Raw genomic sequence first — 72,089 nt, forward strand, 5'->3', positions numbered from 1 at the left:
TCTACTGCATTCGTTGCTCCCAATGTGGTCTCCTCTACATTGGAGAGACCAAACGTAAACTGGGCGACCGCTTTGCAGAACACCTGCGGTCTGTCCGCAAGAATGACCCAAACCTCCCTGTCGCTTGCCATTTTAACACTCCACCCTGCTCTCTTGCCCACATGTCTGTCCTTGGCTTGCTGCATTGTTCCAGTGAAGCCCAACGCAAACTGGAGGAACAACACCTCATCTTCCGACTAGGGACTTTACAGCCTTCCGGACTGAATATTGAATTCAACAACTTTAGGTCGTGAGTCCCCTCCCCCATCCCCACCCCCTTTCTGTTTCCCCCTTCTCCTTTTTTTTCCCAATAAATTATAAAGATTTTCCTTTTCCCACCTATTTCCATTATATAAAATAAAAAAAAAAAAACCACTAGAGCTATACCTTGAGTGCCCTACCATCCATTCTTAATTAGCACATTCGTTTAGATAATATCACCAACTTTATCTTTAACACCTATGTGTTCTATTGTACTATTGTTGTTGACATCTTTTGATATTCTGCTTCTATCACTGCTTGTTTGTCGCTACAACCACACCAACCCCCTCCACCTCTCTGTCTCTCTATCTCTCCGCCCCCCACACACACACCTTAAACCAGCTTATATTTCAGCTCTTTCCTGGACTCGAACTCAAGTTCTGTCGAAGGGTCATGAGGACTCGAAACGTCAACTCTTTTCTTCTCCGCCGATGCTGCCAGACCTGCTGAGTTTTTCCAGGTAATTCTGTTTTTGTTTTTGATTCTTCAATTAGTAACTGTCAGTGATGATTTGAATTTGTGAATGTTGCTGTGGTAGGATGAGGACCCATAATCTGCCAGTACTATATTTTTCTTGAAAAAAATGATGCTGGAAATAATCAGCAGGTCACACAGCATCTGTGGAGAGGGAAAAACAGAGTAGAGGTAATGTTTCAGGTCAGCGACCTTTCATTAGAACTTTTTCTTGATTTTAGCCCGACATTGCTTACTGCTGGTCTACATTTTCCCAGCTGCAAGCAGACGTTGGATATGAATCTTGATAATAACGAACAGTGAATTTGCAATACAAGAACATGCCACTTGATTCAATTGGTTCATGTTATTACTTAAACTCTACACAAGCCACCTGTCATTCTAAATATGTCTTGCCACACTGCCCTCATATCTCTTTATTCCTCATGCAGATTGACCTCTGAACCCAAGTCTGCCCACAGGGAACATCCACATATGCAACTCCAGCACTTTCACTTCTTGCTCATTAAAAGGTGGATATTGTTACAAATATTAGGTTTTATAAGACTATTATGTCTTGGTATTGTCTTTAACTTAGGACAAAATGAAGGGGGTCCTGTGACCTGTCCTGAAGTCTGCCAAACAACAGGCCTGGGTGATATGGCTGTTAAAGATTAAAGGGAGATCTGGGTTGTTTTTCTGGAAGATGGAAGGTGTTCAGGCTTGGAGATAACGGCAGCATCTGTGCTTACAGTGGTTAGATTGGTAGTCTCTAACATCCCAGGAAGTTGTTGAGAATATCAGGTTGTAAATGGTTATACTTTAAACTATCCAGTATCTGTAAAGATAGAGAGAATAGCTAATCAGCATTTCTACCTAGATGCAAGGCCCATGTGATTCATATTGCTATGGAGATGGATTTTGAGAGGGGAGGGTTTTCTAAGATATCCCTGGAAACTCAGACACAAGCAGTCAGCCAGGATCCAGGAGAGAGGGAGAAGCTAGAGGCTGAAAATCTCTAGGGTTCATTGCACATGAGTGTGAGCTTGCACTTGGATTGAAAAGACCAAATTCGTGAGGATTTGAAATGAAACTGGAAGATTTACCTAGCTTGTGCTAGAATGAGAATCGTCAGGAAAAACCCTGGCTGTGAAAGACAGTTCTGGGTTTAAAAGTTACCAGGCTGGGAAAGGAAAAGAATGGAAGTAAACCCTCGGGAGCAAAGAATCATTTTGGATTGGTTCCGGGAAAATCAAATGACTACTTAAGGGACAGTGTGAAGTATATCTGTAAAGTAAGTTTTGCGGTTGTGTTAAATATAAAAGTTCTGCAGCTTAAAGTATAAGATGCCTTCAAAAATAGTGTTTAGTCAATAGTGTTTTTAGTCTGTGACAGTAAAAGTCTTCAAACATGACATCTTGTGTCATCCTTTCAGCTATCAATTGGAAATTTGAATTTTTTTAAAGTTATTGATCTGTAAGGGGATTGTAATATGTTAATCAGATTGGTCACAAAAGCTAAGAAATAATTATAAAATACTGGATGTTCTTATAATTCTTTAGTTGCTAGAACATTTCTTCCTAGTCTTTTATGGAACTTTTTTTTTTTACAAATTTCCTGTCTTTTGTAGAAAGATTGCTAGTATATAACTAGACTTATGGTTGAAGTATCAATAGGTGATGCCATAGAATCATAATGGTACAGGAGGCCGTTAAGGCCATCAAGACCTTGCCAGGTCTCTAATTTAATTTCCCATGTATTATTCCCATGTATAATAGAATGGGGAGACCATTAGGCTCCTGTGGAAGCCAATGAGTCATACTCCCCTTCTCTTTTCCCATAATCCTGTAAGCTAGAAAGCTTTAAGCACTTACCCAAAACCCTTTTGCAAGTTACTTTTAAATCTGTTTTACCACCAATTCAAGCTACATTCCAGATTATAACTTGCTGAGTAAAAAAATCTTATTATGTAAGAATTAATGAAGAGGGAACCTATATTGTGCGTGGAAAGAAAGTTTGTATGATCAGTCATTTGATATGAGTGATTTTTAAAGGAAGTATTCGATTGTTATTCTTCTTCAGATTCCTTCCTCTTGCCAAGGTTAAATTCAGTGTTGTGCCAATTGTTTTTACTGTAAGCAACAGCATTTTCGTGACTAGGTTTCATTGCTAACTATGGGATGATGTTCAGTAAGGTTCCAAACTTTTCTGAGCTGACTGGTCAACACACATCTTGCTGGTGTGCACTTTCAGAGCCATTGTCCTCTTGCTAGGATCATCTGCCTCTTCCATTAGATTTCATGCATTAAGAGAAGTGATGTCCCCTACCTGCACCAGACGAAACTAATGACACCCTCACTTATGTTAGCTTGTCAGCCAAGACAAGCTACCAGGATATGCTTGTTGGTGTGAATTACGCGCTATTTAGAGACATAGGTGAGAGCTGAGGACACTGAGGGATACCAATGAGCAGTGGTGTAGTGGGAAATTTTGAGATGCAGGAGCTGTAAGAAAATGTGATGGCCATATCATTTCTAATTCTAATAGTATGTTATTTTCCTATGTATTAATCATTTGAGTCCCCAAATGTCAGTAAAACTGTGCTTTTTAAGTGAAAAATATTAGTCCCGGTAGGCATTTTACTTCGAGCCATTTGGTATTTTGAATCATTAGTCTTTAGCACAGCTAGAAATTCATTATGCAACACTTTAATTATTTAATTCAAGCCTATTAAAGACATCAAGCTCTTTCTCCAGTCAATTTGAACCAGTCCAGATCTCAAAGAACCATTAGGTTAGCTAAATTAATGACTCTCATAGTACCTCTCCAATTTTCTACAGCATTCGAGGTTAAATGTCATCAGGTCCAACAACCAGATTAATCTTCAGTGCTTCAAAACAAGCTAAGGCCATTTATGCATGTACATTTAATGAGTCACTATCTAAAGCATTTGTACCTACCACTGTATCATCTTTAATAGTGAAAGTGAATACAAAATATATATTTAGCATTTGAGCCATATCCTACTCCTAAATCCTAGCCACCATGCTAAATCTTTCAAAGGACTATGTGGCCTTTCTGGCCTCTATCAGAACTTATAAAGCTTTACCGTGGGAATGCCACCTGCTCAGTTGTTTTTTCAGTTGTAATTTTGCCATTGTTTTATATTTTGTGAAATACTTAGTTTTGAGGCTCCCTCCCTATGTACCTTCATTAAGACATTTAGATTTCTGTTTAGCATATACTCTCCTATTTATGAAAAGGACCAAACAAAATTCTACTGACTATATATTTAAATAACTTTATTTTTCTTCGCTATTACTTATTTCCATCAACCAGCACATCCTAATCTCCATTTCTGAAATCTTTCTTTATACCTGAAAATTGAGCACATTCTTACTGCAGGTACCAAGTTGTCCGCAGCAGTAATTTTCACAATGAAATGAAACCTGATGATATGATGACTATTGGTATGAATTGAGGGGTTGTTAGGACATGGAATGTTCCCACCAGAAACATCATATCTGAAATACGAGTATGGGGAATAGGACAATATGGATAATTCTTTCTGAGAGCTGTGCAGTTACAATGATGAGCCGAGTGGCTTCCCTCTGTGCTCGGATATGACCTTAGGAGTACTGCTACTGATTAAATCCATTACTTCCCAACAAGTTGAATCAGGAAGAAATTCTTGTCTGTGTCCACAACTATCTTTTCCCTGCCATTCTATCTATTGAATAAACAAACACACCCTAATTTCTGACCAGTTATCGTTGTTTCGAAATACATAATCTTTTTGTTTTAGGTATTGTGGGTATGCTTCAAATAAATGAAGTGATTGACAGAACTTCTGGAGTCTAAAGAAACCTCTATATTCCTAGAGAATTTGGCTTTACATGACTTGATCCTTATAAAATATTTATCAGGTTGGGAAGCCTAAAGAGGTTGCAGCCCTGGTGCTGAGATTCTATACTAGAGGCCATTGCCTGATTTTCTCCAGCTTGTGAAGGAGCGGGCCGGTTTCCTGGATACAAATGGGTCACACAAACAGAGACACAGACACGGCAGTCAACCCCAGGTCTTGCAGCCAGCCTCTCCTCCCCAGGGTGCTGGGCCTCACAGCCAGCCTACCCTCCCCAGGGTCCTGGGCCTCTGTTCCTCCGCAATCTGCTCCGCAGGCTCTAGTTTGAAGTGCTGGTGTGCCACTCTTGTGCGCTCCGACAGCACCACACCACTGGATGGTACTGACCAATCAGAAGGAATCGTATGGGTCATCAAAGCTCAGTCTGGTAATGAGTATCCTGGTGGCAGATTTGTTAAATTGTGCAGTTCTGGATAGCCGGTGTATGTCCATGGTATGTGGAACGGACTGGCTAAAATGCCACATGGATTCCTCAAGGAAGGAAGACCGAAGTAAAATCAGAGAATTTGACAGTTTTACTTGTTTCAGGTTCGGTCATATGTTGAAATCACTAAAGAATAGTAATTCCATGTAAAATACCAGAACTAAATCACTTTATTAGTACTGATGTGGTCTAGAGTGAAATACCTTTCTGTTAAATAGGCCTTAATCAAAAAGGCCCAAATGAAGTTGGACATGGAGAATGATAAAGTGATTGTTTTTGGGAGATCTGTAGACTTGCAATTTACACAGTCGTGACATTATTGTATTCTTTTAAGACTTATCACTCACTCACTCTCTCACACACTCACTTTGTGTCTCCCTCTCTCTCACACTCCCACACACTCACTCAGTCACACAGACAGCAGCAAGTCTCTTCCTCCCTCCACACCCTCAACCCAACCTGGGGCTCTACTCTGCTACGTCTCACTCCTGGGCCTCACAACAAGCCTCTCCTGAATCACAAACAGCCTCTCCTCTACAGGATCCTGGACTTCCGCTCCCTCGCAATCTGCTCCCTGGACCCTGGTTTAAAGTGCTGAGTGCCTCTCCGGTGTGCTCCGGCAGCATTATGCCACTGGCTGAAACTGACCAATCAGAAGGAATCGTATTGGTCATCAAAGCTCAGTCAGGTAATGAGTACAGCAGTCGCAGACTCGTTCAGTTGTGCAGTTCTAGATTGTGGCTGTACGTCCAAGGTATGTGAACTGGACTGACTAAAATGCTACATGGATTCCTTAGTGTCTCACTGCCTGGCCTCGCAGCTAGCCTCTCCTCCCAGGGCCCCAGGCCTTGCAGCCAGCCTCTCCTCCTACCGGCCCCAAACCTCTGCTTCCCAGCAATCTGCTCCCTGGTCCCTGGTTTGAGGTGCTGGAGCGCCGTTCCTGCAACACTACACCACTGCCAATGAGCCGTACCCATATTGCAGCTGGCAATGCTCAGAAATAATAGAAAAGCCCCATATAAGTCTGATTACGAATAGTCTGTCAGTAAATAATGAGTATTGGCTATATACAAGCTGCTCAGAGATAGCAGGGGATTATTTTTTAAATTAAGTTTTTAATCGTGCCTTGATATGGCAGTTGGTGATTACTGGACTGACCCTACCCCAAAGGGAAACTTGGTCAAGCTATCACAACGATTTGCAATTTGTATTTATTATGAGAATGTATGTGTACTGAAGTCAGAGGTAAAGATTCCACTACCATTTTTAGAGATTTTAAATATTATATTAAAACACTTATCAACAAAAGAAAATAAAACTTAAACACACAAGATTACAGTTACACAGTTACATTTAGTCTTACAACATTTCCAAAAGATTTCTATTTAGCTGGACTTACAAATAACCTTTTCGGGGCAACATTCTCTATAGATCCTTAAGCTATAAAAAATCCAGTAATATTATGGCAAGACATCCACTGTTGCTATAGGGGATGTATGTCACAGGCTTCTCTCTCTCACTTGTGTTATGGCACAGCAGATGGTAAATGCTGAGCTGCTCAAATCCCAGAGGGAAACTTGAAGCAACTGCATCAACTGTTTTGCAATTTGTATTTTTATTTCGAAATGTGTGCCTTGAATTCATTAGTAATAAGTCCACCAAATCTTAGAGGTTTTTTAATAAAACTAAATTAAATATTTATTGATAAAAATGTTTTAAGCACATACAGAGGCCTACAAATTGCTACTATGATAATTCTTAGCTCCCCTAATTAATCTGATTCCCAATTACATCTCCATTAAGGCAACACTAAAAACAAAATAGATTTTAACAGACCCAGGCAAAGGAGACAATACTCTGGGCAGGGATATTCACAGTGAATTCTCTTAGCTTCGGTTCCTACAGACAGCAATTTGTACATAGAGGCTAGAGGCTTTTCACATTTGTTGGATCTTAGAATGCCTTCTTTCCTTATACATAACCTCATCTTCTTTAGGCATGTTTTTCCCTTTTTAAAGTAAATCCCATTGTTTCAATATGTCTTTGGACTTTACCTTTCTAATAATAAAAATCTTTCATGGCACCAATTTTATCAGTAAGTTTTGGGAAACATAAACACACCGTTTGGCTTCTTCAGGTTAAGTGTAACATTCACCCTCTCTTTGAAATTTGTGATTACTCTGGTTTACCTCAAAATGCAAACTTTCCTTTTACACCTCATATTCTAAAACTTTAACCATGTTTACTTATTTAGCATTTCAAACCTAGCTTATCTTTTAATACATAAAAGCCTTCAGACCAGCTGTCTTTAATTCAAATAAGTCCCACAAACATACTATCCAGACCCCACCATTCTTACTTTACAATAAATCCCAATAACTTAATAAAAATTATTGTATTTTCATGACACTCGACAATGGGAATCCAAGGCTTGTAACAAAACTTGCTTTCAGGAACAAACAAACACTTCTTTGGAGCGGCTAGAGGCTGCTTACTTCACTGGTCTACCTTCGCACAGTCCACTCTTCAAAATCACATGGCCATACATCCCATACAGCTTTCAATCTTCCATTAATTTTTTTCTCTTTCATCTTTAAACACATTGTTCTTAACTTTCTTTGGAAGTTACCTTTCCCAGAATCTAAAAGTCTTTCATGTTGTCTTTATGGCCATTAGTTTCAGGAAAAATTAACTTAATAACTTTGCTTTATTCATTTATGATCTTTGCCAGTTGTAAAACTTAGCTTTTTTTCTTCGAAATTCAACAGCTAAAAATTCAATTCCTCACTCATCTTCTAATGCAAATTCCTAGTCATGTTGTATTTACCTGTATGTTATCTTGTTCATTCCTACTTCAAAATGCCTGCTTTTACCCTAACCCTTTGATGATTTAAACCTTGCCCTCTGACTGTCTTCAGTTTAATTAGTCACACATACAAGCATACACACAACCCCACAAGCCTGCTTTACAGTATCCCACAGTAATATTGGAAAAAATGATATTTTTCTTTACAATCGGCACACATACCAGGGATTTTTTTTGACAAAGTAATTTGGATGTTTACATGGATCTTAATGGTCAACAAAACGGCGCTGGATTCCAAAGATTTCTGCTGGCACGCAAGTGCAGTTATTTACGGTAGCTGACCAGCAGTTTGTGCAGTTTAGTCCAAGAAGGCGGAAGCAGTGTGAGTGCAAGATTGTAGAAGCTGGGCTTCGATTGAATGATGTCGGGATATTCCACACCCGATCGGCCTTTCCACCGAATCCTGCTGCATCAGTACTTGTTCCTCCTAAAGAAGTACCCAATACTGACCAAGTCAATCACTAGGTAAGCATATTTCAGCCCGATTTTCATACGGAAGAGCTGTAAGATGCCAACAACTGCGAGTTTGAACTGAGGTTCATATTTATTTGTACGTGACAATTTTATTACATTCTGAATTGGCAAAATATTCTCAAAACGACCTGACAGGCACATTTACCCCAGTGGGCGTTTAATTAGCTAAAGAAGATGGCGAATTATAATTATTTGCGGGCATCAAAGTAGCGAATGTGAAAGAAAAATGAGCTGTAAACATTATAACACCAGAGTTAGGGGAAGAAAAGGTCAGTAGCTTCGGTAAAAAAAATGCGAATGGATGGTGGGAGTCAGTTTGTTATATTCGCAACATGCCTCGCATCTAAGTTCCTGAACTATACAAAATGCACAGGACTAAAAAAAGACCACTGATGGATCTCGCCAAAGTTCTAAAAATATCATCCTACACAACTCTTAATTGCTTGCTTTGTAAAACAAATCTAGCTCCCTTTTGAATTTGTTGACACTAGCACAATGGTCCCCCTGTTTAGTCTGTTCTACACACTCGCCACCTTTGTGTGTTTCCCTTTCCGAGATTGTGTCTGGGGCTGCTGGATGCAGTTTGTAGTTAAGTCAAATGGTTTATTCGGGTTTAGTTTTTACCTACCCCTGAAAATTAGAAAACCTCGCCAGAAGTCTCCCTGAATCACCTTTTCGCCCTTGTAAATATTCTGAGCTTCCTTTGTCTCTGTAGCTTCAATGTCTAATCTCCTTTCTTAGTATCCTCTCCAAACCCTGTTATCCAACATAATTCGTCTAGCCACATACACGAATTTTAGGTGAAAATGTCTTGCGTCCCTTCATTGTTTGGGCTTGTTTTCTGTAGCAGGCCCGGAGCATTTTTTTTATTAACGAAGCTGATCGCGGTGATTGCGCCCTCTCCGTACAATGTGTTCCCACAGAACTGAGGTTCAATATTTTCACTCACTTTACAGACCACTGAGCAACACAACTAGCATTTATATAAAACAAAAACAGAATTACCTGGAAAAACTCAGCAGGTCTGGCAGCATCGTCGGAGAAGAAGAGTTGACGTTTCGAGTCCTCATGACCCTTCAACAGAACTCAAGGCAAAAGAGAGATACGGAAATCTTGTCGCAGAGACGAACAAAACTTCTTCAAGGTAGGCATTTCTCGAAGAGCAGTGGCAGTCAATTAAACACAGAGATAAAAACAAAAAACTTCAGATGCTGGAAATCCAAAACAAAAACAGAATTACCTGGAAAAACTCAGCAGGTCTGGCAGCATCGGCGGAGAAGAAGAGTTGACATTTCGAGTTCTCATGACCCTTCAATAGAACTGATAACAGCATTTATATAGTGTCTTCTACACAAGGAAACGCCCCCAAGTACTCCTCAAGAGCAATCAGACGAAAATTGGCACCGAATCAAAGGAGAAAGCATGGCCAGAGGCAGATTTTTCGGAGAGTACTGGAAAAGAAAGAGGTGTAAGAGGAGAATTCTTGAACTGGGAAAGCAGCTCTGGAAGCATTTGTAAAGAGAGAAACAAAGTTCATGTTTCAGGTTGATGGCTTTTTGTCAAAAATAAGAACCAGAAAGTTAATGGCCTGAAACACTGAAGGCAGGATTTTCCCCTTGTCGGGTGTGGTGGGCCAGTCTGGGAGCGGCTGCAAAACCGACAGCTGCCCGCAATTAAGGCCCGCCACTGCACTGGCCAGGAAGGGCCAGTGGGGGCCGGGTCCAATGGTGAGCCAGCGGCCGGTTTAAAAACAGCCCTAGAAAGGCTGCCAGGGAAGGACTTCTGTCTGCCATTCTAATGATGGACTCGAGTATGACAAACGCCAGGTGGGAGGGCAGGTCGGGTGGACACTCAGCCTCCCGCTTTTCTCATAAGTGCCTCGCTGTCCCCATGGAGGAGGTGGCTGCCAGGAGGTACACCCTTGTCCCCAGAGATGGGAGGAGGAGGCCAATGCACCTCACCAAGGTGGCAGCCCAGGTGAGCAGCCATGATGTGGTGTGGCGCACCTGGGTCCAGTGCCAGAAGAGCTTCAATGACTTCCCTCAGGAAGGATGAGTACCATATCGGCATGGGTCAGTATTAAGGTCTGGCTGTCCCCCCTTGGACCTTGGGGATGCTATAGTCTGTGCCAACTGTCAGTGATGCCGGAACTGGCCAAGGGGTGAGCCCTGGCTGCTTGGACTGAGTGCCTTGTGGCTCGAGGGCCACGACTTGGATGTGCCCTGGGAGACGTTCCTCAGCTGGGGTTGGCCAGGCTGCAATGGCACTGCAGGTAGAGTGTGGACTAATCAATGTTCCTCTGTCTTTTCCAGGAGAAGACAAGCTATAACCTATCAGCGAGATAACATACCGGCGGAGGCCCGTCCAACCTGCTGCTGCTCTCCCGGTTCAAGCTGGACGCCCTCGAGCTCAAGAGCCAGCACGCTTCCTGTGCAACTGGGCGTGGTGAGGCGGGGGTGCCAGACAAAGATAAGAGAGCAGTGCACAGAGGTGAGAGTTTTGGAGTGTGGGACCATTCTAGTGTAGTCTCTTCACTGATGTGAGCCTCGAACCTGGAGTCCCCATTGATCATTGAAAGATGATGGTACCGTGATGCAGATCTCCATTGTCCCACCCGCGTGCTTGGCATGCACAGTGACAATGTGATAACTTTAACTAATGACATGCCCTTCTTCTCCCTTTTAGGTTCGCCTGCAGGTATCCGACCTGCAGACCCCGAAGGGCCACTCCTGACACCGGAGGACCATTGGGCGTCATTTTCACCTGCGCCACACTCGCTCTCTGAAGCAAACACCAGCACATATACCAGCATTTCAGTGGGCATTATATCGGCAGCTGGTATTTTGGTGCACATTGGTGAAGACACTTCACCGTCGCTTGAGGTGCAGGTGGAGGCAGAGAGTGCCCAGGGCGACAGCAGTCAGAGGACTGCTGGGGACCAGGATGATGCTCAGTCAAAGACTGATGATGAGCCTCTGGAGTTGTCCATTAGGCAGCAGATGCTGGATGTCCAGCAAGATGTATGGGAAGATCTGGTGAAAATCCATGAGGGTTTGCGTGCCATGGTCTCTGTGATGGAGGAGTCCGTGCGGAGTGTGAGCACTGTGTCAACCGTCATGGGCGAGCGCACTGCCTCCTCCATTGAGTGGCGACTCTCATGGAGAGGCAGCTCCAGGGACAGAACGAGCAGTTCCTGGGGTTGCGCTGGGACCTGCAAGCCCTCACAAAGTCACTGATCTCAGGTGGTCAGTGTCAGTGTGGGAGATGGATGAGGTACCCAGTAACACAGTTAGGTCCATCAGTGGTACACAGGAAGGTCCAGAGTGACCTCACATTGGCGCACGAGCTGCCTATCGTCTCTGCAGGCTCCTCTCAGGGCACTCTCGATGATGGCAGCAGCTCTTCCGCCAATGACCAAGGCGTTTGATGAGCCTGGGGCAACTGGGGAGATGCCAGCCTTGGCACTGGCTGCTCCCTCCCAGGCGGGGCCAGCACTGGCTCCATTGGCACAAGGAGATAAATTTTGTTTTTGTCGTCATGGTCTGTATATGCTTCACCTTTTTAATTTATTGGTGCAGGGTACACCAGTAATTAATGCTGGGCGTAAGTGGCTCTGAACTTTATTGCACAGGCACTGAGTGTTCTTTGTGTTCAAATGATAGGGTCCTTTCAGACATCCTGGATGGAGAAGGCAGCCCTGGCATGCATTTGAAGCTGATCTTTGGTAGCCTAGCTGAAGGAGTGTTGGATCAAGGCGTCCCTGCTGACCCTGCCTCCCTGCAGGCTACCAAGGTCTGGCTCCATACCCTCAGCATTCTCCTCACCGTCCTCATCTTTGGACTCACTACTGGACTCATCATCTGTAGCCTGTGCAGCTGTGTCAAGATCCCCTTCCTCCAGAAGGTCTCCCCTTGCCTGTGCCAGATTGTGGAGAGTGCAGCATGCAACCATGATCAGGGACACCCGCTCTGGGGGGTATTGTAGTGTTCCCCCCGAACCTTGAGAAGACCTATGGCCCTCTCTACCACCGCCCTTGTGGAGGCATGATTCATATTGTAAGGCTCTTCTGCCTCTGTTCTTGGGTGACGGAGAAGCGTCATGAGCCACCTCTTCAACGGATAGCCCTTGTTGCCCAGCAGCCATCTATCTAGTCAGGCTGGAGCATTGAAGAGTCTTGGCATCTGGGAGTGTCTCAGGATGTCCATGTCATGTGAGTTGCCAGGGTACCTAGCACGGACTTGCTGAATCTGCATCCTGTGTGTTATAACACAGCAGTTTGCAAAGGCTAAGTTATTTAAACAACTTTAAACAACTGTCATAACCTATATTTTCAATTGATATGTTTTGAGATGCAGCTCTAAATTCAGGAATAAGACCACCAGTTCTCAAGAAGTTTTATATAAAACTAGATGAAACATTTATTAATTTACAACAAATTAAACACATACACATGGCTACAAATTACTACTGTCATAACTTGTAACAAATTCCCAAATTAATCGCCATTAAGGCAACAATAACCAATAGTCTTAACCAGACACCAGGCAAAGCATTTTCATCTTACAAATTCAAAATGAGGTTCCTTTCAATTTGTTTCCTCTTACAGACAATTGTAGGCTTGCAGGCTTAGATCTTACATGCCTCTGACCTGTACACACAAAACTCCTTTCTGTTATACCCAGCCTTCCCCTTTGAATGTAAATTTTTATTGTATCACCAGGCCCTTTGAACCCCTTTCGTACCACCAATGACCAATGTTATTAGTAACATAAACGTTGCTTGGTGTCTCCTAGCTAGGTGCAAGATTTCACTCCCACTCTTGAATGCTCTATTCAACAAAATGCAAATGTACCTTCTACCTCTGTTTACATCTCAAAACTACTGTACATAAAAGCACCCAGATTAGCTAGCTTTAATCCATTTAATACACACACAGAGACTGAGCCTCTATTTAAAAAAATAATTTCCAATAACGTTATATACATTAATATCTCTTCCTCTGACAGTGTGGTCACACACAATCTGCACATACATGGAGTGGGATCCTTTCCTGTTGACGAAGGCACTCAGCTGACTTGCTGGCGCCTTGATGGCCACATGTGCAGTCGATGGTACCCTGGATGCAGGGGAACCCAGCAATCGTTGCAAAGCCTCTGGCTTGTTCAGCCTGGATGGCCTCGTCCGTATGGTAAAGAATAAAGGTCAGTACCTGCCTGAACATAGCTTCTGTCACCAAGCTGACTCAATTGTGGACAGCTGATTGGGAGACTCCACAAAGATCCCCCACTGAGCACTGGAAAGAGCCAGATGCATAGAAGTTGAGGGCCATGTGACCTTCAGAGCCACTAGCATGGGGTGTCCACCCACAAGGTTGGAGTTGATTTCAGGCCCAATCATCTGTCAAATGGGGGCCACGGTCTCCCTTGAGAGGCGGAGCCTCCTTCGGCATTGCAACATGGACATTTTGAGGTAGCTGCATCCCTGCCTGTAAACTCTGTCAGCAGGATAGTGGTGTCTTCTGTGGTCCCTTCTGCCTTGGACTTCCTGCTGGCCCTGTGCCCCTTGTGCTTGCGCCTCTCCTGCCACAGGTCCCTCCCCTGGAAACTGCATTGGGACACCTGGCCTCCTCTCCTTTCTGCCACCCTTCCTCCTCAGAGGAGGTGCCTCCAGCAGAGACCAATTGCCATTACCAGGGTCTGGGAAGGCTGTCTGATACCTGGAGGGGTCCACATGGTCTGAATCCTCTGGCGGCCTGACAGACAGCAATTAGTCCTGAAACGAGCCTGGAAATGCTAAGAATGAAGCCCTGAACAGAGACAAAGCTGCCAAGTACCAATAAGCAACCAGCTACAAACTATGTCCAAAACTGCTCCCTACACACACTGGCAATGCTGCTGACTCTTTTCACCCGCGCATGGGTGAGATTTGTGAAAATGTCGGCCTGCCGCCTGCCTGTTTTCCCCATGTGACGAGCAGAAAAATTGCATGGGCAAGGTAAAATCACAGTCAGTTGGACTGTTAAGGGCCTTAAGTGGCCTGTTAATTAATGGTGAGCACCTGTTGAGCAAAATATCACACGAATGCATGATGATGTCGGGCTCTTGCCTGACATCATTGCCCGCAATTTTACACCTGAATGGGATGGGCGTGCGACCACTTGTGGGACGAAAAATTCTGCCCTAAGTCTGTCTCTCTCTTCACAGGCTGTGAGCCCTGCTGAATATTCCATAATTTTTTGTTCTCAGTTCAGATTTTCAGTATCTGCAGTATTTTTCCAGTTGACACTGCAAGGTCTTCCTGACTAACATTTGGAGATGTTATCAGCAGTTGGTAGAGTTGAGTTATTTAAAAATCCCAGAGAAAAGCTTTAAATAACTGTCATAACCTATATCTTTAAGTGGTATGTTTGAGAAGCAGCTCTAAATTCAGGAATCAGACCACCAGTTCTCAAGGGGTTTTATATCAAACTACATGAGACATTTATTAATTTACATAAGTTAAATATATACAAATGGCTCCAAGTTACTACTATCATAACTTCTAAAAAAATTCCCAAACTAATCTCCATTAAGGCAGCAGCAACCCATAGACTTCAAGCGGACACCAGGCAAAGCATTATCACCTTACAAATTCAAAATAAGGTTCCTTTCACTTTGGTTCCTTTGCAGACACGGTGGTAGGCTTATAGGCTTTGATCTTACATTGCCTCTGCTGTGCACACACATTGAATGTAAATTCTCATTGTATCACCAGCCCCTTTGAACTCCACCTCTTCTAACAATAAAACCCCTTTCATAGTACCAATTTTATTAGTAATATAAACAATGCTTGGTCTCTGCTAGCTAGGTGCCAGATTTCACTCCCCCTCTTGAATGCTCTATTCAATAAAATGCAAATACACTCTACCTCTCTTACATCTCAAAACTAGTATACATCAAAGCATCCAGACTAGCTGGCTTTAATCCAATTAAGATACACAAACAGACTAACCCTCTATTTAAAAAAAAAAATTCCAATAATGTTATATGCATTAATAGCTTCATCACACCCCCCTCCCTATCAAAAAATGAACCGTCACAATTCTAAAAGATGGCTTCATTTGTAATAACCCATCTCACACTATCTCCTATACTTATTATGCTATTAATCACCCGATGCACATGTTAACCTAGCAATATATATATACACAAATCCTTGGTATCAACAGAAATCATTCCAGTTCAGTGTCTAAGCTTTTTAAAAAAATGTCCCACTTTGCTTTATGCTTCAAACTCTTGATAACGCATCAGCGAGCAGATTTTCTCTTCCTGCGGTATGTATAATCCATTGATTAAATGGTTGTAATAGTAGACTCCATCTGAAAAGCCTTGCATTTTTGTCTCGAAATTTGTCCAAAAACTTCAAAAGATTGTGGTCTATATAAACAATTGTTTCTGATGAATTGTTTGCAACATAAATTTCAAAATGCTGCAATGCACAACCAAACTCAAAGCCTCTTTTTCGATCGTTGAATATCTTTTCTGTTGTACATTCAGCTTCCATGAAAAATACCCTTCAGCTTCCGTGAAAAATACCCTAGTCGTTTTTCAATTCCAGTGTCATCTTCTTGTAACAGTACAGCCCCAATGCCTATATCGTTTGCGTCAACGGCCAACTTGAATTGCTTGGCATAATTGGGTACTGCCAAAACTGGTGTCGTAGTTAATACAGTTTTCAAACTATCAAATGGCTTCAGACATTCCAATGTCCATTGAAACTTCTTGTTCTTTTTTAAATAGTTCAGTCAGTGGAGCAACCAATTGGCTAAAATTTGGTATAAATTTCTAGTAAAACCCACACATGTCCAGAAATCTCAAAACTTCTTATTTTATTGTAGGCACTGGGAAATCCACGATAGCCTTGACTTTCACATCTCTTGGAGCCACCTTACCATGTCCAATGGTACAGCCTAAATATGTAACCTGCACTTTTGCAAATTCACTTTTTAGCCAATCTCATCACCAAATTAGCTTCTGTAGCCAAGTAAATAATTCTTCCAGATGCCCTGCGTCTGACTGAAAACAATTAGATCATCAATATAAACTACACAATTACTTAGCCTGCAATGACTTGTTTTTCTTTGTTTGTCTTTGAAATGTCGCAGGTGCATTCTTCATACCAAATGGCAAAACTTTAAATTGATAAAGTCCACTTGGCATTACAAAAGTTGATATCTCCTTTTTCTTTCTGGCAACGGTACCTACCAATATCCTTTTAGCAAGTCAATCTTTGTGAAAAATTTCAATTGTCCTACTTTCTCAATGCAATTTTCCAATCGTGGTATGGAATATGAATCGGCTTTTGTCACCGCATTCATCTTTCGATAGTCCACACGGTCTGAGTTCCATTTGGTTTCGGTACCAGTACAATAGGCAAACTCCAATTACTGCAGCTAGACTCAATGACATCATTTTGAAGCATGAAATCAATTTCTTTTTGTACTTGTGATAACTTTGCCGGATTTAATCTATAAGGGTGTTGCCTTATTGAAGATGACATTTCTATACGTACATCATGTAAAGCCAAATGCGCCTTTCCCAACTTATTTCCATGAATAGGTTTGTGTGACTGCAATAGCTTTTCCAAATCACTTTGACACTTGCTTAGAAGGTAACTCAGTATTTCATTTAAATTTTCAAGCACCCTCTCATTATCCAATTTGGTTGGAAAAAAAACCATTTCAGAGTCCTCCACTTCTTTCTCATCATCTGCCATCACTAATACCTCTTTTTGTTCCTCCTCCCTGTAAAAGTACTTTTTAAGCACATTTACATGACATGCCCTCTGCTTCTTTCTTCTATCTGGAGTTTTTATTAAATAATTTATTCACTCGATTTTTTTTCAATCCTGTAAAGCCCACTAAATCTTGCATTTAATGAATCACCTAATACTGGTAACAAAGTTAGTACTTTCTCCCCAGAAATAAAACTGCAATTTTTAGTTTTCTTATCTGCTTTCACTTTCATCATTTGCTGTGATGTCTTTAAATGTTCCCTGGCCAACTCACATGCTCTGTTCAATCTTTCCCTGAAATTTGATATGTAATCCAGGAGAATTTTGACCCACCAATTTCTCATGAATCAATTTCAGTGGTCCCCTTGCCTCATGAGCATAAACTAGTTCAAAAGGGCTAAAATCAGTTGATGCATTAGGAGCGTCTCTAATAGCAAATAACAAAAATTGAATTCCTGCATCTCAATCCTGTGCATAATCCTGACAGAATGCTCTTATCATAGTTTTTAAAGTTTGATGCCATCTTTCCAGAGCTCCTTCTGACTCTGGATGATGAGCTGTTGACTTAAACTGTTTTATCCCCAAACTGTTCATTGCTTCCTTAAACAGCAATGGCATGAAATTTGACCCCTCATCTGATTGTATTTCCTTAGGTAAACCATAGCTTGTAAAAAATTTAATTAACTCCTCCACAATCTTCTTAGTTGTAATATTTCTTAAAGGTATCACTTCAGGAAACATGGTAGACACATCCATTATTGTCATTAAATACTGATGTCCACTTTTAGTGTTAGGGAGGGGTCCTCCACAATCAATTATGACTCTGGTAAAAGGTTCTTCAAATGTTGGTATTGGGATTAAAGTGGCTGGTTTAATCATTGCTTGTGGTTTTCCTGTTATTTGACATGTATAGCAGGTTCTATAGGATTTGACTACATCCCTTTGCAATCCTGGCCAAAAAAAAACCTCTATCTTTTCCTGTGTTTTCCTAATTCCTAAATGTCCCAGCATTGGAATTTCACGAGCAATCCTTGGAATCTCATTTCTATACCCTAATGGGATAACAATCTGATGCACCTCCCTCAAGATCTTTCATTTGCTGAGACATGATCTGACCACCAATTTTTCATTAAAATACCTTCTTGAAGATAATAACATACTGGAATACATTTGCTTCTGTTTCTGAATAAGTTTTCTGATATAACTGTTTTAATTGCAAATTATTTTTCTGTAACTCCCTTAACCTCTTTGGGTTAAACATTTCAGCTGAACCTGTATTCCTTCCTCTTGAACAATGTTATCAAATACAGTGCCAGCTAATTGAATTTCAACACCCTCTTGCCTTTGAACTGCCTGCTTATCTTGTTCTTCCCGATGAGCCTTTGATCTCGTTACGACACAATCAGGAAACAATCCAGGATGTTCCATCTGTAACACCTCTGTTGAAAACACTTCTCCAGGCTGCTCAACCACCATATGCATCACTCACATTTGTGATCCAGCTGTATTATTACTCAGAATAAATTGAACCCCTGCAATCAGCAATTATAACTGCATGTGTCTTCAATTTACCTTCCACAACGGAATAGATTTAGCATCTCCATGAATCCCACTTATTATTAACTGCTCCTGCAATACTCCCTTTGAACAACAAATATTACTATCCCACATCATTAAAGATTTTCTGGCCCCGCGTTTCTTAAAATTTTAACATCTTTACCTACTCCACCTTGTACACATTGAAAGACTTTCCTTTCACACACAAAGTCTTTAAGCATTTCTGCAACCTGCTCCTCAGAATTCTCTTGAGTAAACTGTGAACACGTTCCCACTTCTTCACCTTTCATTGATTCTCCCTGTTTCACTTGTACACAAACCACTGGTTTCTCCTCTGCTTGAACCTCAAACCCACTGTACTTTTACTTCCAGAGCTTTTCTGTACCCCAACAATTCCAACAGATTTTTTCCTGCAATCTCCAACACACTGACTTTGTGTGCACCACTTTATTACAATGAAAACACCTCAATTTTTGAATGTCACTTCGACCTTCAGCACCTTCCTTTTTATTCTGAGAGAAAGCTTCCTGGGAACTTTCAGCTACACCTTACCTTCTCTGACTACATACCTTCCTTTCACCTTCCCACTTTTTACCCTTTTCCAATTTGAAAGGGTGACGAACTAACTCATAATCATCAGCTATCTCTGCTGCTTGTCTTACAGAATCAACCCTCCGTTCCTCCACATGAGTTCTTACTACCGAAAGGATTGAATCTTTAAATTCTTCCAAAGAATGACTTCCCTAAGAGCTGCATACATTGTTTCTATTTTTAATGCCCATATCCACTGGTCAAAATTACTTTGTTTTACACTTTCAAATTCAATATAAGTTTGCCCAGGCTGTTTTCTCATATTCTTGAATTTCTGCCTGTATGCTTAAGGAACCAACTCATATGCACTCGAAATAGCCTTTTTCACCACGTCATGATTCACCGACGTTTCTTCTGATAGCGAAGTATATACCTCATGCGCCCTACCTAACAACTTAGACGATAATAATAATGTCCAGTTTTCCTGAAGCCATTTCATCTGTTTAGCTAGCTTCACAGATGAAATGAAGAATGCTTCAATATCTTTTTCCTCAAACTTTGGAAGAGCTTGTACAAATTTAAACATCTTCCCACTGGGTTCTACTCTGGAAATAAGTTGTTCCTCACCTACTGGCATCTCTTTTTTCACTGCCAATATTTTCAGTTGGAATTCTCTCTCACTCTCTTTCTCTTTCCTCCTTTTCTATCTTCACAAATTCTAATTCCCTTTAAAAGTAATTTCTCTGTCCTTTGCTTCTAATTCAATTTTTTTCAGTTCCTTTGCTTGTTCAAATTCAAACTTCTTCATTTGTAACTGAAGTCTCATGACATCCAGCTATGACTCACTATTGTCAGGTTTTACTTCCAACTGTATATGCTGTGCTATACTCTTAATTATATCTGATTTCCTAGCACCCTCAGGTAACCTCAATTTTAACTTATCTGCCAACTATGTTAACTTACTTTTGATTATTTTCTCTAACCCAATCAGAGTTATCTCTTCTACTCCCAGACAAGTCTTAGCAATTTCTAAAGCCATTTTGCAGTCTACCACTTATAAAATACTTCACCAACTCTTGAATTCAAAGTGCTGCTTGTACTTGTAACCTTAAGATTCATCAGTTCCAAATCAATCAAGGAATTAGAAATATTTTTATCCCGCTACAGCCCCCAATTGTTATGACACAGCAGTTGGTAGAGCTGAGTTATTTAAAAATTCCAGAGGGAAACTTTTAACTATAACTATAGGTATATCTATAAATTATATCCTTCAGTGGTATGTTTCAGAGCAGCTCTAAATTCAGGAATCAGACCACCAGTTCTCAAGAGGTTTTATATCAAACTACATGAGACATTTATTAATTTAACACAAGTTAAATATATACACATGGTTACAAATTGCTACTATCATAACTTTTAACAAATTCCCAAACTAATCTCCATTAAGGCAACAGCAATCCATAGACTTCAAGTAGACACCAGGCAAAGCATTTTCACCATACAAATTCAAGATGAGGTTCCTTTCACTTTGGTGCCTTTGCACACACGGTGGTAGGCTTACAGGCCTTGACCTTACATTGCCTCTGCCGTCCACACACAAAACTGCTATCTGTTATACCTAGCACATCTTACTGAATGTAAATTCCCATTGTATCACCAGCGCCTTTGAACTCCACCTCTTCTAACAATAAAACGCCTTTCATAGTACCAATTTTATTAATAATATAAATATTGCTTGGTCTCTGCTAGTTAGGTGCCAGATTTCACTCCCCTTCTTTAATGCTCTATTCAACAAGCATAGACCTCTACATTCTACCTCTCTTACAATTCAAAACTAGTATATATCAAAGCACCCAGAGTAGCTGACTTTAATCCAATTAAGACACACCCAGAGACTAACCCTCTATTTTTTAAAACATAATTTCCAATAATGTTATGTATGTTAATAGCTTTGAAGATGGTACACTCTCCAAGCCCAATCCCAAAATGACCACCAGGCATCCTTTTAACCGGCTTTTTTCAAGCATATGCAAGGGAGCCGAAATCATTCCTAAAAATGAAGACCCAGCTCCCAGGTTGATTACATTTAATTACTTTTGTACTTTTTCTTATCATTATACATTTGAAAACATCCAATCAGTAACTGACACACCGGTCCCATGCTAACTCTATCCTGTTGAATACATAAACATGTGATTTTGCTAACCAATTATTTTAAAGGATGTATACATAATTATATTATCCAATCAAAATTAAAACACGTATGCAAAGACCTTGCTTCTCACAACTCAAGACTATTTGTGTTTCATCAAAGCCCACCCTTTGTCCCTTGTTCGTCTTCCCATGTCTAAGCTAAAACCCTCTGCTCTTTCCCTACGTGAGAGGGGAGTACACTTAATCTAATTTATGTCATACTTTTGTCTCCAGTCTGACTCCCAAGGCTGTGCAATGCACATCTGGTAGCAGCCATGTCTGCCTCGAGATTTTAAGGGTTTTTCAGTAAATTCTTCCTGTATTCTCTTTTAGCATTTTTAATTTCCCCCTAACAGCTTCATGACAAAGACGAGTACCAAATTTGGGAGACCTCTCCCACAGACGAGACCAGTAACAGCCTGACATATTCATATGCAGAGAATCAGACCTTTCAGCTGACATCCCAGACTCTTCCACCATCCCCCATCCACCATCACAGGTCGGGGCACAGTACACAGTATAGTCAGGAAGGAGTAGCCCAAGGAGTCCCTAACTTTGACTCCAGAGCCCATGAAATCTCAAACATTGGCAAAGAAACCCCCTGCTGTGTACTGCCCTGTCTCAGCTTATGAACCAGTTCTCCATGTTGAGCACCAGTTGGAAGGAACAATGAGATTAGCAAAGACATAGAATGCACTCTGGATGGGGACTTGGATGCCCATCACCAACAGTGACACAGTTAACCGAGCTGGCTGAAAGATGTGGCTGCCAGACTGAGCCTCCAGCAGATGGTGAATGAACCAATATGAGGAAGAAAACCTACTTGACCTCATCTTTATCAATCTATGCAGATGCATCTGCCAGTAACAGTATTGGTAGGAGTGACCACCGCACAGAGTTTGTTGAGAAGAAATTCTGTCTTCACACTGAGGACATCCACTGTTATGTTATGTGGTACCACCACTATGATTCAAAACAGATTGAGTAGCTCAAAAGTGGGCATCCATGAGGTGCTGCAGGCCACCACAATCTTTAACCATTCGTCTCAGCCTCGTTCTACTATTATCATTAAGCCAAGGAAACAACTCTGGTCCAATAATGAGTGTGGATGAGCATGCCTGGAGCAGCACCAGGATTTCCTGAGAATGATGTGTCAACCTGATGAAGGTATGGCACATGACCACATGTATGCTAAATAGTGGAGGCAGCATGCTATTGGAAGAACTGAGTGATTTCACAATCAAAGTGTCAAAAATTTTTTAGTCCTGCTACATACATTTGGTTATGAATGGTGATAGACAATTCAACAACTATTAACAAGGTGAAACTCCATGAACATCACCATCCTCACTTATGGCAGAGCCCAGCATGACTGCAAAAGACGAGGCTGAAACATTTACAACGATCTTCAGCTTTGTACAATATACTGAGTGGATGATCCATCTTGTCCTGCTCTTGAGGTTCCCACTGTCACAGATCACTCTATATGATCAAGGACTATTCAGTTACAGTAAAGGCAATGGCTCAGACAACATCTGGCTGAAGCACTGAAGACTTGTGTTCCAGAACTAGCCCCACATCTAGCCAAGCTGTTCCTTTGCGTTAGCTCTCTCGCCACCTGCTGCTGACCCAGTCTGGTAGCCATGTTCTTCAGAACTCGGCCATCTTGGTCAATGGTGGTTTCACGCTGTTCCAGCTACAACACTAGCATCTACCTACATGTCCTGTCCATAAAAAACAGGACAAATACAAACTGGACAGTTACTGCCCCATCAGTCTACTTTCAAACGTCAGCAAAGTGATGGAAGGGTACGTTGACAATGTTATGAGGCTGCACTTACTCACCGAAAAGCTGTTCAATGATGTTCAGGTTGGGTTCCGTCAAGACCGCCAGGTTGAATAACTTATAACAGCTTTGGTCCAAATGTGGACAAAAGAGCTGAATTCCAAAGATGAGGTGAGAATGACCACCTTGGACATCAAGGCAGCATTTGACTGAGTGTGCCAACAAGGAGCTGTAGTAAAATTGAAGTCAGTGGGGATCAGGAGGAAAACTCTCATCTGATTGGAGTTATACCTAGCACAAAGGGAATATTTGTAGCTGTTGGAAGCCAATCATCTCAGCCCCAGTACAACACTGCAGGAGTTCCTCAGGGTAATGTCTTCGGTAAAACCATCTTCAGCTGCTTAATCAATGACCTTCCTTCATAAGAAATGGAGATCTTCACTAATTTTTTTATTCGTTCATGGGATGTGGGCATCGCTTGCTAGGCCACCATTTATTGCCCATCCAGAATTGCCCTTGAAAAGGCTGCATATGGACCAGACTGCCTTAGTATCTGAGGAGTTGCAAATGATGCTGAACATTGACCAGTCATCGGCGAACATCCCTGCTTCTGATCTTTTGATGGAGGGAAGGTCATTGATGAAATAGCTGAAGATGGTTGGGTTTGGACACTACCCTGAGGAACTCCTGCAGCGATGTCCTCGAACTGATATGATTGACCTCCAACAACCACAACCATCTTGCTTTGTGCCAGGTATGACTCCAAACAGTGGAGAGTTTTCCCCCGTATTCCCATTGACTTCAGTTTTGCTAGGGCTCCTTGTTGCCACACTTGGTCAAATGCTTCCTTGGTATCAAGGACAGTCACTCTCGTCTCACCTCTGGAGTTCAGCTGTTTTCTCCATATTTGAACCAAGGCTGTATTGAGGTCAGGAGCTGAGTGGGCCTGATGGGACCAGAACTGAGTGTCAGTGAATAAGTTTTTGCTGAGTAGATACTGCATGATAGCACTGTTGATGACACTTTCCATCATTTTGATGATGATTGCGAGTAGACTGATGGGACTGGATTGGATTTGTCCTGCTTTTTGTGGACAGGACATACCTGGGCAATTTTCTACATTGCCAGGTAGATGCCAGTGTTGTAGCTGTACTGGAACAGCTTGCCTAGTGGTGCAGCTAGTTCTGGATTGCACACTGTCCAGTACCATTAGCAACTCCTCAAATGTTGAAGCGCTCTTTGCCCACACACAGCAAGACCTGGATAATTTTCAGGTGGCTGGCAAGTGGCTAGTAACATTTGCATCATACAAGTGCCAGGCATCTCCAATAATAGAGTTCAGCCACCTCCCTTTGAGGTTCATTGGCATTACCATTGTGAAATCTCCCACCGTCAAGATTCTGGAGGTTCACTGTTGTCCAGAAATTTAATTGGACCAGCCACATAAATATTGTGGCTACAAGAGCAAGTCAGAGGCTGGGTATTCTGCAGCAAGTGACTCACCTCTTGATTCCCCAAAGTCTTTCCAGAAGACACAAGTTTGGACTGTGATGGAATATGCTTCAATTGCCTGGATGAATGCAGTTCTAACAACACCAAAGAAGCTTGACACCAACTAGGATAAAGCAACCAGTTCTATTGGCACCCTATCCACAACCCTACAACTTTCACTCCCTTGACTACTCCCTTTACCAAGACAGTCCTTCAAAATGCAATGCGCCAACTAACCAAGGCTTCTACAGCAGCACCTCCCAAACTTGTGACCTCTAATGCCTAGAAGGACAAGAATAGCAGGCACATGGGAACCCTACCACTCCAATTTCTCCTCCAGGTTACACCACACCCTGACTTGGAAATATATTGCTGTTCCTTCATTGTTGCTGGGTCAAAATATTGGAACTTCTTCCCTCATCGCACAATGGCAGTATGTTTGCCACATGAAGTGCAGTGGTTCAAGAAGGTAGTTCAAAACCACCTTCAGAAAGGTAATTAAGAATGAGCAATAAATTCTGGCATGCCAGCAATGGCCACATCTGTGAATGAATTAAAAAAATCTAATTTCTGTGTAGTGACTCCTGCTGGAAATCATGAATTTACATTTTCATGCCTAGACTCACACATAAAGACTAGTTACTTGGTGCTACCATCTATAGAACTTTACCTAGCAAGAAGAGTGGCTTCAGGAGAGAAGCTAGGAAAAGGGTGAAAATCAGGGAAGAAATTATTAGCAAATTTGAATTATTAGATTCAATGATTTTCTGTTATTATTACCATAATATTCATCCTGGTAGCTATCAGCAAGAATTTATCAGTAAGATTTTCCAGAGATTAGGTTGGGATCATTTCTATTTGAAGCATATGTGTTCTTTGAGATTGTACTAAGACTGCACAAACTACATTCCATAGCAGCGGAATCCCTGACGGAGAAAGAGGTTGATCACCATTGAAATCACACAATTTTATTATTAACTTAAACTCCAGAACACAGAGGTCACTATCGCTATAATTAATAATTAACCCAGAGTCACTGACAAAGTTTGCAGAAATAAAACAAAGCTGAAGTTATCAATTTCTACAGTATGAAGAAAGCAGGGCTCGTAGCTTTGTTTACTGTCAGAGTCCCTCTATTTACTTACTTCTAAGGTTATCAGCTCTTTGATCTATCATAATCACCAAAGGTCTATGCTGGAATCCTGTACTTTTTCTTGTTTCTTTTTGAGTATTCTTTGAGGACATAATTATTGGGAATAGAGGACTTTTCAATTTTTGGCCCTGTTGTCAACATCAGGCATTCCCAGATCAGGTGCAGAACAGGTTAGATGAAGCGTGAAGCTGTTGCCCTGTCAAGCTCTTTCAGGTCAAGTACAGCATCTCTCCACTGGCTGCAAGGAGAGTGGGTATTTATTTGTAGTACACCAGAAAACCAACCCCTTTACAATCTAACCAGTCCACTTATTATTTATTATTAAACAAACACGTCACATCCACTACTGTTAGTACCATTAACTTGCATTTATATAGCACCTTTCACTCCCCCAGGACATCCCAAAATGATTTACAGTCAGTGAAGTACTTGGAGTGCACTTATTGTTGCAGTGTAAGAATCACAGCAGCCAATTTGCACACAAGGTCTCAGAAACTGCAATGAGATAATGACCAGATAATGTTTCAGTGATGCATGTCGAGGTATACATAACTCTTAGGATACCAGGGAGAACCCACTCACCTTTCTTCAAATAGTGCTTTGGGACCTTTTACATCCATCTGAGAGGGTAGATGTCTCATATTATCAAAGGAGGTACCTCTAACCAGCAGCGTTCCTTCTGTACTGTACTGAATTATCAGCCTACATTTTGTGCTCAAGACTGAAGTGCAACTTGAATCCATAGCCTCTGGCTCAGAGGTGATAGACTCAAAGTGATATCTTAAACTAAGAGAAACAGTGAAAGTGTAGATGGGAATAGAAACTTGCACAGAGACATTGATAGATTAAGTGAGTGGGGAAAAAACTGGCAGATGGATCAATGTGGAAAAATGTGAGATCATCTATTTTGGACCAAGATAAGAGTATTTTTTTAAATAGTATGAAGCTAGGAACTTTGGATCAGAAGAGAGATTTTGACATCCAAGTATAGAAATAGTTAAAAGCTGGTGGACAAAGTATAATTAACCTGTTTAATGAAATTTTGATCGTTATGTCAGGAGGCTTGGAATATAAAGGAGAAGATATATTACAATTATACCGATCTCTAATGAGACTCCCATCTGAAGTGTTGTGTTCAGTTCTGGGCACCACACCTCAGGAAGGCTATATACCTTGGAGGTAGTGCAGCACATATTCAACAGAATGATACAGTGGCTGAAATGGTTACATTTTAAGGACTGGTCGCATAGACCATACTTGTATTCCATTGAACCTAGAAGTTCAAAGGTGATCCAAGTGAGGCATTTAGATAGTATTTCCTAGGGTAGGGGAGTCTAGAACGGGGAAAGGAGTTTGAGGCACAGGCTTAAAATTAGATCTAAGTTGTTCAGGGTGATTCAGGAATGCATTTCTCCAAACAAAGCATAGTAGAAATCTGGAACACTGTTGCCCCTAAAGTTTGTCAAAGCAATTGTCAACTGACAGTTTCAAGACTGAGATTGATACATTTTTGTTAGGCAAGGTATTAAGGATTAAGGAACCAAGGTGGGCAAATGGAGTTAAGATATAGATCAACCAGAATCTAATTGAATGACAGTACAGACTTGAGAGGCTAAATGGTTTACTCTTTTTCCTATGCAATAGCAAAATTATAATGCCTGATATGTATATTCCAATACAATTGCTATACCTCCACTTCAATAAGTAGAAAAGAGGAATTGAATAGAAATTAAAAATTAATGCTTGGCTCTATGTGTGTATTCTTCCACTGCCTTCCAATTTAGTTTCCCTTGCTTCTATAATGCTAGAAAGGGGATTTGGCTTCGGAATTAATATGTTCATTTATTTTATTTCTTTTTCCTCACAGTGGCATTCTTTCAGGACTTGGAAATGTTTTGTCTCAAATTATGGAGCCGCGAGGTAAGGGCTCAAATACAAAGAGTCTCACCTTTGATGGCCCGGTCAGATTTGGAATATTTGGGTAAGAAGTCTTTAGTTTACAATAGTGTTTTGTTTTCAACTCTGTATTTAAGTATAGTATTTGAGTTTTACTTTTACATTTTCTCTTCTGTAAAATTTTATTGCAGTTGTTATTTGGACACGACACAGTCAGATATTACATTCATAGTATGCAGAATACTAAGCATAGTATACACAGTAGTTTACAGCACTGGCTGGAATGGTAGCTAATTCTGGAGACCAATTTCAGGTAGTGCTAGTGCCCTGTTACATGTCTTGTATTTGCCCACTATGTCAGTATGTCACCAGTGCTTTGATAGTTATTTCTATTTTAATAAGTTAAGGTTTTAATTATACCACCTGTGCTTTGACAGTTAATCTATTTGAGGGCTTAGATTTTTCTTACATTTTAGTATCCATTTTCAGCTGGTTTCTGGGTGACCATAAGAGAAAAATGGGCCAGGGAGACAGAAAAACATCCATTGCAATGTTCTACAAGGTGCCACATGGGCAGCCAGTGGTGTCCATCAAAATACACCATGCGCAAGTCAGATTTGAAGGGAGCTGAAATGAAAATGAATATAAAAGATGTGTTTGTGGGTGGAAGACAAATGCCAATATGCATGTGGAGTTTAAGGCCTCAACTGAGGATTAAATTAAATACATTCTTTCCTACTTTTCCATCTCACAACATAGAAATACATGGAGATTTCAACACAAGAACAGGCCATTTCCCTTAATCAGTCTGTGTTGGCATTTAACCTCCACATCAGCAAATAGTCCTAAGCAAATTAACGTGCCCTGTTTCCATGATCCTTATCACGTTTGCCATCAACTAATCCAGTCTTGAATGGTGGCATAGTTTTTGCCACGACCAATACTGTCTGTGTAAAGCAGTTTCTCTTGTTCCATTCTAAATTGCTTTCATTTAACCTTGTATACATGGCTACTCATTACAGTCCCCTCAATTAATGGAAGCGGTCTGCTTTTCTTTACCCTGTTCCATGCTTGTTCCAAGTGCTGTGTCCTTTGTTTCTTTCATGTTGATAAATTCACTACCAGAGACAGAGGACTTTACTTTTAGCATTTCTTCATATCTGCAATATTAATAGACAGAAGAGGAAGATCAGTAAGACTTAAGCAAGGTGGCCAGGCTTATCAAGTACCATAGGTGCCAACCAATATATCACACTCCTACTTCTCAACCGCAATGTCTGCTTCATCCCCTTTTTGGGAAAACAGATGCAGAGTAACATTCAGCAACACAAGTGCCAGGCAATGACCTCTCCTACAAGAGAGAATCTAACCATCTCCTCATGACATTCAATAGAATTACCATTGCTGAATCCCCCACTATCAGCATCCTGGGGGTTACCATTGATCAGAAACTGAACTGGAACAACCACATAAGTGCTGTGGCTACAAGAGCAGGTCTGAGGCTGGGAATTCTGTGGGTGGGTAACACTTCTCCTGACTCCCCAAAGCCTGTCCACCATCTACAAGGCAGAAGTCAGGATGTAATATTCCTCACTTAAAAAGCTCGACAACATCCAGGACAAAGCTGCCTGCTTGATTGGCACCTCATCCACGAAGTTAAATATTCACCCCCTCACTCACACAATGGCAACAGTGTGTACTATATACAAGATGCACTGCAGCAGGTCACCAAGGCTCTGTCAACAGCACCTTCCAAATCCATGACCTCTACCACCTAGAAGGACAAGATGCTTGGGAACACCACTGCCTGCAAGTTCCCCTCCAAGTCAGACACCATCCTGATTTGGAACTGTATCACTGTTCTTTCGCTGTTGCTGGATCAAAATCTTGGAACTCCCTTCCTAACAGCACTGTGGGTGTACCTGTGCCAGATGAATTGCCACAGCTCAAGAAGGTAGCTCACTATCACTTTCTCAAGGGCAATTAAGGATGGGCAACAAATGCTGATGAGGGATGCCTACATCCCATGAATGAATTAAAAAAAAACATGCCTACATCTTCCACATCCATACACAAATTACCTTTTTTGGTCTCTAATTGGGCCTACTCTTTCTTAAGTTATTCTCTTGCTCTTTATATATTTATAAAAACATCTTAAGGTTTCCTTGATTTTATTTTCCAATATTTTTTCATGCACTTTCATTGCGTTCCTAATTTCCATTTTAATTTCCCCTGTGCACTTTCTTTACTCCTCTCAGCTTTCTGAAGTATTGCACTCTTGGCACCTGACATATGTTTCCTGTTTTTGCCTTATCCTACTCGATATGTTCTTTAACATCCAAAGGAGTCTAGATTTCAGAGTCCCACCCTTTTTCTTAGTGGCAATATATTTGTTCTAAACAAATCTCATCAGTGGACTTCTCAAACTGAACCACCAACTGCAGCACATTATAAAATTCCATCTCCAATGTCTGGATGTAATTTTATGTTGACAACCAATCTTTTAATTTTATTCTTTCACAGGACATGGCTGTCGCTGCTAAGCCAGTATTTTTATTGCCCATCCTTAATTGCCCTTGTACTCCAAGATCTAGGTGCTGAGGTATTTTAGCTGAGGACTTGTATCTCCTGGCCCTATGACCGCATCTTCCACCAACAATTCTTCCAGCTATTTATGCTCCGCGACATAAACTATCCCCTTAGTTTCATTATTCCCTTCCCCAGGTAGAGGTGGATGGTTGGTTTTTTGGCAGGAAAAATGTGAATATTGTGATGGAATCAGTGGGCAATGCTTTATTTTTTGAGATGCATCCCAACTGGAAATGTAAACTTAGATAGGAAACTGATCCTCTCAATTGCTAAGGAAACTAGGACTTCTGGTTGGAACTATTTAAAAATTGACAGTGCCATCAGAGCTCAGAAGTTGATGAGTACAGGTAAGCTGAAGAAGACTGAGGCTAGAACCAGAAGCTGAGAATAATTAAATACTCAGTTGCTGTGGCTTTTTCTGTTACCTGAAGATAACATTGGTGAATCTATGCCATCTAGACCAAGTTGAGGAAATTCTGCAAATGTGTGCCATTTTTGGTTAATTCTGTACCTGTGGAACTTGGGTTGGTTGTGTGCTGCTGTTGGCTTAGGATCCTGAAGAAGAGGAGCTGAAATTCTTTGTAAGGAAGGCAGTGTTTTCAAGGACTTTGTCACTGGGTTTGATGGCCTATATGCTGAGTAGACTGCTGAGCCAATTTGTAAGGTTTAGTTGTATCTGCCATTTAATGTGTAATTTATTGTTTATAATCAACCACAATTTGCCTGTTAATTGATGTATAACTAATGTTGGCTTTGGGTTCGAGGGTATAGGTGATCAATCAAAATAGTATTTAGTGTGTGCTATGTATATATTAGTGTGTGCTAAATATAGCGCTTGGTATACATTAAATATTTGCAATGCATCGCAATCACCGGTCTCATTTTTACAGCAGGGTTTTCTGCAACCTAACTCCTGCCTTAATATCTTGCTTAACAAAAACCTATCAACCTCAGCTTAAAATTAGCAATTGATCTAGCATCAAATGCTGTCTGCAGAAGGGCGTTCTAAATTTCTTCCATGCTTTGCATGTAGAAGTGTTTTCTAACTTCACTCCTGAAAGATCTGGCTCTAAATATTCGATTATGCCCCAACCCTAGACAGCCTCACCAGCAGAAATAGTCTCCCTCTATCTTTCCATAATATCTTGGAAAACATCAATCAAATCATGTTTTAATCTTCTAAATTCTAGAGAATTCCTGCTTGTGTAATCTATCCTCATAATTTAACCCTTGGAGTCCAGCTATGATTCTGGTAAACCTGCTCTGTAACACTCTTAAGGTCAATATCATTCCTGGCTTTCGTGCCCAGAACTGCTCAGAGTTGGTGTCTACCTGGCATTTTGTATAGCAGAAGCTTAACTTCTGTTAGTATCTAATAGGTTCTGATGATGGATGTTAAATGCCTAGTAGTTTAAGGTAATAAGGTTAACAGGTATTGGGTATTGATTAGTTAATTATACTCATGTATATATAAAGAGTTAGCCAGCACTGATGGGGATTGTGTTAGAGTGGAGAAGTGAGCTCTTCCCAAATGTGGAATACTTGACTACAAAATTGTGCTAGTGCGGGATTGCGTTTGTGCTCTCCCCGATTTAAAAAAAACATAAACAGTCTCTACCAAAGCATCTTAGTCCCAGTGTCTTCACAACCAGGCTTGGGAATTTTGTTAACATTGGAAGCAGAGAATGGTTGCCTGAAACCAGGTATAAGGTGACTGGATATGATTTTCCACCACTGTTTCGTGACATGGAACCTTATGATCAATGGAAAAATGAAGCTGAAAAGAAAGCAAGGGCTAGCTCTGGCACTTTCGCTTCCTGCCAGGAGCAAGATCTGCTGCAAAGTGTTCTTGGAACTAGAAACTCAGGAACTGGACAATGAAGAAGGTTTGGACATTCTCTTAAAATTCATGGATAAAATTTATATGAAACATGACTTATTTAATGCCTATGAGGCTTGGTTAGATTTTGATAAATTTAGAAAAATGGATGATTCTTCCGTAGAGAAATACATAATGGAATTTAACTGGCCATATACCAGATTGTAGGTATTCCACTAGGAAATTCCTAAATCAGTATCTGCCTTTTAAATTATTGGACTGTGCTAGGATATCAAACACAGATAGGATCTTGGTTTTCACTGGAGTTAGATTCAAAGAGAAAGACATGGTTTTAGATCAAATGTCCAAAGCCTTAAAAAATTTCTGGAAAAGCATTCATTTCTGGCTGCTTTTTTGGTGCAAATGGGTCTTCAGTGACACCAAAGTGGAGGATGCAATGCTAGAAGCATTTCGAGACTGTTTGAATATAGGGCCCAAACGTCTGTACGACAGAAGAACACAAACAGAAAGCATGAGGACAGACTCTGTTGGGAGCTATAACAGGTGGTAGGAGTTGGGCAATTATGGAAGGAGGATGAACCCTAGGAATAACCAAGGGGTGGTCAACAGGTGCTTCATATGCGATTCTAAGTATCGTTGTGTTGAATTGCCCAAAAATGAAAGTGTTTTTGAGACAACACGTGACATGGAAGGTACAAGATAAGTGATGTTGTGGTAAATTTTTGAGGTGCAGGAGCTCTAAGAAAATGTGTCGGCCATATCATTTCTAAATTTACTATTATGTTGTTTTCCTATGTATTAGTCATTTGAGTCTCCAAACGTCCGTAAAACTATGCATTTTAAGTGAAAAATGTTAGTGCTGATAGACATTTTATTTTGAATCATATGGTATTTTGAATCATTAGTCTTTAGCCTAGCTAGATTTTTTTTATTATGTAACAGTTTAATTACTTAATTCAAGCTTAGTAAAAACATGAATTAGAGAAATCTTTACTTAAAGAATACAGAGCAAAACTGGGTAAATAAAGTTAAGATACAGATCAGCCATGATTTAACTGAATGGCAGAACAAGCTCAAGGGGCTGAATGGCCTACTCTTGTTCCTATCTAGGTGTCAATGAATGTGGCTTGGCACATGTGTGCAAGAATTCATGCATCAAGCACTTTCTCCTGTCAATTTGAACTAGTCCAGATCTCAAAGAACTATTAGTTAGCTAAATTAATGGTTCTCATGGTACCTTTCTGATTTTCTACAGCTTTTGAGGTTAAATGTCATCAGGTCCAGCAACCTGATCAATCTTCAGTGCCTCAAACCAATCTAAGGCATTTGCATTTAAGGAGTCAATATCTAAAGCATTTTACCTACCACTGTATCATCAGTAGTGAAAATGAATACAAAATATATCTTTAGCGTATTGGCCATATCCTGCTCCTAAATCCTAACCACCGTGGTAAATCTTTTAAGGGACCTATGTGGCTTTTCTGGCCTCTAACAGGGCTTATAAAGCTTTACCATGGGAATGCAACATGATCAGTTTTTTTTCCCCAATGCATTTTTGGTATTCAATTGTGGCTTTAGTTAACTTCAGCTGTATCTGATACCTATACGTGCAATCTTGCCATTGGTAGGAATAGAATCCATCACGCGTTTTGTATCTGAAATAATGAGTATGGGGAATAGGACAATGTGGATAGTTCTTCTGAGAGCTGTGCAGTTACATTGGGCTAAGTGTCTTCTTTCTGTGCTATGAAATTCTACAGTTGCCACATGGAAATCGGATTTCATCTCAGGAGTACTGCTATTAATTAAATCCATTACTTCCCAAGTAAGGAGAATTCTTGCCTGCATCCAAAACAATCTTCCCTGCCATTCTATCTATTGAGTAGGGTAACACACCCTAATTTCTGACCGGTTATCATCGTTTCGTAATACACATAGCCTTTTTGTTTTGGGTATTGTGGCTATGCTTCAAATAGGATAAATAAAATGATTGACGAAATTTCTGAAGAAACATTTATATTCCTAGAGAATTTGGCTTTGCATGACTCAAGTCTTGATCCTTCTAAAATAATTTAGGTTGGGAAGCCTAAAGAGGCTGCAGCCCTGGTGCTGAGATTCTAATATAGAGGCCATTGCCTGATATCCTCCTGCTTGTGATAACACAAAGGAAGAAAGGACATTAATCAAAAAGCAGAATACATTGTTCTTTGAGGGACTGCAGGCTTGAAGTGGACTGACTTGACCTCGCCTCAGTGCAAGGGTGAGGAATTTACCTGCAGAATGTGCTTCTCTCTTCTGGTGAGTTGGTGGTGCACTCTTGTATGCCACATCCTCCTGCGATGGTGGTTGTCCCTTAACACTTCCAGGTGCTAACTGCATCACAATGCCAGGTGGAGCCTCCCTGAGTGGAGGCCACTGTCAGGATTGGCTCACTACTTAAGGAGCGGGCCATTTCCTGGATATAAACAAGTCTCCCACACACATACATACACACACACATACACATATACACTCACACTCGTCTCACACACACATGGTAGTCAGTGTCTTCCTCCTAACCCCCCCCATCCTCAACCTGACTTGGAGTTCTGCTCAGCAGTGTCTCACTCCCAGGCCTCGCAGCCAGCCTCTCCTCCCCGGGACCTTAGGCCTTGCAGCCAACCTCCACCTTGGGGTTCTGGGCCTCCGCTCCCCTGCAATCTGCTCCCCGGGCCCTGGTTTAAGCTGCTAGAGCACCACTCTGGTGCACTCCAGCAGCACCTCACCTCCAGATGATACTGACCAATCAGAAGGAATCGTATTGGTCATCAAAACTCAGTCTGGTAATGAGTATCCTAGTCACAGATTCATTCAGTTGTGTAGTTCTAGGTCGTGGCTGTACATCCATGGTATGTGGAGTGGACTGGCTAAAATGCAACATGGGATTCCTTAAGGAAGGAAGGAGGACTGAAGTAAAGTCAAAGAATATGACCATTTCACTTGTTTCAGGTTTAGTAATGGTTAATACATTTAAATCACTAAGGTATAGTAATTCTGTGTAAAATAGCAGGAGTAAATCACTTTATTAGTATTGATGTGGTATTGAGTGAAATGCCTTCACTGTTAAATAAGCCTTTAATGAAAAAGGCCCAAACGAAGTTGGATATGGAGCATGATAATTTGACTGTGTAAATTGCAAGTCTACAGATCTCCCAAAAAACAGTCGGGACATCAATGATTTCCTTTAAGGCCTATCATCTCTAGACAGAATGTTAAAGAAATATTAATAGCAGCTGGGGATAGGGGTTTAAAGGAGAGGCGGAAAATTATTACCAAACTACATCCACAATTTGCACATCTCTCTGGCTATAGGTTGAAGATTCTGTTAAAGGATGCAGGTGTACTGGATGAGGAATACACCAGACTTATCAAGAATATTTGTGAAACATGTGATATTTGTAAAAAGTACAGAATGCCATCGTGACCAGTAGTAAGTCTTCCACTGGCGAGAGGCTTAAATGATTCTGTGGCCTCCAAGTATAGGATTAAAAAATAAAATATTTTTCTTTCATATTTGTGAACATAGTGACTAGATTCAGTCTGTCAACGGTAATTTTTATTAAAGAAAAATGTAATTATCAATTAAAATAATAGAAGGATGGATAGGAACGGGGCTAGGAACTTCAGCTAAATTCTTAATGGACAATGGAGGAGAATTTGCCAATAATGAATACAGGAGTATATGTGAAAATTTGAATATTCTAGTAATGCACACAGATACAAAAAGTCCTTTTAGCAATAGGATATGTGAGAGAAATCATGCTGTGATTGACGAAATGTTCAAAAATTTTAGTTGACCAACCGAATTGTAAATTGACAACTGCTCCAGCATGGGCAATACATGCAAAAAAAAAAAAATGCTGCAGCCCCTATTAATTAGTTTATGGCAGGAATCCAAAGATACCTTCAATGATGTTGGACTGCTATTAGTTCAATATTTTCAGAGCATTTGAATGCCATGCATGCAGGGAGGAGAGCATTTATTAAGGTGAACAGTTTTGGTCTTCTTATCTAAGGAAAGATGTACTGGCATTGGAGGCAGTCCATAGAAGGTTCACTAGGTTGATCCTGGGGACGCGAGTCTGAGAGCATCGTGGATAGCACGTTTAAAGAGGTGGTCACATCGAAGACTAAAGGATTTGATGAAGGAAGGGAATGGGTGACCACCAGGCAGTCCAAGAGAAACAGGCAGGTGTTCAGGAATCCCCTGGGATCCCGCTTGCAAATTGGTATTCCATTTTGGAGGCTGATGAGGGCGCTGGTTCCTCCAGGGAGTGCGGACAGAGCCAAGCTTCTGGCACCACAAGCAGCCTGTCTGTACAGGAGGGGAGGAAGGGAGGAAGAGCAAGAGTAATAGGGGATTCTATAGTCAGGGGAACAGATAGGCGCTACTGTGGCCGTCAACATGACTCCAGGATGGTATGTTGCCTCCCTGGTGCCAGGGTCCAGGATGTCACTGAACAGCTGCAGGGCATCCTGAAGGGGGAGGCTGATAAGGCAGAGGTCATGGTACATGTTGGTACCAATGACATAGGTAGAAAGAGGGATGAGGTCTTGCATCAAAAATTCAGGGAGTTAGGCGGGAGACTAAAAAGCAAGACCTCTCAGGTTGTAATCTCTGGATTATTCCCAGTGCCACGTGCTAGCGAGCTCAGAAAAAGAAGAATAGCGCAGATGAATATGTGGCTTAAGAGTTGATGCAGGAGGGAGGGTTTTAGATTTCTGGATCACTGGGACCGTTTCTGGGGAAGGTGGGACCTGTACAAGCGGGACGGTCTACATCTGAACCAGAGCGGGACTGACATCCTCGTGGGCGGGTTTGCCAGTGCTGTTGGGTGGAGTTTAAACTAATTCGTCAGGGGGAGGGGACACAGAATGTTAGCAGAATAGGGGCACATCATAATACAGTAAAACAATCAAGTCAGATGGAGAACAGCTGCATTAAGTTTCAAGGGAGTAAGGCAAGGCTGAATGGCCTCTACTTTAATGCCAGGAGCATTACAGGTAAAATGGATGAGTTAAGGGTGAGGATTGACATGTGGAATTGTGATATGGTAGCCATCACTGAGACGTGGTTGAGGGAGGGGCAGGATTGGCAGCTCAACATTCTGGGATATAGAAACTTCAGGCGAGACGGGAGGGGATAAAAGACGAGGAGGCATTGCATTATTAGTTAAAGAGTCAGTTCCTGCAGTAAAGAGAGATGATATCTTGGAGGGGGCATCGAATGAAGCTTTGTGGGTAGAGCTTAGGAATAAAAAAGGGGCAGCCACATTGTTAGGTGTTTATTATAGGCCCCCAGATAGTCAGTGGGAAATTGAGGAGCAAATATGTGCACAATTTGCAGAGGTGTGTAAAAACAATAACAATAGGGTAATTATATAAGGTTATTTCAACTTACCCAACATTATTTGGGATAGACATAGTGTTGAGGGCTTGGATGGAGTGGATTTCTTGAAATGTGTACAGGGGAACTTTTTAGATCAATATGTAGCAGGTCCAACAAGGGACGGTGCAGTGCTGGACCTAATTCTGGGGAATGAAGCTGGACAGCTGGCTGAGGTGGTGGGCGAGCATTTTAGTGATAGTGACCACAACATTGTTTAAGTTTGTTATGGACAAAGAAATAGACAAGTTGCAAAAAAAGTTTTGGATTGGGGGAGAGTGGATTTTAGTAAAATAAGGCAGCATCTGGCCAAGGTAGACAGGGAACAGCTACTTGTGGGGAAATCTACAGAGGAGCAGTGGGGGGGTGTTCAAAAAGGAAATGGGGAGGGTACAGGCTCAACATGTTCCCTCTAGGGTGATAGGAAGGAGTAACAAGCCCAGAGAACCGTGGATGACCAGAGATATTCAGGTTACGATAAGAAGGAAAAGAGTGGCTTTTAGCAGGTACAAGGGAAGCAAGTGAACAGAGGCATTAGTGGAGTACAGAAAGTGCAGGGTGGAGCTTAAGAAAGCAATTAGGAGAGCAAAGATGGGATATGAAAAAGCTCTGGCTGGTAAAAGTAGGGAAAATCCCAAGATATTCTATAAGTATATCAATGGGAAGAGGATAACCAGGGAAAGAGAAGGGACCAAGGGGGCATTCTATGGGTGGAGCCGGAGGACATCGCTAGAGTGTTGAATGAATACTTCACATCCGTCTTCACCCAAGAGAATGAGGATGAAGGTATTGAACTTGGGGAGAGAGACTGCGAGGTTCTTAAGCATATTGATATAGGGAGTGACAGGGTATTGGAGGTGTTGGCAGGCTTAAAAGTGGACAAATCCCCATGTCCAGGTGATTTGTGTCCCAGACTGTTGAGGGAGGCAAGGGAGGAGATCGCAGGGGCTCTGACCCAAATTTTTAATTCCTCTCTGGCCATGGGGGAGGTGCCAGAGGACTGGAGAACAGCTAATGTGGTTCCACTATTTAAGAAGGGTTGTAGAGATAAGCCAGGGAGCTATAGGCCAGTGAGTCTCACATCAGTCGTAAGGAAACTATTGGGGAAAATTCTGAAGGAGAGAATCTATCTCCACTTGGAGAGGCAAGGTTTGATCAGGGATAGTCAGCATGGCTTTGTCAGAGGAAGGTCATGCCTAACAAATTTAATTGAATTTTTTGAGGAGGTGACCAGGTGTGTAGATGAGGGTAGTGCAGTTGATGTAGTTTATATGGATTTCAACAAAGCCTTTGACAAGATCCCGCATGGGAGACTTATAAAGAAGACAAATGCACATGGGATACAGGGTAATTTGATAAGGTGGATTCAAAATTGGCTTAGTTGTAGGAGGCAGAGGGTGGTGACAGAAGGATGCTTTAGTGACTGGAAGCCAGTGTCCAGTGGCATACCACAGGGATCTGTGCTCGGTCCCCTATTTGTCATTTATATAAACGACATAGATGACTATGTGGGGGGTAGGATTAGTAAGTTTGCGGATGACACAAAGTTTGGCCGAGTGGTTAACAGTGAGGTTGAGTGTCTTGGGCGACAGGAAAATATAGACGGGATGGTCAAACGGGCAGATAAGTGGCAGATGGAATTTAACCCTGAAAAGTGTGAGGTGATATGCTTTGGAAGGAGTAATTTGACAAGGAAGTATTCAATGAACGGCATGACACTAGGAAGTTCTGAGGAACAAAGGGACCTTGGCGTGTGTCCATAGATCTCTGAAGGCATAGGGGCCTGTTAGTGGGGTGGTGAAAAAGGCATATGGGACACTTGCCTTTATCAGTCGAGGCATAGATCACAAAAGTGGGGAGGTCATGTTGGAGTTGTATAGAACCTTGGTGAGGCCACAGCTGGAGTACTGTGTGCAGTTCTGGTTGCCACATTATAGGAAGGATATGATTGCACTGGAGGGGGTGCAGAGGAGATTCACCAGGATGTTGCCTGGGATGAAATATTTAAGTTATGAAGAGAGGTTGGATAGACTTGGGTTGTTTTTGTTGGAGCAGAGAAGACTGAGGGGTGACTTGATCGAGGTGTACAAGATTATGAGGGGCATGGACAGGGTGGATAGGTAGCCGCTGTTCCCCTTAGTTGAAGGGTCAGTCACGAGGGGACATATGTTCAAGGTGAGGGGCAGGAGGTTTAGGGGGGATGAGGAAAAGCTTTTTTACCCAGTGTGGAATTTCTTCTCTCAGAGGGTAGTCAATCTGTGGAATTCATTACCGTAGAGGCTGGGTCGTTAAGTATATTAAAGGCTGAGATAGACAGATTTTTCATCAGTAAGGGAATTAAGGGCGATGGGGAAAAGGCAGGAAAGTGGGGTTGAGGATTATCAGATCAGCCATGATCTCATTGAATGGCAGAGTAAACTTAATGGGCCGAATGGCCTACTTCTGTTCCTACGTCTTATGGTCTTATGGTATATAAGGTGAAGGTTTCAGGAAAAAAAAAAATCAGGAGCGCGTTGAGGTATCGAATCAGGCCGTCAGAAATGATTTTTAAGCCCGGGAACACGTATTATCAAAAAGAAGGGCAGAAAGAATGAAGAGGTCCAGGAAAAGTTATAAGCACTGATGGCAAAACGATAATCTTGCAACATGGTAACCAAACTGTTAGAGTACATTCCAAGCAGCTTACTGGCACTGATTACACATTGATGGAACCTGAACAGATGATGGAAACTGAAGATGCGCCGTGCACTTCACACACATGTATGCCATACCTGAATGAACAATAGGTTGTGGCTGATTGAGAATAGTTGAAGTGCCAGTTAAGATCAGGAGATGACCATTTATCACAAAGATCAATTACCAAAAGTTGGGACTAGGGTGGCATATATGCCAGAAGTAGCTGGTGAGTGGAGGGAAGCCACCATAGTAGTAAGGGCAAGAAAGGCCACAAGGAAATACAAAAACTGGCTGAATGTACAAGACAAAGGGCAGAATATCCAATCTATGGATTGGCAGAAGGAAGTAAAAATGTAGAAAGCTAGGAAGTATAGTTTAAATTCAGACAGTGGACCTAATGGTGATCACAGAAAGAAAAGAAGTTAAGTTGTAGAGGAATAGGTCGAGTAGTAGTAGTCCAGATGGGGCCGGCAGATCTAGTCGGGGATGTAGTTTAACAAGAGCAAGGACTAAAGAACAGGCTAGGAACGACACAAGAAGAAGTTCCTATGATAGAGAAGCTCTAGTGGCTACTAACAATTTAGATGATAAATTGGTAAAACAGGCAAAACAAAAAGAATTTGACAGTTGGAGAGAGTTTGGTGTTTACATGAAGGTGCCAGACAAAGGACAGCCAGCATTAACCCATAGATGGATATGTACAGAGAAAATACTTCCTGATGGTACATATAAAGCTAAGGCCAGACTTGTAGCTTGGAGATTTGAGGAACAACTGGGTGACCAGCAAGTTAAAGTACATTCTCCAACAGCAGGAAAAGTCAGTTTGAGGATTTTCCTAGCACTTTTAGCAACATACTCATGGGAATGTAAATCCATTGATGTCAAAGCAGCATTTTTGCAAGGGGAACAGTTTCAAAGACAAGTGTTCTTAAAGCCTCTGAAAGAAGCTGGAGAAATAGAGGGGAAATTATGGAGGCTAAATAAATGTGTTTATGGGCTAAATTATGCATCCAGGATATGGTATTTTTCAGTTGGGACTGTCTTACTAAAAGCTGGTTGCCTTCAGCTAAAAGCAGATCCAGCAATGTTTTATTGGTACTGTGAAGAAAAACTAGCAGGCATTTTCTTAATACATGTTGATGATTTGCTGTGGAGGGGGGATCTGGGGCATTTGAGAAATTTGTGATAGATAACATTGTAAAGGAATTCAAAATTGGAAGTTGGGCTGCAAGTATATTGGGTTGGACATTAGGCAGTCTAAATTGGGAATAACCCTGGCTCAACAGTCTTACCTAGAAAACGTTAATAGGATCCCAATAAATTGGGCCCGATCTCAAAAGGAAAACACTACAGCAAAACAGATCAATTAAGAAGTTTGGGCAATTAAACAGGTTATGTACAAAAACTAGACCGGATGTGTGCTCTGATGTATTAGAATTGAGCATCATGCTGAAATATACTGCTGTTGGGGAAGTGTTAAGAGCAAATAAGTTTAGAAAAATGTATACTCAGATTTCCAAACCTGGGTGACCCTAAGGGATGGAATTAGTTACTTTTAGTGATGCCTCACATGCTAATTTCCCAATGGTTAATCGAGTACAGCAAGATTCATAGGCCAGGATTTTATGGCCCCTCCTGTCTGGCAGGTTATTATGGTCCTGCCAGACTGAATGGAGATTTAAATGGCTTGCTGCATGCGCCGGTTGCGGGGAGACATGCTGCAGGAATTTTTAATGGGAAGAAGCAATGAATGTTGTCCATTAGCCTGGGAATTGAAAAAAAAAAGAGGGTAGTTAAAAGCACCTTAGCTGTGGAGACACTTACACTGGTGGTAGCAATAGATATGGCTATGTATAATCACAGAATCTTTTACAATACAGAAGGAGACCATTTGGCCCATCAAGTCTGCACTGGCTTTCTGAAAGAGCATTCCACCAGTCCCTATCCCCTGCCTTATCCCGGTAACCTTGCACATTTATTTCTTTTCAGGTAGCAATCCAATTCCCTTTTGAATACCTCGATCGAACCTGCCTCCACCACCCTTTCAGGAAGTTCATTCCAGAGTCCAATTACCCTCTGGGTGAACTTTTTTTCCCTCATATCACCTTTACTCCTTTTACTAATTATTTTGAATCTGTGCCCTCTGATTCTTGATGCTCTCTTGAGTGGGAACAGTTTCTCACTATTTACCCTGTCCATACCCCTCCAGGATTTTGAATATCTCTTTCACTTTATTGAGTATATTAAAGGAACACTGATATAAAGGGCAACTGGAGAAAAATATGCCTATAGAATGCTATATAGATAATTGTTCGATCTGGGACATGTCCAGTCAACAGAGTGTCATGGAAAAGAGGTTGAGGATTGATCTCTCAATTATAAAAGAGATATTGGAAAGGAAGAAGATTTCCAAAATAACTTGGGTCAACGCAAGTTATGAGTTGACGAGTTGTTTCACAAAAAGAACTGCTTGACCAAAGAAATTGTTGGAAATCTTCAAAGAGGGACATCTTTTGTTATAATGAATTATGAGAACAAGGAAATTTTCATGTTGTAACCTTATTAATTTTTTTGTCGGGGTGGCATCTGTGGGCACAGGGTGGCAGAAAGGAGGAAACCTACCCCTGCCCCCAGCCGTCAGGCTGCCATGGCTCACCATGTGGCATGGGAACCCCTGCCATTGGTAAAATACCATTGGTGCAGGAAGACACCTTTAAGTTCCCATTAGTTGTCCATTTAAGGGCCTCAACTGACCCCAAATGCAGGTGGGCAAATGGTCTGAACAGAACCCTTGAAGTCAGAACCAAGGCCTTCAAAGTGTGTTCCAGCAGTCCCTGTTGTTTTCTGCAACTCTTAATAGTAGTACAAAACACCAAACGCTTCTACAAACTCAACATCTGCCATTAGAAACCAATCAGCAACTAGTCTGAAGGCAATTCCAGAGTCCAATTACCCTTTAAATAGCCCTGGAGGAGGGTCATTCCATCTGCTGAATGCATGTTCAGTTGTGCAAGGGTAACAGTGTGTTAGCTGGAGTGTTCAGGTAGAAAATGGTACCACTGGCATCAAATCAGTGTTATATGCTGATTGATATCATGATCTGCCTATTCTATATACATCTGTGTCCACTCTCTGCATCCATTCTAATGCTGTTATCAAAATGGTGTCTGGCAGATCCAGCACAGAAATGTTTGGTGTGTGTGAATGCTATTTTGGAACCGAATGGCACCTGTGGCGCCAGAAACACAGGTGTTGTTCAACTGAATTTTAGGGCCATTGCCTTTGGCCCCCACAGCAAACTGTTGCCTCGTCACTAATTTCATTCCTTTTTGTGGTCATTGCCTTAGGTTGAACCTTACGAGCTTGTTCAAATCTTGGGAATCCTATTTGATCTTGAGCTGGGTTTTAGATCTCTCATCCTCTCCATCACAAAGACAGTTTCAGCTATCTCTGTAACATTGCTCAATTTTATTTCAGCCCTTTGCCACTGAAACCCTTATACATATTTTGTTGTATTGCCTCTGCTAAATGCAGAACAGCTTCACAACAGAAGTTGCATCTCAAGTACCAGTTCTGCTTCAGTAACTGTTGTATTGCTCTGGCTTTGTCCTTAATTCAATTGTATGGACCAAAGCTACTTGGAATATTAGAAGTAAGCCTGATCTGCCACCTTTGCTATATATGGACTGATCTATTTAATAAAAGTTTTCCTAACTTTTTGTTGAAGCCTAATGTGAAAGAACATAAATATTTCAGGTTATTTTGCTTCACTAAAAAAAAACTCTTATTTTCTGTTTCAGGTTGGTTTTCACGGGCCCACTAAGTCATTACTTTTACTACTATCTGGATAAACTGATTCCATCCAATGTTCCCTATTCCCAGATCAAGAGACTTCTGTTGGACCGTCTGATGTTTGCACCAGCATTCCTTGCTCTTTTTTTTGTAGTTATCAGTCTACTTGAGGTGGGTCCTAGTAATCATCAAAAGGCCAAAATCTTGGGATAAGTTGTTATTGTGATTGAAAGAAAGCTAATATGGGGTTAAAAGGCCTAAGAAAGAGATTGTGGTTTGTGAAATCTGCGACAGATGGTGTGGAGTTGTGAAATGTTAGATAGTGTAGTTGTGTACTCTGAAAGAGAATGATTGCAATTTTGAGGTCCTTTGAGAGAATTGAGCACTGGGTTGAAATATATAAAAAAAATTAAATTGATATTAATAAATGCTAAACCTGTATTAGAATAGTCAATAATGCCAACTCACTCGTAGCCCCAAGAGCTCAACTTTGTTCCTCTAGCCAGACCCCTACTAGAATTTGCAAAAACTTTTAAAAAAATTTATATTTCCAGTTTTTGCAACAGTAAGAATACAATAAAACAATACTTTTTAAGACTTTAAAATATTTAAAAGTACTTTAACATATTAGTCCCAGACAGAAGAAAACAGAAGAAACTTTGACTTGGTAGCTCAAGATCTGGAAAGAACAAAATTCTGTTTAGATCATTTCAGTTAACTTTCTGACCCACCAAACCCAGAAGAAAAAGAGAAGAGTAACCTGTGGACCTTAATGAATCTGTTTCCCTGTTATAACACTCTAAGATAAATTTTCACATCATTTTAAAAGTAAACATTTAGTGAAATCCCTCTATTTATAACTTGCTCTAGGTAAGCAGTGTACTTCCCACTCATGTAGGTTTTATTATATTTTTGTCAGATTGGTGTGGAATAATTCTTAGAAATCTTGTTGTGGTCAAAGAGTAATAGCAGATACATCACTTAATATATCAATTTTTGTGGAGTGGTGATAAACAAAGAAACAGTATGGGAAGAATTATCCCCCCCGTTGTGGGGGAGAGGTTCAGGAACAGGCGCACATTTGATCGGTGCCCCCAAATCGGGGGAATGCCACCATTTTATGTGGGTGAGCCAATTAAGGCCCACCCAGTGTGACATCCGCCAGGAAGCGCTATGCGCTCCATGTGTGGGCGAAGATTCCCTAAGCCGGGCGTGTGTTCTTTCACGCATGAGTGCTAAGTGCTGCCTCAGGGAGATCGGCTTCAAATTTAAAATTGGCAAATGTAAAGAAATAAAATTTCCCTGACATGTCCCCTCATGTGACATGAGTTGGGACATATCCATCACTTTTATTTAAACTTTTATTAAATTTTTAAAAACCTACATGAAGCCTCATCCCGCCTGTGGATGAGGTTACATGCTTTTTCTGAAGCCTGCCAGGGCTCCTGGCCTGCCCGCCAACCTTAAGGTTGGATGGGCAGGTCCATTAACTAGTTCAATTAGTTTTTAAATGGCCTCATTTGGCCTTTGACAGGTTGGTGGGCGCACAGCTGATTTGGCTGTGCCCCTGCCGACCTGAAAATTGAAATGACGTGGGGTGACATTGGGAGTTCCACCCGACATCATCCCGCGTCATTTTACATGTCAGTGAGTGCCCCCCCCCCCTCCCTCCACCCAAATATCCTGGCCTATATTGCAGAATCAGTAAAGCATGTGTTGGAGGGATCCAGGTCTTTCACACTTTATGACTTGAGCTGTAAACTAAAAATCTGTTTTATTATAAGTACAAATTAAACAATAGTAGAAGTTAGTCCAACAGATTTCACTTGATTACAGAATGTTTAATTTAAACTTAATTTAAACTTGTTCTTTGGATATGAAAATATACGATCCTTAACCTACTTTTTGAATAATACCAAACCTAGACCAGTGTTCAAATATTTATTCCAGAATCTTTGTGTCTACATTGCTATCTGAAAAGAATTGTGATATGTTATTTACATGCTTTGAAGTTTAATCTGGAATCCAAAATTCAAATGGTGCCTCCACAACTGAACAAAGTTTATCAACTTAAAATAATAGTTTCCTGCACTTCAACTTAATACATTACACCCTCTGATGTATTTAATTGTTTTTTTAGACAAAACAAGGACTTAAATGGTTTGTATTTGTTTTGCAGTCAAAGGGTCATTGCCTTATCACCAATGTGAATATGAAAGCCCATTGTTTGGTGACTACATATGTAGTTCAACTCGAGTACCCATTGAAGTAAACAAAATGTAGTGACCAGCCACATCTCCAATTAGATATTCAAACTGTAGAGACTTTCTTTGGCTCCTTAATTGTCACAACAGAAACAGGCAGTACTTTTAAGATCAGCCATGACAGTTGGAAAAGGGGTGGATCAAATTGGTACTAGGCAAATTTAGGATTACTGTCAGAAAGAACTTCACCCAAGGAGTAATATGCATTTGGAATAAGCCCTATGTAATGAAGCAAAAACCTAAGTCATTCAGAATTCTGTGTTGGGGAATGATTGCATATTTCTTGTTTTCAGTGGATGAGTGATAGGCAGTGACCTTCTTTATTTGTATTTATTTTGTGATGCTCCAAAAGCATGTAAACTAGGATTAATGGGAAGGTTTTAGTGTTTGCTTGACTCAGTTGGTAGCACTTGTGTCCCTAGGTCAGAAGTTATGGTTTCAAGTTCCACATTAGGACTTGAGTGCATAAGAACATAAGAACTAGGAGCAGGAGTGGGCAATTCAGCCCCTCAAGCCTGCCCACCATTCATTACAATCATGGCTGATCTCGTTTTGGCCTCAACTCCAATTTCCTGCCCTCTCCCCATATCCTTTCAACCCATTACTAATTAAAAATCTGTCTATCTCCTCCTTAAATTTATTCAGCGTCTTGACATCCACTGGACTCTGAGGTAGTGAATTCCACAGATTCACGACCCTTTGAGAAAAGTAATTCTTCCTCATCTCTGATTTAAATCTATCACCCCTTAGCCTAAAACTATGGCCTCTCATTCTAGAATGCCCCAGAAGGGGAAACATCCACTCCACATTTACTTTGTCTATCCTCTTTAGCATCTTATATACCTCAATTAGATCTCCTCTCATTCTTCTAAACTCTAGCGAGTATAGGCCTAAGCTCAATCTCTCCGCATAAAACAAGCCCCACATCTCTGGAATCAATCTAGTGAACCGCCTCCAATGCAACTACATCCTTCCTCAAGTAAAGGGACCAAAACTGTGCACAGTACTCCAGGTGCGATCTCACCAATGGCCTGTACGGGTACAACAACACTTCCCTATTTTTATACTCTCTTCCTTTAGCAATAAATGCCAAAATTCCATTTGCCTTCCTAATTACCTGCTGTATCTGCATGCTAGCTTTCAGCGATTCATGCACAAGGACACCCAGATCCCTCTGCACTGAAGCATTCTGAAGTTTCTCTCCACTTAAATAATAAGCCGCCTTTTTATTCTTCCGACCAAAATGGATAACCTCACACTTATCCACGTTAAACTCCATCTGCCAGATTTTGGCCCATTCATCTAACCTGTCCATATCCATTTATAAATTTCTTATTTCTTCCTTGCAACTTACTTTCTCACCTATTTTGGTGTCATCTGCAAATTTAGCTACAGTACCTTCTACCCCCGAATCCAAGTCATTAATATAGATTGTAAATAGTTGGGGCACAAGGACCGAAACCTGTGGCACCCCATTAGTTACAGCTTGCCATCCAGAAAAAGACCCATTTATCCCGACTCTCTGCTTTCTGTTACCCAATCCTCTATCCAGGCTAATATATTACCCCTAACTCCGTGTGATCTTATCTTGTGTATTAATCTTCTGTGCGGCACCTTATCAAAGGCCTCCTGTAAGTCCAGATATACTACATCTACAGGATCTCCATTATCCACTTAGCTTGTCACATCTTCAAAGAACTCTAGGAAATTAGTCAAACACGATTTACTCTTCATAAAACTATGCTGACTCTGATGGATTGCATTTTGACTTTCCAAATGTTCCATTACTACTTCCTTAATAATGGATTCCAACAATTTCCCAACGACAGAAGCTAAACTAACTGGTCTACAGTTTCCTACCTTCTGCCTCCCCACTTTTTGAATAAGGGCATATTCAAGGTTGGCACTTTAGTGCAACATTGAGGGAGTAATTGATGTGCTTTCCAGATTAGACATTAAACTAATGTTTTTTCTGCCTGTTCGGTGATTTGAGTGGACGTTAAAGATTCAATGGAAGTACTCAAAAGAAAACAACTTCTCTGTGAGACTTGAGCAATATTACTTTCTAACCAATACTACCTATTTGTGGGTCAAGGTTGATATAAATGCTTCCTTGACTGCCTACATAACAAAAGTCACTCAAAGTAATTCATTTTGTGAAGTGCTTTGAAATGTTCTACTTTTTTATATATCAAGTAGCTATATTGAGACAAATGATCCAGTAAAATGACCAGAAATGTGTTTGTAACAGGGGAAGAACCTGAAGGCACTGAAGGATAAGATGCAGACTGGATACTGGACAGCATTGAAAATGAACTGGAAAGTTTGGACAATCTTTCAGTACATTAACATTAATTATGTGCCTGCACAGGTAACATATGTTTACAGGTTGGAGGGGCTAATATGATTGTTTCATGACTGGTACAATGACTACATGTTTTTCCTAGACTACTGAGCTCTGCTGACACATTAAAGAAGCAACAAACATTTTCAAGTTCACTTGTGTAATATTGTTACATGTCCAGCATGCTCAAATGATGGGCAACGTGTAAGCATGAACTTCATACTCATCTAGATAAAGGGCATTAAAGCTACAATTGCAAACATGCAAACTCTGTCACCAAAACCCAAGAGTCGGGTTATCTGCATGCTTTGGATGAGTGGCCCATGTTTGTAAGGGAAAACCAAGGGAGCTTCCCTGATGAAGTCTCAGAAAATTGGAGCAGCCTCACTCCTAATAGGAAGTCAAAGGTCCCGATAGGACAGAGCAGGTAAATAGGGCATTAGAAGTTACGCCAGCATAGATCTCTATAGGTAATAAATCACCTTTTGTTCAACCATTTTGGGACATTTGAAAGACAACAGAAACCATCCCTGAACAAGCAGTGTTTTATTAAGTCTATCAGGTCGCATACTGGGGAGAAATCCCTGAAGTTCATAAAATTGCTCAGCCACATCCCCCTAATGTAGTGGGTCAATATAGATTTTCTCTCTGTCCCTACACTGGAAATTCCTGGTGGGATCCTGGCAGAACCAGATTTTACCCCAGTGTCTGGCACCTGTTGAGTAGTTATGTTGGAGGTGTGTCCAGGTCAAGAGCAGAATTTTGGGAGCCATGTCTCCTTTTGTATTGCTATTTTGTGTTGCAGAGGAATCAATACAGTTGTCTATGTGCCCGCAAAAGTGTTATTTCTTTGGGGATTTTGTCATGTGATGGTGCTCCATGCTAACACAAAGTTATAGGCTGCAGATCTGTAATCCCATTATTCCGTGTGGGAGATTCATAATTCCAGTTGCTCCTTCAGTTGGACATGCTAAACTTAGTGCTTTACTATATGGGGGAAGCATTGTTGATGGAATCACTCTAGGCCAGTCAGGCAACTCCCAGCAGCAGATACAGAAAAAAAAAAGAGAGATAATTTTAAACTTAGAGAGAGAACACACCGTTGGTCTTCTCAACTCGAAGGTGTTCTTTGACATGGGGAGAGATGTTTTGTGTTAAGGATAACATTTGTATAGTGCCTTTAATATAATAAAATATCCACAGGCACTTCACAGGAGCATTATGAAACATAATATGACACTGAGCCACATGAGGCATTAGGTCAGATGACCAAAAGCTTGGTCAAAGAAGTAGGTTTTTAGGAGACTGAGGGGCGACCTGATCGCGGTATACAAGATTATGAGGAGCATGATCAGGGTGGAAAGGGAGCAGCTGTTCCCCTTAGTTGAAGGGTCAGTCACAAGGGGACATATGTTCATGGTAAGGGACAGGAGGTTTAGGGGGATGTGAGGGAAAACGTTTTTACCCAGAGGGTGGTGAAGGTCTGGAATGCACTGCCTGGCAGGGTGGTGGAGGCGGGTTGCCTCACATCCTTTAAAAAGTTACCTGGATGAACAATTGGCATGTCATAACATTCAAGGCTATGGGTCAAGTGCTGTTAAATGGGGTTAGATAGGTAGGTCAGGTGTTTCTCATGTGTCAGTGAAGGCTTGATGGGCTGAAGGGCCTCTTCTGCACTGTGTGATTCTGAGAGCAGTCTGACCCAGCTAGATGACAGTGAAGAGGCATGGAGGAGCATAGTGTGGCTAATCTTGTCAAAAGCCACAGACCCTTCGAGAACAATGAGAGGGGATAGTTGCCTTTATCCTAGTCACAGGGGGTATCATTATAATTACATCTTTCCAGATATAGTGCAGCTACATAGACCACTGGCCCATCCCCAAATTACACAATCTCCTGGGGCACTAAAAACTTTAGGAAGTTCCACACAACTCCCTAAGGCTCCAGGAATCTCTACCTCAAATACTTTGAACTCCAACTGATCCATGATTTGCCTTTGATAACTGGAAGTGCCTTCCTCTCAGGAACTTGTCTAGTGCGCTTTTAAAAGACGGGAGGGAATTCATACTTGTTGAATGCTTTAATAATCTATTCCAGAATGTGAAGACTCTGAAAGAAATGCTTCCTTATATTTAGTTCTGAATCTTTGTCCAATATCTCTCATTTCTATCCAGCTCAAATAACCTATCTTATTGGTAAATAAGAATCCCTTTGTCATTTATGAATATTCATTTATAATCCTGTGTTTCCCAAAACAAATTGTTTAATTCCTGTTGCCTATTCTGGGAACTCTTTTTTAAAAAAAACTCTACATTTAAGTATCATTGGTTGCCCTCTCTATATATTCACCATCTTGTATGAATCTGTAGTTCTATATCTCCTGCTTCTGTGGGATCAAGACTGGACACTGTTCTTAAGAATAGCTATATCAAAGCTTGGTTTAGCTTGTTCCTACCCTTTGTAAGTGGCTTGTGAGCTGCATGTGGTTTTTTTGACAGCGTGGCTCATTTCTTGTGCTGTGAAACCTGTTAAATCATGCACTGGAGGGAGGTAAACTGCCTCAGCCATGAGCAGCTTCACAGAGGAAGAGAACCGGAGAGCAGGGAGCTGCACGAGGAGGAGGATTAAGATCAACTATTCATTCCAGTGCTGTCGTGAAATTTCTTTTGTAGTTTTCCACATCTTATGTAGGGCTGCATGACCCTCAGCACCATTTTTTCTGGCTCCCTAATCCACCTACTCATTGCTGACCCTCCAACTTGTGGCCTGTCTGGAAATGGAGGAAACACTTTCTTTTAATACAGAACAGTAATGTAAGAATCTACTGTATTGGGACACAGATACTGATTCAAATTTGTTGTTCAGTAAGTGACCACAACTTATTTTCAATTAAAATCAAATGGTTTTTAACCTCTAGACTGATTTTCCACATTGGAAGAGTAAGGCTGCTAAAGTCAATTAAGCAGTGAGCATGTGCTGGCTCTGATGTCAATGAAGTAGATTTGTTTTTAACACAAACTGAGTCGTGTGTGAAGGAAGCCTGGAAGATTAGGGGAAAAAGGGGAAGGCTTCCTCACAGAAGTATGTGCAATAGTAATAAAAATGGGTTTGTAAAGATTGTCTATGTCCTGTGGCTTTCGAATGTCTGAAGATTATCATATGCGGCTTTAAGGCCACCCCTGTCATATAGGGATACAGGCTGAAATCTTATTTTTCTTTCCTGTGGCCTTATGTTTGTGCACCTGAATGATTGATAATTATGACCTTACAACCCCAACTTTATCTGTAATCTTTAGTAGTACTGTATCTTACATGGTATAAACATGCCTGGGGTTACTGAAACTCTTAATGCATAATACTGCACTTAACTGCATTGAAGATTTTTAACACAGTCCCTAATTTTTATACAGCATTCTGCAATCTATTGATTTGGTCTAAATTCACTAAATTGGATAAATGTTCTGGATTTTTCTTGACTGCTTTGGGAATCGAGGAATATTTAGACAGAACTTTCTGTCAGGAGATTAAATACATGAGTTAGCATCTGTGAAACAAGATATTTTATATGGCTTGTGGAAGGGACAAACCTATTGAGCTAATGTTTTTTTCCCATACTTCTGTTTTTTATTCTAATATAAAATAAATTACATTTTGGACCCCCCTTCTCAAGTGAGAGGCTCTGCTTTCACCAGTTGTCTCTTGCCTTGGGTGAATGGTTTACAAAGCCAGTTAATGCAAGCATTTGGGCCCACATGTCAAGGGAGTGCTAGGCCAATATTGGGCTGCTTTTAATTTGAATACTGATGACTAGAGTATGAACATCATGACTATTAAGATGAAAGACCTTGTTAAATACTAATTAATTATTTTGTTGTTTTCAGTTCCGTGTGCTGTTTGCTAATCTGGTAGCTCTTTTCTGGTATGCATATCTAGCTTCAATCAAGAGATGATGCTGCATTATTAACAATAACCAGCACCTGATGAGAATGATTTCTTTCACTCTGAGAAAATTTTGATTTCTTTTACTTTGAGAAAACTTTGACTTTTGAAGAAGAATCCAATGAACAGACTTTGGCCAAATACTAAATCTAACATAATTTTCTATTTCACAAGACCCCTAATGGATAGCTATTTTGTTTAGAGAAGGAGCTGTGAAATGTGTTGTGACAATAAAACACTATGTAGAATAAGCTGGATTGTATAATTAAAAAGCTTATTTTTAGTTTGATTTTTTAATGACTTTGCTGAACATTTGTTAATACTGTAATTTATTTTGTATACCAGATGTTAAAAGTACAGTTGATCTTATACAAGATAGTTTGGGCTGTGGTGTATTACAGTGTAGCAACCAATCAGTGGGTTCAGCTGAGATTGTAAACTGTCAGATCAAAGCAAGAATGCCATATTATGATGTCAAAATGTTGTTCCATCCTACCGTTTTTACGGACTATAATGAACACTGCATTCAGGAATCTTATTTAAGGTACTCAGGAATTTTATTAGTGTTTCCAAATACATTGATAAATCAATTGACTGAGGTAGTTTTGTTTTTAACAGAAGGCAGGCTCTGTAATCAAACTATATAACTGAATGCTATGCTAAAATGTGATTGATAATGCAGTGATGTTGCATTTTATAGTATGAGCCTACCATATATGTTATAATACAGTATAAAATAACTTGCATCATTAACTTTTATTGCCAATAAATTAATTTTGCTCTGGAACAATAACATACCTTGTCACAAATGTAACTGAAGTCCAACATTAAAGGAGCTTTAAAAAATATACTAAGAAATTAACAAGAATTAATTAATGTTCTACAGCCATGCATTTGATTGTTAGGAATCTCCATTTCACAATTTTGGAAATTGTGAAGAACCAAATTTGTTCAGTGAAGAACATTTGATAAAGACTCAAATGGCTGAGCAAAATAGAGTGGATTAAAACTGAGAATCATGGCAAGTAGTTTTTACTGATCCTCAGCATAAATTTCTAAACAAATAATTTTTTGTTGATGATCAGTTAAAAACTATTTTTCCTGTGACTTGGTGGAAATTGAATTCTTCGCCTAATTTTCCCTACAATGCTACAAATTGGATCCATTGACACATGCATAGCACGAAGAGGCACAGTACATAAACTGTGTTCGATGTGGCAAAATGTTCTGCACTCGCATCACGGAACTTGATTTTCAACACCAAGTCAATTGAAAACTGTAGGTGGATTCAGTTTCTGTATACGAATGTCGAAAATACATGAAAGCAACCTGCTTCACATCAAGTCAATCAGAATTGAATACAAGAACTGAATATATGAACTTCTGTTCTAACTTTAAGGTTTATCTAAATCTGACTTCAATCTTATTCCAGTTCTATGTTTGCCTACAGTGGTGTCTCTTGAGTATATATAGTAAAATGTAACATTCTCATTACCTGTATGTGGAGTTATTTTATTATAGGATATAGTCCTCTATAGTCATTTAAATCTAATAAAAGTTTGGAGGGAAAGCCTGCAATAAACATCTTATTAATACTTTGTTTTATTATCTCATTGACTTCATTTAATAATCTCTTACAGCACTATATATGATGTATAGGTACCTCTAATATTCACATACTTTGGGAGATGCTGCTTAAGCTACCTTCAAAGTGAGAAATTGAAGAGTTCAGTTCTTGAGTCTTTGGAAGTCGAATTCTTAAATGTTCCATTACAAAGATTAAGTGTATGGAACAGAGTCAACCCTTCCTATCTTTGTGTAACCTGCTGGCATAGCTGGTGTTACTCTTTGTTGTGTCTACCTTTGATATTTTTACTCTTCCATTCTATATTACAAAGAAAACATGAGGGGCTAAATTGGCCAGATTCCTATATGCAGAACTCATGGCATAACTTTTTTTTTGGCTCAAATTGCTTGGAGTTTTTAAACACAAATAATGGCAGATGCTGTGAACTGGCCATTATATTTCCAGCAACTTCTGGGTTGATGTTGGTTGCCTTTATCAGTCTTTTATTCAGGTTTTAGCTATAGAACTAATATAAAATTAAGTGGCTTATTTATGTAAATTGTTTCCCTTACTACTGTCTTTGCTGACCTTCCGAGTTCACTACACATGTACAATTCTGTAAAGGAGTCTTTGGGGATTGTGGACATTCGTTCACAACCACATCGATCTCCTTCCATATGGCCTTTGCTACTGCATTTCATGGCTCATTCCCTGATAGTTTGACAGGGCAGTTCTTCAACGTCTGAAAAATTGGATGTTCACCATTTCATTCCCTCTTGCTAGAGGCTAGCAGGGACTGGTCACTCCGGTAAGTACCCGCAGTTCTCTAAATTATGATATTGCGTCTTGTTCCGATTTGTTCACCGTGCACTTCACCCACTGATGGTAGGAATTACAGCTTTATGCAGCATTATGGAAAATTAGATGACTACTGGATTTTTGGCAGGGTCAACTTCACAGACGTTGGCGGCGTTGGGTGTTGCTCTGCTGCACTTTAGCCGTTATATCAGAAATCTTACAATTTAAAGGACTTACAAGCATTTGGATCTATCTGGGAGGTTAGGAGCCTAAATCATCTGTGCAACCTTCCAGCTCCCAATTCTACAAACCTACTGACTGGACGATTTTATTGTCCTGTCTTTAGTAGTGAAGATGGAAGGTTTACCTGCAAGATCTGGAGTCAGCTCACTGATTTAGGATCCTTCCGGGAGCCTTGTAAGTTGTGTTATCAAGGTGAAAAGGGGCAACGGCCCCTTCATATTTGAGCCACGTTGTCGATCCAGCAAATTTACCCCATTTGAAATAATCAGTGGACACAGAGTTATGTTTTCCTGGAGTTGTGTGACTCCTAAATAGTCTCCGAGGATAGTCCAAAGTTGAAAACCCCAAAAAACTTTTCATTGTACTGGTCAGGGATATTCCACGTTTTTGGCATCACAGAGTTGGAAGAGACAGGAAGTGAATAAAAACGGGACACGTCCGTGTAACTTATTTGATTACTGTATATTTTTCTCTGTATAAAATATTTCAAGCCTCATGCACTCTCGTTTCCCCCTTTGCAATGTGGCATTAGGCCAGGCCTGAACGCGCAACTCCTTCATTTGAATAACAGACTCAGCGCGCGCGCTACGGTTTGACGGTTGGTGCCACGTGCCGTAGCGCATGCTCCATGCTGCTGGCCGGGCGCCCAGCTGCGAAGACCTGGACGGGGTCGCTTCAGCTCGAGGGCGGCTCCCGCGAATACAACGGGCAGGCTTTAGTGAGGATAGAGCGGAGTAAACCGCTCGCGGTACCCGAATAGTAAAACATCAGCCAATTTTTAACAATTATTTTTAAAGAAAACAAATATCAGTTCTTACTTTAAATCAGGATGTTTGACGACGATGATGGCGCAAACATATTTGAATTAAGTATTTTGATGGTGGACGGGAGTCAGGTCATTGTCGATGTGAAACCGACCGACACGATCGAGGATGTGAAATTAAACCTGATCAACGAGTTTAACAGGACCTCTTATGAACCGATCGATTTGGATCCCGCTCACTTAACGCTGTTGCATGGCCACATACAGCTGGAGGATGACAACACGGTTGCAGAGTGTGGGCTTGGAATAGAATCTATGATTGTTACGGATACTAAATGTATGTACCCATTTGTTGACTTACTCCACAGAGTTTATTCCTTTTGTTTTGGGAAGGGTGGTATATGAAAATTATTAACATCGAAAACCAAGATGCACAAGAAAAAACATATTAAATCAATAGTAAGAAGGGACATCCAACGAAGACAATAGTACTGTGAAATAAATGACAAATGAAGGCCATTTGGAGCCCAAAGTTTAAGTAGATTCACAAGACATGCTTCTGGAGAAAATCGGGGATGAAGAGATTGAGAATCTAGGGGACAAGGGAAGGGTTATTTGGATATAATGCTTTTCCTAAAGTTATTGTCACTGGGCGCCACTGGGCTGTTTGTGGCTAACCTGATTCATAGATTGTTTTACAATGACCAAGTTTATATCTCCTAATGCACAATATATTTTGTGGCTGCTGTGTACATGTGTATTAATGAGCCACCATTTTAAAACGGGAAGGTCTAATTGCTACGTATAAACATCAAACAGAGTATCATTCCTCTTTGTGAGAATATCCAGAAGATACTTACAAATTCCTGTCTCCAAGTTAGAAGAAAGCTTTCTGTTGAAGGGTCATTCGGACTGGAAACGTTAACTGTGCTCCTATCCGCAGATGCTGCCAGACCTGCTGAGTTTTTCCAGGTGTTTTTGTTTTTGTTTTAGAAGGGTGACTGGATTGCCTTTTTCATGTAACATTTTGCCTCAATGGTTACTACAATTTATTAATAATATAATCATGTATTGTATATAGTACAATCATAATGCAATCATACATATGATTTCTAAGATAAAAGCAAGATACTGGAAATCTGAAATAAGGACAAAAATGCTGGAAAAAAATCAACAGGTCTGGCAGCATCTGTGGAGAGAAAACGTATTGAGCCTGTATGACTTCTGAAGAAGATTTGATGAGAGGCCTGGACAGTGTGGAGCGAGAGAGATGTTTTCCTGTTGCGGGGAGTGACCGAAGGCTGGATGACACAGAATTAAATTGGTTGCAAAAGAACCAAAGGCAACATAAGGAAGATCTTTTTTTAGGCAGAGTAGTTATGTTCTGGGATGCACTGCCTGGAGTGCTGGTGAAGACAGATTCAGTCTTGGTCTTCAAAGGGGAATTGGGCAAACACCTGAAGGGGAAAAATTGCAGGGCTTCAGGGAAAGGTGTGGGGCTAGCTAAATTGTTCTTCTGGAGAACCAGCACGGACTCATTGGGTCATATGGCCTCCTTTTGTGCTGTTACCATTCTATTATTGTTGTATATTCATCCACTATTCCCTCGCCTCACTTCTTCTAATCCTCTGTTGCCCCTGATCTTCCCCACCCCTCCTCTTCTCCCACTTATCTCTCTAACTACTACTCTTCCCTCACCACTCCTCCTTCACTCTCCTTTCTCAATCCCCTTCTTAACCTTTCCATTTTTCTCCTCTCCCTGCTGCTCCATTTTTGCTCTCCTCTGTCCCCTCCCTCTCCTCCCCAGATCCCTGTCTTTATCTCTTCCTCTTCCCTTTTCATTCCTCTCCATGCCTCCTGCCATCACTCCCCACTCCTCTCTTTCACTTGATTCCTTCTCCTCTTACAGGGTACATCCTTCTCCTACTGTCATGCCTCTTTCTTGATCCCTCCCTCTCCACAACCTTTACCTTACATCATTACATTCCTCCTCTATCTCATCATCATCACTCATTTTTCCCATCCTCCCTCCTTTTCCCTTTTCTCTCAGAGAAGCAGAAGAGAAGGGAGAAGCTAAAAGACTTCAAAGGAGAGATGCAGAATAGATAAAGCAAGAGACAGATTAAAAAAATATTAAGATGGCAGGAGAGATTGATAAGAGGGAGACCATTTCTACAATTTAACATGTGGAAATAGTTATGTGCAACTCTATTTATGAGCTTTGGTTTCATATCCCTTAATGCCTTTGTCTATCAAAAAACTATCAATCTCAATTTAGAAATTTCAATTGACCTAACCTCAATTGCTTTTATGGGGAAAAAGTTCCATGTGTCATAGAGTTATACAGCACAGAAACAGGCCCTTCGGCCGGCCATCAAGCACCTATCTATTCTAATTCTATTTTCCAGCACTTGGCCCGTAGCCCTGCATGCTACGGCATTTCAAATGCTCATCTAAATACTTCTTAAATGTTGTGAGGGTTCCTGCCTCTACCGCCCCCTCGGGCAGTGTGTTTCAGATTCCAACCACCCTTTGGGTGAAAAAAATTTCCTCAAATCTCCTCTAAACCTCCTGCCCCTTACCTTAAATCTATGCCCCCTGGTTATTGACAACTCTGCTAAGTGGAAAAGTTTCTCCCCATCTACCCTATCTATGCCCCTCATAATCTTGTATACCTCTATCAGGGCCCCCCCTCAGCCTTCTCTGCTCTAAGGAAAACAACTCTAGCCTATCCAGTCTTTCTTCATAGCTGAAACGCTGCAGCCCAGGCAACATCGTGGTGAATCTCCTCTGCACCCTCTCCAGTGCAATCACATCCTTCCTATAGTGTGGCGACCAGACTACACACAGTACTCCAGCTGTGGCCTAACTAGCATTTTATATAGCTCCAACATAACCTCTCTGCTCTTATATTCTATACCTTGGCAAATAAAAGCAAGCATCCCATATGCCTTCTTAAGCACCTTATCTACCTGTGCTGCTGCCTTCAGGGATCTATGGATATGTAAACCAAGATCCCCCTGATCCTCTGTACTTCCTAAGGTCCTACCATTCATTGTGTATTCCCTTGCCAATGTTAGTTCTCCCAAAATACATCACCTCACACTTCTCAGGATTAAATTCCATTTGGCATTGCTCTGCCCATCTTACCAGCCCATCTATATCGCCTTGTAATCTAAGGCTTTCCTCCTCATTACTTATGACACCACCAATTTTCACGTCATCTGCGAACTTACTGATCATACCCCCTATATTCATGTCTAAATCATTAATGTACACCACAAACAGTAAGGTTCCAGCACCTATTCCTGCAGTGCACCACTCGTCACAGGCTTCCAATCACAAAAACAACCTTTGACCATCACCCTCTGCCTCCTGCCAGTTTTGGGTCCAATTTGCCAAATTGCCCTGGATCCCGTGGGCTCTACCTTCTTGAACATTCTTCCATGCGGGACCTTGTCAAAAGCCTTACTGAAATCCATGTAGACCACATCAGCTGCATTACCCTCATCTACACAACTAGTCACCCCCTCGAAAAATTCAATCAAATTTGTTAGACATGATCTCCCCTTGACAGAGCCATGTTGACTATCTCAGATTAATCCGTGCCTCTTCAAGTGGAGATTAATCCCATACTCCAGAATTTTTTCCCATAGTTTCCCTACCACTGATCTTAGACTCACTGGCCTGTAATTACCTGGTTTATCCCTACTATTCTTGAATAATGGTACCACATTTGCCGTCCTCCAGTCCTCTGGCACCTCTCTTGTGGCCAGAGAGGATTGAAAATTAGTGTCCATTACAATTTGTGGGAATAAGTGTTTCCTGATATTATTCCCTGCATGGTCTCGCTCTGAATTTAAGGTTAGGCCCTCTTTTCTGGACTGTCTCACCAGAGGAAATAGGTTCTTGCTATCTACCCTGCCAAATCATTTTATTCATTTTAAACGCTTTGATTTATGCTTAATGTTCTGTACTCAAGCAAGTACAAGTCTAGACTGGATTGTACTTCCCTGCTTTCCTTATTGCCATAAGCCAGGCTACCCAGCCCATGGGTCTCCCTGTGAAGCCTCTCAAAGTGGTACTGGGAGTCAGTTTTCAAAATGCTGATAAAAGGAGTGGAAGATTCTGAAAGGAGCAGTTCCTCCAATTACAGGGTGTTCCTTTCCTGCATTTACTTCTGATAGGAGAGCCTGTGGGGCCTCTGGCTGGGGAGGGGGAGAGGCTACAGGGCCCCTGGCTGGGGAGGGGAGAGGCTGCGGGGCCCCTGGCAGGGGAGGGGAGAGTCTGTGGGGACCCGAGCAGGGGAGGGGATGTGGGGCAGCGTGCACCATGGCAGGAAAGAGCTTGTGGGACAGCGGCGCCTACAGTAGTGGAGAGGTTGTGGGACAGTGGGGTCCGTGGCAAGGGAAAGGTTGTGGGGCAGTGGGGCCTGTGGCACGGAAGAGGAGTGGAGATGGGGGTACAGAGAAGTTGCCAGTCAGTGAGTGTGTGTGTGTATGAGAGGAGAGAGTGTTTTGTGTATGTGAGAGGAGGAGAGAAATAGAGAGAGAGGTGTGTGTTTGTGGTGTGTGTGTTGTGCATGAGAGAGAGAAAGAAAGAGCGTGTGTATGTGTGAGAGTGAAAGACTGTGTTGTTGTGAGAGGGAAACAGTGTTTGTGACAGGGAAGGAGTGTGTGTGTGAGAGAGTGAGAGGGAAATGTGTGTGAGAGGGATGGAAAGAGTATGTGAAAGAGACGGAAATAGTGTGCATGAAAGAGAGGGAAATAGTGTGCGTGAAAGAGAGGGAAATAGTGTGCGTGAAAGAGAGGGAAATAGTGTGCGTGAAAGAGAGGGAAAGAGCGTGCGTGAAAGAGAGGGAAAGAGCGTGCGTGAAAGAGAGGGAAAGAGCGTGCGTGAAAGAGAGGGAAAGAGCGTGCGCGAAAGAGAGGGAAAGAGCGTGCGTGAAAGAGAGGGAAAGAGCGTGCGTGAAAGAGAGGGAAAGAGCGTGCGTGAAAGAGAGGGAAAGAGCGTGCGTGAAAGAGAGGGAAAGAGCGTGCGTGAAAGAGAGGGAAAGAGCGTGCGTGAAAGAGAGGGAAAGAGCGTGCGTGAAAGAGAGGGAAAGAGCGTGCGTGAAAGAGAGGGAAAGAGCGTGCGTGAAAGAGAGGGAAAGAGCGTGCGTGAAAGAGAGGGAAAGAGCGTGCGTGAAAGAGAGGGAAAGAGCGTGCGTGAAAGAGAGGGAAAGAGCGTGCGTGAAAGAGAGGGAAAGAGCGTGCGTGAAAGAGAGGGAAAGAGCGTGCGTGAAAGAGAGGGAAAGAGCGTGCGTGAAAGAGAGGGAAAGAGCGCACGCGCGAAAGAGAGGGATGGGAAGAGCGCGCGCGCGAAAGAGAGGGATGGGAAGAGCGCGCGCGCGAAAGAGAGGGATGGGAAGAGCGCGCGCGCGAAAGAGAGGGATGGGAAGAGCGCGCGCGCGAAAGAGAGGGATGGGAAGAGCGCGCGCGCGAAAGAGAGGGATGGAAAGAGCGCGCGCGCGAAAGAGAGGGATGGAAAGAGCGCGCGCGCGAAAGAGAGGGATGGAAAGAGCGCGCGCGCGAAAGAGAGGGATGGAAAGAGCGCGCGCGCGAAAGAGAGGGATGGAAAGAGCGCGCGCGCGAAAGAGAGGGATGGAAAGAGCGCGCGCGCGAAAGAGAGGGATGGAAAGAGCGCGCGCGCGAAAGAGAGGGATGGAAAGAGCGCGCGCGCGAAAGAGAGGGATGGAAAGAGCGCGCGCGCGAAAGAGAGGGATGGAAAGAGCGCGCGCGCGAAAGAGAGGGATGGAAAGAGCGCGCGCGCGAAAGAGAGGGATGGAAAGAGCGCGCGCGCGAAAGAGAGGGATGGAAAGAGCGCGCGCGCGAAAGAGAGGGATGGAAAGAGCGCGCGCGCGAAAGAGAGGGATGGAAAGAGCGCGCGCGCGAAAGAGAGGGATGGAAAGAGCGCGCGCGCGAAAGAGAGGGATGGAAAGAGCGCGCGCGCGAAAGAGAGGGATGGAAAGAGCGCGCGCGCGAAAGAGAGGGATGGAAAGAGCGCGCGCGCGAAAGAGAGGGATGGAAAGAGCGCGCGCGCGAAAGAGAGGGAAAGGGCGTGTGTGTGTGTGAGGGAAAGGGTGTGTGTGAGGGAGGGAATGAAGGAAAGTGAGCGTGTGTGAGACGGAAGGAGACTGAGCTTGTGTGATGGGGAAGAAGAGTGAGCATGTATGTGAGAGAGAGGGAATGAGTGTGAGGGAGGGAATTTGTGTGTGCGTGTTTGTGACAGAGGGATTGAGTGTGTGAGAGAGGGAAAGAGAGAGAGTGTGTGTGTTTGTTAGAGGGAAAACGAGTGTGTGTTTTGTGAGAAGGAAGGGGAGATGTTGGGAGGGAAAGAGCATTTATGTGGGAGGGGGAAAGTGCGAGTGTGTCAGGGAGGGAATGTGTAATGGTGTGAGGGAGGGAAGGGGGATGCGCACGCGAGACAGGGGAAAGGCGTATCAGCGGGAGGGCGGGCAAGAGCGTGTGCGCGCGAGAGAGGGCAACGGCGTGTGCGCACGATAGAGGGCAAGAGCATGTGCGCGCGACGGAGTATGAGAGTGTGTGCGCATGATGGAGAGCAAGACCGAGTACGCACATGTGTGAGAGAGAGAGAATGTATGCATATGGGTGTGTGGGAATGAGTGTGTGTGGGCACGAAAGGGAAAGACAGTAGTATGTGTGTGAGATGGAGAGGGTGCCTTTTCTGTTTGAGAGAGATAGGGAGAGTGGCGTGTGTGAGAGAGAGGGAGGGTAAGAGTGTATGTGTCATGAGAGGGAAAGAGTGGGCGTGTGAGAGGGAAAGGGTGTGCGCGTGTGAGAGGGAAAGGGTGTGCGCGTGTGAGAGGGAAAGGGTGTGCGCGTGTGAGAGGGAAAGGGTGTGCGCGTGTGAGAGGGAAAGGGTGTGCGTGTGAGAGGGAAAGGGTGTGCGTGTGTGAGAGGGAAAGGGTGTGCGTGTGTGAGAGGGAAAGGGTGTGCGTGTGTGAGAGGGAAAGGGTGTGCGTGTGTGAGAGGGAAAGGGTGTGCGTGTGTGAGAGGGAAAGGGTGTGCGTGTGTGAGAGGGAAAGGGTGTGCGTGTGTGAGAGGGAAAGGGTGTGCGTGTGTGAGAGGGAAAGGGTGTGCGTGTGTGAGAGGGAAAGGGTGTGCGTGTGTGAGAGGGAAAGGGTGTGCGTGTGTGAGAGGGAAAGGGTGTGCGTGTGTGAGAGGGAAAGGGTGTGCGTGTGTGAGAGGGAAAGGGTGTGCGTGTGTGAGAGGGAAAGGGTGTGCGTGTGTGAGAGGGAAAGGGTGTGCGTGTGTGAGAGGGAAAGGGTGTGCATGTGTGAGAGGGAAAGGGTGTGCGTGTGTGAGAGGGAAAGGATGTGCGTGTGTGAGGGACAGCGTGTGTGTGTATGTGTGAGGGACAGCGTGTGTGTGTATGTGTGAGGGACAGCGTGTGTGTGTATGTGTGAGGGACAGCGTGTGTGTGTATGTGTGAGGGAAAGCGTGTGTGTGTGTGTGTGTGAGGGAAAGCGTGTGTGTGTGTGTGAGAGGGAAAGGGTGTGTGAGGGAATGTGTGTGTGTGTGAGGGAAAGTGTGTGTGTGTGTGTGTGTGAGGGAAAGTGTGTGTGTGTGTGAGGGAAAGTGTGTGTGTGTGTGTGAGGGAAAGTGTGTGTGTGTGTGAGGGAAAGTGTGTGTGTGTGAGGGAAAGTGTGTGTGTGTGAGGGAAAGTGTGTGTGTGTGTGTGTGAGGGAAAGTGTGTGTGTGTGTGAGGGAAAGTGTGTGTGTGTGTGTATGAGGGAAAGTGTGTGTGTATGAGGGAAAGTGTGTGTGTATGAGGGAAAGTGTGTGTGTGTGAGGGAAAGTATGTGTGTATGTGTGAGAGTGTGTGTGGGAAAGCGTGTGTGTGTGTGTGTGTATGTGTGTGTGTGTGTGTGTGTGGGAAAGCGTGTGTGTGTGTGTGTGTGTGTGTGTGTGTGTGGGAAAGCGTGTGTGTGTGTGTGTGTGTGTGTGTGTGGGAAAGCGTGTGTGTGTGTGTGTGTGTGTGTGTGTGTGTGCGTGCGCGTGTGTGTGTGTGTGAGGGAAAGCGTGTGTGTGTGTGTGTGTGTGTGTGTGTGTGTGGGAAAGCGTGTGTGTGTGTGTGTGTGTGTGTGTGTGTGTGTGGGAAAGCGTGTGTGTGTGTGTGTGTGTGTGTGTGAGGGAAAGTAAGTGTGTGTGTGTGAGGGAAAGTAAGTGTGTGTGTGTGAGGGAAAGTAAGTGTGTGTGTGTGAGGGAAAGTGTGTGTGTGTGTGCGTGTGAGAGGGAAAGGGTATGTGTGCGTGGGAAGGGAAGGGTGTGCGTGCGTGGGAGGGGAAGGGTGTGCGTGAGAGGCGAGGGGTGTGCGTGCGTGAGAGGCGAGGGGTGTGCATGCGTGAGAGGCGAGGGGAGGGGCGTGCGTGCGTGAGAGGGGAGGGGCGTGCGTGCGTGAGAGGGGAGGGGCGTGCGTGCGTGAGAGGGGAGGGGCGTGCGTGCGTGAGAGGGGAGGGGCGTGCGTGCGTGAGAGGGGAGGGGCGTACGTGCGTGAGAGGGGAGGGGCGTGTGTGCGTGAGAGGGGCGGTGCGTGAGAGGAGCGGGGCGTGCGTGTGTGAGAGGGGAAGGGCGTGCGTGCGTGCGTGAGAGGGGGGGCGTGCGCGCTTCGGCGTGTGAGGGGGAAGGGCGTGCGTGCGTTGGCGAGTGAGAGGGGAACGGCGTGCGTGCGTTGGCGAGTGAGAGGGGAAGGGCATGCCTGCTTGCGTTGGCATGTGAGGGGGGGAAGGGCGTGTGTGCGTGTGTTGGCGCATCAGAGGGGAAGGGCGTGCGTGTTTGCGAGAGGGATGGAGTGAATTTGTGTGTGTGTTTATGAGAGGGAAAGAGTGTGTGTGCATGAGAGAGTTTGAAGGAGGGAATGCGTGTGTAAGGGAGGGAAAGGACGTGTGCGTGTGATTTAGGGAAAGGACGTGTGCGTGTGATTTAGGGAAAGGACGTGTGCGTGTGATTTAGGGAAAGGACGTGTGCGTGTGATTTAGGGAAAGGACGTGTGCGTGTGATTTAGGGAAAGGTCGTGTGCATGTGATTTAGGGAAAGGACTTGTGCATGTGATTTCGGGAAAGGACGTGTGTGTGTGAGGGAGGGAAAGGCCGTGTGCGTGTGAGGGAGGGAAAGGATGTATGAGGGAGCGAAAGGACGTGTGCGTGTGAGGGAGGGAAAGGCCGTGTGCATGTGAGGGAGGGAAAGGATGTATGAGGGAGGGAAAGGCCGTGTGCGTGTGAGGGAGGGAAAGGATGTATGAGGGAGGGAAAGGACGTGTGCGTGTGAGGGAGGGAAAGGGCGTGTGCGTGTGAGGGAGAGAAAGGGCGTCTGCGTGTGTGTGACGGAAAGAGTGTGTGTGTTTGTGAGAGAGGGAGAGAGTATTTGTGTGTGCGCGTGTGAGAGAGCAAAAGAGGGAGTGCCTTTTAGAGAGGGAAAGAGGGAGTGCCTTTTAGAGAGGGAAAGAGGGAGTGCCTTTTAGAGAGGGAAAGAGGGAGTGCCTTTTAGAGAGGGAAAGAGGGAGTGCCTGTTAGAGAGGGAAAGAGGGAGTGCCTGTTAGAGAGGGAAAGAGGGAGTGCCTGTTAGAGAGGGAAAGAGGGAGTGCCTGTTAGAGAGGGAAAGAGGGAGTGCCTGTTAGAGAGGGAAAGAGGGAGTGCCTGTTAGAGAGGGAAAGAGGGAGTGCCTGTTAGAGAGGGAAAGAGGGAGTGCCTGTTAGAGAGGGAAAGAGGGTGTGCCTGTTAGAGAGGGAAAGAGGGTGTGCCTGTTAGAGAGGGAAAGAGGGTCTGCCTGTTAGAGAGGGAAAGAGGGTGTGCATGTTAGAGAGGGAATGAGGGTGTGCATGTTAGAGAGGGAAAGAGGGAGTGCATGTTAGAGAGGGAAAGAGGGAGTGCATGTTAGAGAGGGAAAGAGGGAGTGCATGTTAGAGAGGGAAAGAGGGAGTGCATGTTAGAGAGGGAAAGAGGGAGTGCATGTTAGAGAGGGAAAGAGGGAGTGCATGTTAGAGAGGGAAAGAGGGAGTGCATGTTAGAGAGGGAAAGAGGGAGTGCATGTTAGAGAGGGAAGGATGGAGTGCATGTTAGAGAGGGAAGGATGGAGTGCATGTTAGAGAGGGAAGGAGGGAGTGCATGTTAGAGAGGGAAGGAGGGAGTGCATGTTAGAGAGGGAAGGAGGGAGTGCATGTTAGAGAGGGAAAGAGGGTCTGCCTGTTAGAGAGGGAAAGAGGGTCTGCCTGTTAGAGAGGGAATGAGGGTGTGCATGTTAGAGAGGGAATGAGGGTGTGCATGTTAGAGAGGGAATGAGGGTGTGCATGTTAGAGAGGGAAAGAGGGTGTGCATGTTAGAGAGGGAAAGAGGGTGTGCATGTTAGAGAGGGAAAGAGGGAGTGCATGTTAGAGAGGGAAAGAGGGAGTGCATGTTAGAGAGGGAAAGAGGGAGTGCATGTTAGAGAGGGAAAGAGGGAGTGCATGTTAGAGAGGGAAAGAGGGAGTGCATGTTAGAGAGGGAAAGAGGGAGTGCATGTTAGAGAGGGAAAGAGGGAGTGCATGTTAGAGAGGGAAAGAGGGAGTGCATGTTAGAGAGGGAAAGAGGGAGTGCATGTTAGAGAGGGAAAGAGGGAGTGCATGTTAGAGAGGGAAAGAGGGAGTGCATGTTAGAGAGGGAAAGAGGGAGTGCATGTTAGAGAGGGAAAGAGGGAGTGCATGTTAGAGAGGGAAGGATGGAGTGCATGTTAGAGAGGGAAGGAGGGTGTGCATTTCAGAGAGGGAAGGAGGGAGTGCATGTTAGAGAGGGAAGGAGGGAGTGCATGTTAGAGAGGGAAGGAGGGAGTGCATGTTAGAGAGGGAAGGAGGGAGTGCATGTTAGAGAGGGAAGGAGGGAGTGCATGTTAGAGAGGGAAGGAGGGAGTGCATGTTAGAGAGGGAAGGAGGGAGTGCATGTTAGAGAGGGAAGGAGGGAGTGCATGTTAGAGAGGGAAGGAGGGAGTGCATGTTAGAGAGGGAAGGAGGGAGTGCATGTTAGAGAGGGAAGGAGGGAGTGCATGTTAGAGAGGGAAGGAGGGAGTGCATGTTAGAGAGGGAAGGAGGGAGTGCATGTTAGAGAGGGAAGGAGGGAGTGCATGTTAGAGAGGGAAGGAGGGAGTGCATGTTAGAGAGGGAAGGAGGGAGTGCATGTTAGAGAGGGAAGGAGGGAGTGCATGTTAGAGAGGGAAGGAGGGAGTGCATGTTAGAGAGGGAAGGAGGGAGTGCATGTTAGAGAGGGAAGGAGGGAGTGCATGTTAGAGAGGGAAGGAGGGAGTGCATGTTAGAGAGGGAAAGAGGGAGTGCATGTTAGAGAGGGAAAGAGGGAGTGCATGTTAGAGAGGGAAAGGGTGTGTGCATGTGAGAGATGGAAAGGGTGTGTGCATGTGAGAGAGGGAAAGGGTGTGTGCATGTGAGAGAGGGAAAGGGTGTGTGCATGTGAGAGAGGGAAAGGGTGTGTGCATGTGAGAGAGGGAAAGGATGTGTGCATGTGAGAGAGGGAAAGGGTGTGTGCATGTGAGAGGGGGGAAAAGCGTGTGCGTGTGAGAGAGGGGAAGTGCATGTGCTTGCAAAAGGGAATGCATGTGTGTGTGAGAGGGAGGGAATGCAAATGCTGTGAGGGAGGGAAGGAGTGTGTGCGCAAGACTGGGTAATGGCATGTGCGCGCAAGAGAGGGCAATGGCGTGTTCGCACGTGTGTGTGAGAGAGGGAAAGTATGCCTGTGGGAGAAAAAGAGAGAAAGTGTGTGAGAGAGAGAGAGAAACTGTGTGTGTGAGAGAAAGAGGGAATGACTGAGAGTGTGAGAGAGGGAATGTGTGAGTGTGAGAGAGGGAATGTGTGAATGTGTGAGAGCGAATGTGTCTGCGACAGGGAATGTGTGTGTGAGAGGGAAAGAGAATGAGCATGTGTAAAAGGGAAAGATAGCGTGTATGTGTGAGAGAGAAAGAGATGTGTGTGTGCGCGCGTCTGTGAGAGTGAGAGGGAAAGAGTGTGTACATGTTTGAGACGGAAAATATGTGAGATTGAGGGAAATGTGTGAATGAGAGGGAAAGAAAGTGAGTGTACATAAGCGGGAAAGTGAGCATGTGTAAGAGGGAAAGAGTGAGTTTGTGTGTGTGTGAGAGAGGGGGAAAGAGAGAGTGTGTATGTTTGTGAGAGGGAAAGATAGTGTGTTTTGTGAGAAGGAAGGAGAGTGAGCGTGGGAGAGTGTGTGTGTGCGTGCGCGAGAGGGAAAGAGAGTGTGTTTGTTTGAGAGGGAAGGAGTGTGTGTGAGAGGGAAAGAGAGTGTGCATGTGAGAGAGGGAAAGGGCTTGTGAGGGAGGGAAAGAGTGTGTGCGTGTGAGAAATGGAAAGTGCGTGTGTGAGGGAGGGAAAGGGTGTGTGAGGTAGGGAAAGAGCATGTGTGGGTGAGGGAGGGAAAGAGCATGTGCATGTGAAAGGTAAAGAGCATGTTCATGCGAGAAGGGGAAAGTATGTGTGCGTCTGAGAGAGGGAATGCGTGTGTGTGTATGCGTGAGGGACGGAACGCATATGTGTGTGAGGGAGGGAAGGAGCGTGTGCACATTAGAGAGGGCAATGGCGTGTGTGCACAATAGAAGGCAAGAGTGTGTGCACATGAGGGAGGGCAAGAGTGTGTGCGTGATGGAGGGCAAGAGCGTGTGCACATGTGTGAGAGAGGGAAAGTATGCACGAGTGTGTGTGGGTGCGAAAGGGAAAGACGGTAGTATGTGTGTGAGTGGAAGAGTGGTGTTTTTGTGTGTGTGTGTGTGTGTGTGTGTGTGTGTGTGTGTGTGTGTGTGTGTGTGTGTGTGTGTGTGTGTGTGTGTGTGTGTGTGTGTGTGTGTGAGAGAGAGAGAGAGAGATTGGGAAAGAGTGCGTGTGTGCGAGAGAGGGAGAGATTTTGTGTGTTTGCGTGGGAGTGAGAGGGTGAGTAGAAGGGAGTTTGTGCATGCCAGTGGGGGCGGGTAGGGCGGGGGAACGGTGTGGGGCTTATTTTAGCATATCAGTCACTGAGGCAGCATAGAGCATTTCAGAGAGCATGTTTCATGGCTTGTTATTAGTTTAAAGTCATAAGACATTAGTTCTTTTAAATACAGCTTGTCTACAGTTTCTCTAATTACCATCAAAATCCAAGGTACCTTAAGATCTCAGTCCCACTGGCTACTTCCTTCAAGATTCTTTAGACCAAATTATTTGTTCTTAATGCACATTTCTTTCACAAACTAGTTGCCTAACATGCTTTATTATCACTAATCATCAGCTTGATCTTCCAGCTCACAAATTGTACTTTTGTAGTGGAAAGCATGCTCTTATTGCTTTCAGCTGACTCAAACAAATTCAGCATGACTTTGCACTCAGCAATATAATGTGACAAAAAGAAAGAAAGAGTTAACTATTCCTTTTCTAAAAAATGCATTGTGGTTGGGGAAGGAGCCATTCAGTACAATAACACTTTTAGACCTGCTGCTAAGTCAATTTTAATTTTTTTTAACAGGATATGGAAATCACTGGCTAGGCCAGCATTTATTGCCCTTCTCTAATTGTCCTTCAGAAGGTGGCGAGGAGCTGCTTTCTTGAGCCACTGCAGTCCATATGTTATAGCTACACCCACATTGCTGTTAGGAAAAGAGTTTCAGGATTTTGACCCAGCAGCAGTGAAGGAATGGCAATATAGGTCCAAGTCTGGATGGTGTGTAGCTTGGAGGATAACTTGCAGGTGGTGGTGTTCCCATGCATCTACTGCCCTCATCCTTCTGGGAGGAAGTGGTCTTGGGTTTGGAGGGTGCTGCTGAAGAAGCCTTGTTGAGTTGCTGCAGTGCATCTTGGTGGTGGTACATGTTGATGTGTGAGTGGTGGAGGGAGTGAATGTTTAAGGTGCTGGATGGGGTACCAATCAAGTGGGCTATTTTGTCTTGAATGGTGTTGAGCTTCTTGAGTGTTGTTGGAGCTGCATTCATCTGGGCAAGTGGAGAGTATTCCATCACGCTCCTGACTTGTGCTTTGTAGATGGTGGACAGGTACAAAGCCAAACACATATTTTATGAAAGCGCAGAGACTTGTTTTAAATTTCCCATTTCTTTAGGGGTGCAATTTTAAATTGTAACGAACATTCAGCCTGGATTTTACAGTCAGTGATGACGCAATGGTGCTCACTGCTGACTTTGAAGAAAGCTGCCCACAAAGATCAAATGACCTCTGGTGCTGATTCCCCTTTCCTGATGGCACTTTAAATTTGGTGGAAAATCAATGTTATTTCAAGATATGCAGCAGCAGTGATATCAGCAGACAGCAGATGAATCACATTGAAGTATTCTCAGACAGCAAGTCAGAAAGTTAAAAGCCATTTATCCATCATTTAAATTTTCACATAGTGAAATAAATGATTATTGGATCTAAGTAGAAGCTAAACTATTAATATAAAAGCTTAAAAGATTCTGCACACTTTTCAAATAGTATTTTTAATCATACTGGAGAAATCTGATATCCCACAACACAAATCCAAGCTTTTTAGGACCAGTGAGGGAGTTTAGCAGTAATTATGAATTTAGTCCACTGTTTAAAAACGTGGTTACACCTCATTCAACAAGGTGTAATTTTACACTAAGACTGACATTGTGGAAGTCCTTGTCAATTCATAAATTTCCTCTTGTTTGCTGTCTCGGGGGTGGGGGAGAGATCTCAACAGCACATCCCTCTAGAGAAGTGTAGAATCACTGACAGCAGCCTCTGGATTTCTATGTTTTTCTGCCAATGTGCGGATTCTGGAAGTTGCTGCAAAATCCGGGTCACGGTATTTTTAATAATAACATTCACCTTTGGTTCACAACTCTAGGTAACGTAATCATACTCAATTATTAAGCCTTATTTGTCCTTGTATATCTTAAAGTATTGCTCGTTTGTTGTGGATTGATTAAGTCAAAAATGCCGATTCTATTTAACAATCCCAAGTGGTGAGCTAGAGATTGCTCATACAATTTACATTTTTCTATGTGACCATGAAGAGAAAAGCAGTAATTATAATTTCAATTTTCAATCCCAAAACCAGGAGAATTCAATATGACAAAAACAAACTATTTGTCTACATATACTAGCGAAAATAATTTGCAAATGTATGTTCGCAAATACTCTTAGAAAAGGCAATAATCAAAGTGCTTGTATTACTGTTAATAGCAACAGCAGGGTCTAAATCAAGTTAGACTCCTATTGGATATGTGAAGCACTGCAACTTGAAACATGGATAAAGTAGGATATACATTTAGTGAGTCAGGGATTTAAAATCGGGGTTGCTGTGTGCAATGCCTTGGATTAGTATATTAGGGAGTGTTACACGTATATACGCTTCCTGGAAATGTCAGGCATTTTGCAGTGCTTTATTGTCATGCCTGTTTCTGTCTTGTCTAACTTTTACTTATGCTCATCTTGCCTTTGAATTCTTCCAGCTGTTAATTTGTATTTTCAAGGTGTGGTAGAAAGCCCATCGTTCCATAAAACCACCTGCCCGACCCCACCAATCAGAGGTGTACTGAAACTTGCCTTTTGACATTCCCTATGCTGTTCAGCTTCAGTCGACTTTTCAACTTATTTCTGCAGTGTTTCATCCCATTTCTTATCACTGGTGGAACTATCTAAATTAAGCTGCAAATCCTCTTTTTATGTTTAAATGATCCATCTGTTGTTTTCAATCCTGAGGAAGCCCTTTTCATTTTTTAACCTTTTGGAAGCAGACAGAGGAGGATTTACCTAACATTCCAACCACCCTGTATACCTATGCCATCACCCTTCTAATTCCATTGTTTTGCCCCCTTGGTATCCCAACTCATACTTCAGTCAAATACCCTTGATTTTTCTCCTTTTCCACATCTCTTGCCATTCTCCTGCCCCTAGAACTAGCGCCTTGTCCCATTTGCTCATCTCCACTCCTACTGTTTCTTGCTGTCTGTACCTCTAGATTCCTTATATTTTTCTCCTCCCTCTTG

At 42.7% G+C, this 72,089-nt stretch overlaps 1 protein-coding gene across 1 annotated transcript; it reads left to right on the top strand.

Annotated features, from left to right (window-relative positions):
- Positions 1 to 8,253: 8,253 nt before the first annotated feature.
- pxmp2 (peroxisomal membrane protein 2) lies at positions 8,254 to 54,280 on the top strand. The gene is made up of 5 exons (XM_041203619.1): positions 8,254 to 8,430; positions 27,790 to 27,903; positions 44,149 to 44,311; positions 48,656 to 48,775; positions 52,630 to 54,280. The coding sequence occupies exons 1-5, from the start codon at positions 8,324 to 8,326 to the stop codon at positions 52,696 to 52,698; spliced, it is 573 nt and encodes a 190-aa protein (XP_041059553.1). The 5' UTR covers positions 8,254 to 8,323; the 3' UTR covers positions 52,699 to 54,280.
- The last annotated feature ends 17,809 nt before the right edge of the window (positions 54,281 to 72,089 follow it).

This window comes from Carcharodon carcharias, chromosome 13, assembly GCF_017639515.1.
Source record: "Carcharodon carcharias isolate sCarCar2 chromosome 13, sCarCar2.pri, whole genome shotgun sequence".
NCBI lineage: Eukaryota > Metazoa > Chordata > Chondrichthyes > Lamniformes > Lamnidae > Carcharodon > Carcharodon carcharias.

Excerpts from the sequence above, each read along its gene's own strand:
- pxmp2 (XM_041203619.1), top strand. The coding sequence starts at position 8,324 with ATGATGTCGGGATATTCCACACCCGATCGGCCTTTCCACCGAATCCTG. Across the intron at positions 27,904-44,148 it reads GTCAGATTTGGAATATTTGG|GTTGGTTTTCACGGGCCCAC; the intron begins GTAAGAAGTCTT and ends TTTCTGTTTCAG. Across the intron at positions 44,312-48,655 it reads TAGTTATCAGTCTACTTGAG|GGGAAGAACCTGAAGGCACT; the intron begins GTGGGTCCTAGT and ends TGTTTGTAACAG.